The sequence below is a fragment of the Clarias gariepinus genome, chromosome 3 (genome assembly GCF_024256425.1).
Source record: "Clarias gariepinus isolate MV-2021 ecotype Netherlands chromosome 3, CGAR_prim_01v2, whole genome shotgun sequence".
Taxonomy (NCBI): domain Eukaryota; kingdom Metazoa; phylum Chordata; class Actinopteri; order Siluriformes; family Clariidae; genus Clarias; species Clarias gariepinus.
This window is the reverse complement of record NC_071102.1, coordinates 43,469,034-43,529,981: the sequence shown is the minus strand read 5'-3', so window position 1 is coordinate 43,529,981 and position 60,948 is coordinate 43,469,034. Positions and strand designations below refer to the sequence as shown.

The 60,948-nt window shown below is 40.0% G+C and overlaps 2 protein-coding genes across 2 annotated transcripts; both read right to left on the bottom strand.

Moving 5' to 3' along the window:
- Positions 1–1,008: 1,008 nt before the first annotated feature.
- smc3 (structural maintenance of chromosomes 3) lies at positions 1,009–24,268 on the bottom strand. The gene is made up of 29 exons (XM_053492501.1): positions 24,074–24,268; positions 22,153–22,228; positions 21,910–21,948; positions 21,694–21,761; positions 21,516–21,587; positions 21,326–21,405; positions 21,156–21,234; positions 20,401–20,518; positions 19,536–19,711; positions 19,365–19,445; positions 19,076–19,240; positions 17,336–17,457; positions 14,039–14,252; positions 13,063–13,166; positions 12,041–12,140; positions 11,516–11,676; positions 10,599–10,740; positions 10,335–10,485; positions 10,071–10,221; positions 8,390–8,543; positions 7,090–7,248; positions 6,846–6,953; positions 6,082–6,190; positions 5,736–5,983; positions 3,681–3,893; positions 3,332–3,523; positions 3,061–3,238; positions 1,543–1,649; positions 1,009–1,435 (listed from the first exon to the last, which is right to left on the bottom strand). The coding sequence occupies exons 1-29, from the start codon at positions 24,086–24,088 to the stop codon at positions 1,364–1,366; spliced, it is 3,654 nt and encodes a 1,217-aa protein (XP_053348476.1). The 5' UTR covers positions 24,089–24,268; the 3' UTR covers positions 1,009–1,363.
- A 3,281-nt stretch (positions 24,269–27,549) lies between these two features.
- Positions 27,550–34,148, bottom strand: dusp5 (dual specificity phosphatase 5). The gene is made up of 4 exons (XM_053493014.1): positions 33,672–34,148; positions 32,406–32,521; positions 30,741–30,960; positions 27,550–28,666 (listed from the first exon to the last, which is right to left on the bottom strand). The coding sequence occupies exons 1-4, from the start codon at positions 34,033–34,035 to the stop codon at positions 28,314–28,316; spliced, it is 1,053 nt and encodes a 350-aa protein (XP_053348989.1). The 5' UTR covers positions 34,036–34,148; the 3' UTR covers positions 27,550–28,313.
- Positions 34,149–60,948: the final 26,800 nt, after the last annotated feature.

Below are 60,948 nucleotides of genomic sequence, written 5' to 3'. Positions count from 1 at the left end.
CCGTATTTTAACTACATTTTATCACTTGCGCTCGAGGCTCAGAGGAGGGAGTTGTTTTTTGGTGATGACTCCTGAGGAATGCGGTCCTGGCACGTCGTGGTGAAGCGACTGAAGAGAGCGCATCTGTTCCCTCAGAAGGGCGGCTCGTTAAACTGCCAGCGTTTATTGACACCCTGAGACTGAGCGGAGAGAGCAACGGGCAAGGGCGCTCGGTGGGACAGCCAGCAGTCACGGGGTCCACTTGGCACCTGTCGGACGACAAATTTACTCGTACAGGGGACGACTATAAAAAAGTGGGCAGATTTACGCCCGGGCTGGTGACTGGGTGTCGGCCCGGTTTGGATGCAAGATCTCGGGTACATGTGTTTCTGTACATTACTCACGCACCGTTACACAATTTTCAAACACAGACATGTAGATGGCTCACAAAGCCCTGATCAGGAACCACACGGAGCACAATAAAGACACAGGACTGGGACAAAAAGTGCCACACACACACACACACACACACACACACACACGTCTCAAACTAAACCATCTTCGCTGACATTTGATCTTAAAGTATGAGATGTGTGTGTGTGTGAGCTCATCCTCCATTTTCTGTTTCTCCGCCCACCAGCTTGCGGTTGTCGCTTCCTTCTCAAAACCTGCGATGAGAAGCTTTATAGCACGAGGCAGTTATCATGATATTACATTTTAAGATCGGTTATTACTATTTATTACGGAGCTTATAATGACACCCAGTACAGCTGTGGACCATCTCACTCACACACACACACACACACACACGACCCCGAGAGGTGAGGCAAAAAATTATAATATATATAAATAAAATGAATTAAAAAAAATCCAAATAAATAAAAAATAAGACAATTTCACATATATTTAGGCATTTTTATTTTTTGAGTAACAGCTGAGAACAAATTAATAAAAAGAACTGATTAGGTAAAAGAAGCTTGTTTGGTCTAAAAAAAAAAATATATATAATAATTATAAAGAATTAAAAAAAAAAAAAAAAAAAAAACAACCACAACAACCCTGGGGAACATGACTAACATTTAACAGCTGATTAGAAAATAAAAAAAAAAGGTTAATGTGAACACGTCTGTTGCTTTCTTCTCTAACGTTAGACCATCAAAAAAGAAAAACAAACAAAAAAAAATAATCCACCCAATGTGAACATAAAGCACAACACTTTTCTGAATATAATAATCAAAAAGACAAACATGCTTTAAACATCAGTGTTTAACACAATTGAATAAAGTGTAATTTTTTTTTTTTTAAAAAAGACAACAACAAAAAAAACAACAACACAGGATTGAAAGAAAACAGAAACGAGGAGGAGGAGGAGTCTTTGTAAGACTTAGCCGTGAGTGGTGTCGTCCTCCACGAAGTCCTTGGCCTGCTCGGCGGAGATCACGTCGATGTGACTCACCTTAATAACACACCAAGAAAACAGAGTTAGAAACAAATAAATAAAGTAAGAATTGCCTCCTACACACTGGAGTGTCGTGAGAGAGTTGGTGGAAAAGCGCTCGTCACCTTGTTTCTGAATTTGACTCCGTAGAACTTGTCTGCCGACTCCAGCAGCTCGGGTCTGAAGGTGGTGGTGATGAACTGTGCGTGTCCCGCCAACTCCACGATCATATCTAAAGCAGTGGGGGGGGTCAGTTATGAATCGTGATTCTTTTAGGTGGTGGATCACAAACCACAAACGTCACATTATTAAAAATCACACACGCGCACACACACCTCTGATCTGCCTTTTTCCTCCAGACTCTTGTGAGCAAATTAGTCTCAAACCCCCTCATTACACACCAGACTCAAAACACCGGCGGCGCTAATTAGTCGAAAATCACATGAAGCCCCGTTTTAGAAGGCGCACACACCCACGAGCTCCAGCCGCTCCACCCACGCGCTCTTGCTGTCGAGTTTGAGACTTTGGAGGCGCCGTTTCCTTTATAATCCTACAGACGGTACGCTCTACTACTGACACGTTCTCATCCCGTGTGAGAGGTAGGAATTATTCAACAAGTGTGTTTAGAAATAATAATTATGGCGGAGGCCAGAGATACGCGATACTCAGTTGAATCTTTAACTCTTGTACTGTGGAACCTTGGATTGTGAGTAACTCAGCTGCCGTTGGTTTTGCAAAATGAGTGAGGTCTTGATAGTGTCACTTGTACAGTCAACATCCGTGCGTGTGTGTGTGTGTACTGTGTACTATAACATTGTGACCACGTGTGTGTGTGTGCGTGTGTGTGAAGCATTATTATTTTCTATTTTTTTTGCGTGTCCAAGTGTAGGAACTGTTTTTTAGTAATTGTACAACAACGGCCTCCATGCGAGTAAAAGGTCTGCATCAGGGAGCTGAATCTGTTTAACAACAACGCAAAAATCCTACAATGTGATTTTCTGGATTTTTTTTCTCATTTCTCTTATAGTTGAGGTATCCCTATGAAGAACATTACAGGCCTCTTTCATCTTTTTAAGTAGGAGAACTTGCACAATTGGTGGCTGACTAAATACTTTTTTGCCCTAATAAATATTTCGCATTAATTATTTTTATATTAAAAATTTTTGGGTTGTGGAATGCAATCATCTGACTTTTCATTATTTCTTATGAAAGGGGAAAATTCCCTTTGATGTACAAAAGCAGACTTCCGGAACGAATTACGCTCACAATAGGAAAAAAAAAAGGTTCCACTGTATCTGAAGTTAGTTAAAATTGTAACAAAATCGGGGGAAAATGTAAAATATACAACTGTGATACTTATAGACACTATATAGCACTGAGGTATAATGATAATACGGTATAATCATGTGACTGAGGTAATTCCCGTCCTCAATATCTGAAATACAGTACAGAGGAGTGTAAAGATACCTCAGTACTGTAATATATTGTTTTTGTTTGTTTTTAAAATAATATAGACACAATACAATCTGGCCAAAATACATAAATCACAATAAAACGCTTCCTAAATTAAAAACCATCATGAAGAGATGACGAAGATTACACCCGCTTCCCCGCCTCCGCCCCTCTCCCCACACGGGTCTCACCCGACACGGCTTTCCTGTGCTGCGCGTCCAGAGCCTGGTCGATCTCATCAAACAGGTAGAAGGGGGCGGGGTCGCACTTCTGAATGGCGAAGATGAGGGCAAGCGCCACCAGAGACTTCTGTCCCCCGGAGAGCTGCTGCATCTCCCTCATCTCTCCCTGCTTCCCCGTGAAGGACACCTGAGACAGGAGACGGAGGGACAGGGTGATTACTTACACCATCATAGACATCACTACTGTACATCCGTCACGGACACGGGGAGACGCTCTTACTCTGATCCCGACTCCGGTGAACTGGTCCACGCTGGGAACGCTGCTCTGTGAGGCGGAGCCCCTCTCGCTGTCGGCTCCGCCCTCCCCCTCATCCTGAGACTGCCCCCCCTCGGCGTCCCCTTTCTTCATCACCAGAGTGGCTTTGCCCCCGGGAACTAACTTCTGGAAAACCTCGCTGAAGTTCTTCGACACCTAAAAAGAAAAAAAGATATAAATAAATAGATAAATAAACCCCGCTCACTAACACGTGAAATTAAACTGGACCGTTACCGCCTGTGTGTGTGTGTGTGTGTGTGTGTGTGTGTGTGTGTGTGTGTGTGTGTGTGTGTGTGTGTGTGTGTGTACTCACCTGCTTGAACGTGAGCTGGATGGCTTCGTATTTCCGCAGCTCCAGGACGTTCATGAGCTCCATGATGGACTTGTAGCCTCTGTCCAGCTCGTCCTGCCTCTTGATCAGCTTCTCCTTCTGCTCGGAGAAGTTGACGAACTGGTCCAGGGCCTTCTTGTTCACGTGGCTGTACTTCTTCAGCTCCGTGTTGCACTGCTCCAGCTTGCGGAAGAGCTACGAGGGGCGAGCAAGAGACAAAGTTTGGATCGTCGTACCGCTTCACGTTTTTTTTTTAAGCCATCGTTATGGCAACAGTAGGAACATTTGTTTATTTATTTATAATTAATTCTGACACCGAGTCCACAGATGACTACAAACTACAAAAGGAGAAAACCTGCTCAATAAGGGGTTCGCCTCAGGAATCTCCTGATTAATAAATACATTCAGGTAGACTGATGGTCCACCTATTAGTTTCACACGGGGGGGGGGGGGGGGGGGGGGGGGGGCAATTAATGACAAATAAAATGAAAATATAGTTGCAAGCAAATGATGAGCGGACACAAGCACCTTGTGCCAATTTTATCAATATAATGATTCTATCAAAATTATACAAATATTACAATTTCCCAGATTTTGTTACAATTTTAAATCTTTAAAAGAGTTTAATGAGTAATTAAATGTCAAATACGAGAGTTAAACATTTAACGGTTAGCACGTATCTCTGTCATCCGTCATTATTATTATTTCTAAACACCACATGGGATGGAAATTGGTAAATATTTCAGTACATAAAAAAAAAAAAATTAAAAACTCAAAAGCTCCAGCGCTCGGGACAGAATCGATAATTTCTGAAGCTGATCAGCGACCAATCAAACTGGAAATCAGACGATTCTGGTCACGAACCGATCGACCAGTTTATTTATTTTTATTTTTATTTTATATATATATATATAAATAAAAAAATGTGATCCTGAATCAATATTTTCCCCCCATCTTTAATATTTAACAAAGTCAGCAAGTTTTAAATGCTATTAACAGGTTTCACCAAGTTCAACTAAAACTAGCTAGAAGTTAGAATAGAGTAGAGATCGTTTCAAATTTTATTATCTTTTTTTTTTTTTTTTAGAAATGGAGAAGAGCACTGAGCCGCTTCTTGGAAAATACCAATCAAAATTTAATTTAATTTAGATAATAAACAAAAATTACTGCTTGAACTCCTGAAAACATGACCATCACCACTTAAAATCATTTACTTTTTAATACTCAAGTGCATTTTAAAGTAGCAATATTTACCTCAAAATAAATAAGCTTCCACTTTGAGCAGGAATGCAAGATCATTGTTCATTTTAACTTAAGTAAAATAATTGTTAATGTGTGTATATATTAAATTTTATTTAAGTGGAAGAAGCAAATTATCCAAATAACAGTCAGTGGTGACCCTAGAGCTGTCACAGCGTTGTATATTCCAAGTTAACATACTTCTGATAAGCGTTAGAGAAATAAATAACACGTAAATGAGGTGTGAGATCAGTCAGAAAGAAAGTAAAAAAGAAAAAAGAAAAAAGAAAACTCATCTACTCATGAGACCATACGCTCAACGTGGACTATATAACACTATAGACGTGACCTCAGAGGTTCTCTCTCTCTCAGAAAAAGTTTCATTTAAAACCGTTAAACTTCTTGTACGATGACGAGGAACTGGATCTTTAAACGGTACAAAAAGAAAAGGGGGCGGAGATACATTAATAGACTGTTCATAAATAGTGTTTTAACACGCATTCTGACTGATATTTAAAGCCGCAAGTATGAAAAAAAGTACAAAAAAAAATCTGTCAGTGTCCTCGTCACACTCTTCATACGGACGTTTATATAATGAGAGAGGAGGATAGAGGAGGGCTTAATAAGGGTCTGAGTCACCTCTGTGTAGGTGTGTGTGTGTGTGTGTGTGTGTGTGTGTGTGAGGGGGGTCATCTGAGAGATGGGGAAAAGAGACTCAACACTGCAACCGGATGTGATGACGGTCCACAGTGACGTGAGACATGACAGGGAGACGTGGAGACGTGCGAGAGGCGTCACCTGTTTGAGCGTGAGCGTCTGGTACTTCTCGAAGGCCTCCTGCGGCAGGGAGCCGAGCTCGCGGATCTTCTTCATGCACTCCTCCTTCTTCTTCAGGAGCATGCCCTGCCGGTTGGTCATCTTCTCCAGCTCCTTGGTGTCGTGGTTGATGGCCTCGTTCTGCTCCTTCTCGATGTTCTTCCAGCGCTCCATGCTTTTTATGTGGTCCTTGATCTCCACCTCGGTCTTATCGATCAGTGTGTCCAGGTCTGAGAGAGAGAGAGATTGAGAGGGATGATTTATACACAAGTTCCTCAAGTTTTGTATTGTTATAACAGCTGATGAATTTTTTTATCTACATACTCACCCTCAGACCGGGCCATAGTGTCTTTGACGCGTTTATTGATACCGTCCAACTCGGATGTAGTGGCGGTGAGGACGGTTCCTCCTTCGGTCTCCCTCAGCTCGTTCAGCTCCTACAAAAACAAATACACCACATCAGTACAGGTCGCCTCCTAATTCCGTTCAAGGAGCACATTGTTTGTAAGTCCGATTTGTTCTCAAGTCGGACAAAGTAAGTCTTATTCGCCTTTGAGACGAATATACAAAGTACCGCATAATGATCCACTTGACTAAATCTCTGTCCACTTTCCCCACACTGCCATCATGTGGCCAAAAACCGTAACCGCGTCTAAGGAAATTAATCTCATGCGTCAAATGTAACAGCGTTGTGTCTTCGCCTTAAAATCAATCGCGAGGGGAATCCCGGACACAATTTTGTCTCAGAGCTGTTTTCCACTGTATTGGACTGTGAACTCCTTTGTTGAGGGTATTCCTGAAATAAGGATTATTCAACATCAGGACAGACATTTTCTATCATGGTACTTCCGGACGTTGAGGCCGACTCATTTCTCCCATGCGCGTGCACACACAGACTTCAGACATTTTATACATTCACTTACACACTGATGTACAAATATTGTATTTAATTGTTAATATTGGTATCTGGTGCACTGCAGTGTCTATTTTTTTTGTACAATACACGTGAGTTACGTAACTCAAATGTTCGTAACTCGGGGAATACATTTCGGTACACATTCTTACGATTAATTTCTTGTTAGCATGACCCACCTGTTCCACCTGGTCCAGGCGTTTGCGCAGGTTCTCGTTAAGATACGTCTCCACCCTGGTCATAATGCCCTCCAGTTTAATTCTCTCGTTCAGCAGCTGCCTGTTGTCCTACATTTCAGGAAAGAAAAAAAAAAAAAAAAAAAAGATTACGTTTGTATATGTACCGTACGACGCAGAGCTTTGGGGAAAGTCTGAACAGCAGGCATTAGAACCGTTAATAAGAGCATCTACAGCCTCCTCGTACCTGCTGAAGTTGTCTGATCTCGTCGTTGAGGTCGTCGACGCGGCGCTGGTCCTCCAGGCTGAGCTGAGAGAGGAGGTCGGTGCCGAGCTCGGCCTTCAGTGACTCACGTGTGCTCTCCATGGCGTGCAGACTGGCCTCCAGACTCTGAAGACTGCGTTGCTGTAGAGGACAGGAAGAGAGAGAGGAAAGAAGGGTGAGGAAGAGGCAGAGAGAGTCTTGTGTAGGTGGGTGTTTCGATATTCCACTCTCTTATCACCAAGACAACTCAGAGCGTGACGGTAAAACGTAAAGCTCATTCTGTCTAACTGTTTCTGCTTTATTATAAGCTTTGACATTATAGAGGATATATTTGGAATATTACTTAGCAAAGTATTAGGATTCATCTAATGATCCATCCTTTGTCTAACATTTTGTCCTGTGAGCGTCTTTACAAGACGAGCAAAATGTTTTAATAAATTTTAACTTGTTAAACGAGCGAGGTCTTAATAAACGAGTACGATAGTACGTATACGCTTTGTCTGCTGAGCGTCACGAGATCACAACTTTGCTAATGGTTCTTTCTCCCTTGCCCTGTGGGATTGTGGGTAATTGACAAGTCCTTCTCCTCTCTCGACTCACTCACACCAGACAAAATTCTTTTCAAAGGTAAAGTGCAGGTTAATCTGTTTTATTTTTACTTTAACTTTTTTATTAATTATTTTTATATAAATATTTTTAAGTTGTGGAATTAATCAAGTTTCCATTATTTCTCATGAGGGTAAATTCGCTTTGATATACGAGTGTATAAAAATCACGCTCGCAGTCCAAGGTTCCACTGTACACAATAATGATTTTACACAAATGTCTAAGTTTGTGCATGATTTTCATATTAGAGTTGTATTTTCCCAAATTTTCATGAGCCATTTTCCAGGATCAGCTTTAAACATGTGGGACACAATCTAAACAAATCTTCTTTAGAAAATCTTTAAAATCTTCTTTAAAATCGTCTTTAGAAACATCGAGCACACATTCTCACGGGCAGTTAAAGACTGGTTACAGAAAAAAAAGGAAAAAAAAAAAAAAAACACACGAGGAAATAAATAAACACGACCAGATGCAGGATTGTTTTTGTAGCTATTAACGGCCCTCTGTGTAGCCGAGAGACATGTGGGTGTGACGAGGGGGAGCCGAGACACAATCTGATGCAGTGATGGACTTATTTATTTAGGAATCATCTCGTTGTTTACTCTCCACCGATCACGCTGACAGATCAGACACAGACGAAGCAGCATCTTTGTGTTTATTTTTTCTGTGGTTTTACCTTTGGCATGAAGGTTTTCTCCGACTGCTGCCTCTTCTCCTTCAGCATCTTCATCTCGGACAGGATGCTGTCTCGCGAGGCCTTGAACTTCCTCTGCTGCGTCTCTATCTGCTGCATCTGGTTCATCAGCTGATCGATCTCGTTGTTGATGCGTGCGCCGGAGTTAAGGCTTCATCCGTCATACATACACACAAACACCCAGACTACTCCTTTACTCAGGAGAAGCTAAATAAATAAATAAAGCTTCACCTATTATAGCAAGTCACATCTATAAATACACACAGACAATTCATTTCACGGTTATAAGATTTCTGCAGGTTTTTTTTTTAAGGTACAATTCATCGTCGCGTCACACCACCATGAGGATGCAGAACGGGTTCCTAAGAATAGTGCAAACAAAGCAGAGCAATCAACACAGACTGAGAATGGGATATTTATTATTGAGAAAAATGAATAAATAAAAAGCCGTGCTCCCTCCTGTGTGTGACTCACTGCTCGAGTCGAGGACCGTCTCTGTGTTGTGTTAGTTTCTCTCTCTCTCTCTCTCTCTATATATATATATATATATATATATATATATATATATATATATATATATATATATATATATATATATATATATATATATATATATTTTTGCCTTTTCAAAACACCATGAGCCTGTTTTATGCAAACAATTCTCAATTGCACAAAACCGTTTTGCTCATTTTATTTATTTATTTTAAATTTACATAAAAGCTATACATAGGAGACAGAGAGGAACGTCACGTCACGCACGACTCGCATAGAAGATCGGCATTAATCTAGCTTTGGATTTCAGTCATTGTTTTGTCAGAATAAAGAGATTTACAGCAAAAAAATGTTTTTAAATAAAATAGCATGAAGGCGGAAAAGTCTAAAACATACAGCGACAGGAAAAAAAAAACAAAAAAAACAATGAACTCCTTCAATCAATATATATATATATATATGATGGCCGCAGAGTCTCTGTTCAAGGCTCCCATCTCCCGCTGTGAACGTGTTACATCAGTTCACTTGTAACTGCAGTGCGAGAGGAAAAAAATTTATATAAAACAACTTTTTTTTTTTTTTTTCCACAAAAGACAAAAGAAGAAAGAGCACCATGTGATGATTATTGTTTTGGGTTTTTTGCCGTGATCTGAATCACAGTGTTCGTACAAAATGTGAAGGGATACTCTAATTAAGGTAAAGTTTTTTTGTTTTCTGTTAAATTACAATAAATTATATATATATTTTTTTTTATTTCCTTTTTAATAAACAATTTCACATTCCTTCCACTAAAAGGCACTTCGCGTTTTTAAATCTATTATCAAGAAAAGCGTTAAGAATTTTTCCCCTTTGTTGCAATATCTTTCTACACCCCCCCTCCCCTTAAAAAAAAAATACACACACTTATTTTTTCACTTCCTCCAAGTTAAATGCAAAATGTGGGTGATGCAAATGAGCATACATGATGTAAGGCTGCTGAAATCTAATGAACTGAATTAGGCATGTCTCTATGTGTGTGTGTCGTACAGTAGTGGCGTCTTTAAAATAAAAAATCGCCACTTATCATCTCTCATCTGTCTTTATTTCACTAGTGTCTAAAAACGTTTCCCCGCTGTTGCACCATCACGCACGCTCGCGAGCCCTGCAGCAATGCATCATGGGAAGGATATGTTCGATGTTCCTGCGGAGGTTCTCGTTGAGTTTGGCCTCCAGCTCGGAGAGCTCCTCCTCCGCCTTGCGCATGTCCTTCTGGAGCTCCAGGCGAGACTTTCTGGTGTCGTAGTAGCCGCCGGTGAGAGCGCCGCGGTGACTCACCTGGTCTCCTACACACACATAGTTAATCTTTTACACCTTCAACAAAAGCTGTGAATTATTCTTCAATCTGACAGTAAAAACGTGAGGAGGAAATTAAACGTAGACGTTAAAGGCGTCGCACCCTCCAAAGTGATGCAGTCCATGGTGAAGGCTCGGGCCAGCTGTGTGGAGACCTCCATGCTGCGACAGATGAGCGTCTTCCCAAACACGTGCTTGAAGGCTTTATCAAAGTTCGGGCTGTAGCGCAGTTTGCTGATCATCGGGATGGCGTCCTGGAAAAAGTAACAATATCAAGTGTTTATAAAGCTTTTACAGTTCACTACAAATCGTCCCAGCGTAACAAAAAACAAAAAAAAACAAAGAACATTTTAAAAATTGTGCTCACGTTGGTCTCGGGGTAGGCAGTGTCCCGGACGTCCAGCTTGCTGAGGGGCAGGAAGGTGACCTCTCCGGGCAAGTTCATCTTGTTAAACTCCATCAGGATTTTCGTGCTCACCTCGTCAGTCTCCACGATGTGGTAGAACAATCTGAGACACACACACACACCACACATCTATAATATCAAGTTGATTGTGTAAAGCTGCTTTGGGACAATGCCAAAACAAATAAAATTTAATTGAAATTGAGTTGAATTGATGCACCTGAGAACTTACTGACTGCCTGTGAAAGCCGAACAACTAAACTAAAGTTAAAGACTTGAAATTGCATCTTCTTTCCCTTTAAAATGATCAGGTACAGGTCATCCTTGACTTACAAACGAGTTCTGTTTACAAGTCTGATTTGTTCATAAGTCAGACAGACTGAGTTTTATACACCTTTGAGATAAATATACAATATAAACCATACTGATCCACTTGACTAAATCTCTGTCCACTTTCCCCACACTGCCATCATGTGGCCAAAAACCGTAACCGCGCCCAAGGAAATGAATCTCTCGCGTCAAATTTAGCGGTGTTGTCTCTGCGCCTTTAAATCACGAGGGGAATTCCGGACACAATTTTGTCCCAGAGCCATTTTCCACTGTATTGGACTGGGAAGGAAATTAGGATTAGGATTATTCTCCATCAGAACAGCTTTACAGGACAGACATTTTCCATTATCGTGCTCCCGGACTTTCACTTACACACTGAAAATATTGTAAATAAATATTGATATCTGGTGCACTTTAGTGTCTATTTTTAATACAATACACGAAAGCTACTTGCATGAAGTAGGACTGCGGTCTTTCTGTATCTGCGGGAAATTCGTAACCATCATCCCTCATGCAGCTCTAATAATCACGGTCAGTGCTTTGTATCTCACCTGGTTCCCGCAGTCACCTCCACGCAGGTGTAAAAGGCGGGCTCACACTCGAAATTGTTCATGACGATGCCGTGGTACCCGTTAATGACGTGCTGGTTGATTCCTTTCCGGCGGAAATGTTCCAGAACCTTGTTGATGCTGTCGATGCCGTTGAGGATGGCCTGAGGGACAAAACGAGTTTTTTTTAGCACTGGGTAAGTGACGGACATTCAACAACGATGGCGATCTGATAAAACGAGAGGGATTCCAGATTCTGATTTGTTTCTGTATTTAATTGTCACACTCGCGGTCATGGTGGCTGTGATACCGTAGTCAACTCAAGCTGTGTTATATCCAGCAGTACAGCACTATTAAATCATACACTGTCTCACAGGGCGTATAAAAAAGATCTTGTCTTTCGCATCGTGTGGAAATTAAAAAGCTGTTTAAAAAAAAACTACAGATCTCAAATACTTATTACGGGTCAGCCAAATCAATTTAGGTTTTGTGTGTGTGTGTGTGTGTGTGTATGTGTGTGTGTGAGACCTTTCCCGTTGCTGCACGCAGCAGCTGCTGTTTCTTCTCCAGGTCTTCTCTCTTAGCTGCCAGGGCCTGCTGCTCTGCATTCTCCTCTCTCCACAGGTAGCTACAGGGGCAAAACAACACAAACACACACACACACACACACACACACACACACACACACACACACACACACAACAGGAGAGAGAAAGTCAGCTCATGATCACTTGTACTTGACGTTCGGTCAGGGAGGCCTAAGGTTCCCCAGGTCTCATGCTACAGTAAAGCATTACACACAAAAACACACACATCACTGTGATTACATGTGTGTGTGATTTATTAATAAAATGGGGAGGAACATTTTTTTTTATAAATTCAGTGATGAATCACGTCTCGCTACACTGACTCCAAAAAATAAATAAATAAATAGATATGAACCGGTCCAACGCCCAGTGATTATTATTGGCTGTTTTTCAAAAACAGAAACACATTTTTATGGTGTTACGTTTTCTTTTTTAAAATTACTTTTAAAATCTTAAAATCCTCTGATCTGCCTTTTTCTCCAAACTCTGTGAGCGAATTAAACCCACTCATGACACACACAGTCACAAAACACCGCCAGCGCTAATTCTAATTAGTCAAAAATAGGATGTGTTATAACAAACATCTGGGGGGGAAAAATTTAACATTGAATCTGTAATAATAGTGTACGGTGAGGTGATTCCCGTCTCTGGTAGGTAAAGCTTGTGGTACTGCAGTATTACTTATTGTATAATAAGATGTACAAGAACACGAGTGAGAGAGGATGGACAGGAGGAGGAGGAGGCAGAACAGCGAGCTCTGCGACTCCGAGGTATCGGCGCTCGAGTGAGTCACAGGCAGACTGGAGCCGTCAGAGAACAACACGGACTTGAGCGATATGAAGGCTGGACCCGAGGTCAGCTGCCACTGGGTGTTTTAGTCACACAGCTCTGGCAGTCACTGTGTGTTTGTGTTATTCATGAGGTGGGGGTGGTGGAGACGATCGCTTGCTCGCTCACACTTACTTTCTCTCGCTCTGCAGCTCGTCCTTCCTGTTCTTCACCTCGTAATATTTCTTATCCAGCTCCTCCACGCGGGTCTTCACTTCGTTCAAGTCTTGGTCCAGTTTCTAGAGAGCAGAGCCAAGAAAAACACACACACGTCAGTGCCGATTCAATTAACATCGCGATTCTATAAATATCACGACTCGATGTTTACATCATTCCCCCAACCTATCTGTTAAAATTTTAATCCTTTAAAAAAAAAGTTTAATGCCCAATTAAAATGTCACCTGTTCCTTATAACATTTGCTTCCTCGCTTAAAATCCAAACGCAGCATTTAAACTCTACAAACTACCTTCAGATACGTGAGTTTATCATTTAACTGAGTAGCTCAAATCTCCGTCCATCAAACTTTTAAGCGAATAATTCACCCCTACTGTATCACACGGGATGAGGATGTGTGAATAGTTTAGAGTGCGCCACCTGTAGGATCATAAAGAAACAGCGACTTATTTTTTTTATTGCCTCAAACGCTACCCCTGGGCCAGGGGTAGCTCAGTGGTTAAGGCATTGGACTACGGTTCGGAAGATCCCAGGTTCAAACCCCACAACCACCGAGTTGCCACTGTTGGGCCCTTGAGCAAGGCCCTTAACCCTCAACTGCTCAGATGTGTAATGAGATAAAAATGTAAGTCGCTCTGGATAAGAGCGTCTGCCAAAATGCCTAAATGTAAATGTAAATGTCTTAAAAACTCAAAACTTAGATCGCGTGGCTGTGAGGGACTCTAACGCGAGCATGCGGGGCTTCAACTGATTCGCGCTGGCGGTGTTTAGTGAGACTGATGTAAGTGTGTGTAACGAGTGGGTATGAGACTAAATCGCTCACAGAGTTAATCACAGCACAAGACAATCTCAAATCATAACTGAATGGATTTCTTCCCCCCCGTTCCTATTAAACACACACACACACACACATTACAGTCTAAACATGACCCGTACATTGTACTGCTCCAGGTTCTTCTCCTTGTTGGCCTCTGTGTCCTCCAGGTCCTTGTTGATGGCAGCGATCTGTCGTTTCTTGTCATTAATGGCCTGGTCGAGGGACTTTAGCTCCTTTTTGATCCACTTGTCCCTGTCCTCTTTGGAGGTGAACTGGCTGCCTCTGCCCTGCTTGGCGTACAGGTCCGTGCGCTCCTGAGTGGCCTGGGCGAGTCTAAGACCGGGAACAGACAGGGAAACACGTGGGTTAGTACCGTTTCACTGAGTAATTCTTACCTTCATGTCTGTTCAGAGGTGCATGCATGATTTTTTTTTTTTTACTTTAATCACTTAAAATCAGCCAACACATGGGCAGTCGGAAGTCTCTCAAGCGTCTGAGGTGGTAGAGACGCTGTCGGGGCCTTTTTCACCACGGTGTTGATGTGACAGGACCATGTCACGTGGTCCAAAAGTCACGTGGTGAAAAAGGTGACAGCGTCTTTACCACCTCAGATGCTTAAGAGACTTCTGACTGCCCTCCAAGGTGCTCAGGAACTTTTACTCCTGCACCATAGAGAGCATTCTGACGGGAAACTTCTCAACCTGGTTCGGAAACAGCGCCATGCAGGACAGACGAGCTCTACAGAGGGTGGTGCGATCAGCAGAGCGCACCATCCGCACCGAGCTCCCTGACCTGCACTCAATCTACAGCAGGTGGTGCTGGACCAAGGCCAGGAAGATCGTAAAGGACCTCAGCCACCCCAACAATGGACTGTTTGTTCGGTTGAGGTCAGGAAAACGATTCCGCTCCCTGAAAGCCAACACAGAAGAGACGGAGGAGGAGCTTCTTCCCGCAGGTGATACGGTCTCTCAATCACACCACCACACAGTACTGACCCACACATATGGTTTTTACACACACACACTGGACATTTGTTTGCACTAGTGGCCACTGCACAACTACACTACGTGGTCATCAAATGACTCCATTACAAGTCACTTTAAAAAAATCACTTTAAGCATATTTGCACTGCATAAGTCACTTTTAATATGTGGATTGCACTACCATGGACATTGCCATTTTTTTATTACCATTTATTCGGCTGCTCTTATTGTTTTACATTTTTTTCATATATTCTCCATATATTTTCTATATTGTGTATTTTTGTGTACAGTTATTTTATTTTTAACTTTTATTTGTATATTTTTATTTTATTCTTCCCTAGTTAAACTTACCCTTTATTTTATTTTTCATATTTATTTCCTATTTATATTCTTTTATTCTCAAGTCACGAGCAGTTGTCTAAGCATTTCACTGCATATCGTACTGTATATGACTGTGTATGTGACAAATAAAAAAAAATAACAATAAAAATAAAAATAAAATATTCCTTATAAAGTCACAAAATCACACCCATCCTCATTGAACCTTTGAAGACTCACTACTCAATCTGTAATGAAGATTTGAAATTCCAACAGGTGTAAGGACCTGAGGGGTTTGTAAGGGATTTACAAATATAGAGTGTACACAAACACACACATGTTTAATGTTTCTGTTAAATAAATAAATAAATATGGTTGAATAGATTTTCATGTTGAAATGAAACCTGAGAGAGACCGCTTTGTTCCCGTTCTCACCTTCACCCCCCTGTCTCGTCACTTTACAGAGAGACCGCTAAGCGTAAACTTGCCCGTCCTGAAGAGCACCCTGACTGGTACAACAAGACTCTTACAGCCAAGACTCCATCAGCGTCAAACAGACGTTACTCACCTACTAACCAGCATCGTGTCAACAATTTCACATTTCACCTTTTTTTTTCCCTGGAAAATATTTTGTTTATATTCTTTGTACTTCCTGTTAATTAAGTGACTTGATGTTGCACTATGCCGAAGAAAAGTAAACTGTAAATGAATGAATGAATAAATTAATGAATCGAACCCAGGACCCTCGTGGTGCGAGACGACGGTGCTAACCACTACGCCACCGTGGCAATAAAAAACAAATGAGTAAATGTTAAAATAAAAATACATACATGAATAAATACTGACTGAGGAGGAGCTTATAATGCAACACAACAGAATTTGTACAAGCAAAAAATTTAACTTTAATCTAAAATAGAAGTAGGTCACATGATACATTTACTCTTCATACTTTGTTAATACCATGCCAGTCAGTTTTTTTATTTGATATTAAACCTGAATACGATGTTTAAGATTAACTTTAAAACTAAAATTGGATTTACTTTTTTTTTTTTTTTTTACTTTTTCAAAAGTGTCAACAAAATAAAAGTTCCTCACACGAGTAGAAGTATTACAGTCTAATAAATGTGTTTTACATGAACAAACACTCTCGTGAATTTTCTCTTGATATTAAAAGTGTGTAACTTTCGATTGTCCCATTTTACATCTTCTATAAATGACTTATTAAAAGGAATTGCAAGTTTTGTTCCGACATCAGGATTTATTTCTATATACAGTGAAACCTCGGATTGCGACTAATGCGGTTTGTAAGTGTTCCGCAAGACGAGCAAAGATTTGTAAGAAAATTTTTGTAAGAGAGGTCTTGGTTTATGAGCACTCTTTCTCTCAGCTCTACACAGAAACACTGAGCTGTCTCTATTCTTTTTAAAAGGAAAGTGCAGGTTAATTTGATTTATTTTTACTTCATCTTTTGTGTTAATTATTTTTATGTATTTATTTTTTTGGGCTGTGGATCAAATAAGTTGAGTTTCCAAAAAATTCCATTTGGTTTACAAGTGTTTTGGAATACGAGCCACTTCCAGAACAAATTATGCTCGTAGTCCAAGGCCCCACTGTAATTTGTTATTTAATTCAATTTTACTTGTATAGCACGTTTAACCACCTTCATTGCCACGAACCGGCTTTTATACAATCAAAAGTAAATTATGGATATTTGTCCAAAATGTGAATTAATCAAAACGATCAGCTAGATTAGATTTAGACATCGATCCCCTTCTGATTGAAGTTTATTTTTGACATACACATAAAAAAATATGTTACAATTATTTGACTCTAAAAATGACTTAAAGGACTTAATTTTAAAAACTTGGGATTTCCACGATTGTTAAATGATGTGTTTTTATATTTTCTCACGCGTCAACACAAGATTCTGAGCCTTGTCGTTATTATTATTATTATTAGGGAATTCTTTCGAGATGAGGATTCAATGAACTTCAAAGCCAAGAACAGAGTGGTTGTTTGTGCAGTAAAAAGCGACCTTTGCTCTGGGATACATAAAAACACTGACCCACTCCATCTCCCCTCCCAGTTAGTTAATGAAGTGAACACCGACGTCACCTTGCAATGCCTCTCTCCTCTTTTTCCTTCACCGTGTTGAATTTGGGCTCGGTCTCCTGCAGCTCCTTCTGCTTCTCCTCAATCTTCTCCAACAGCTTTTGCCTCTCTTTCAGCAACCGTTTCTATAAAAAAAAATAATAATTATTGCATGTTACTTCAGCAGACCTAAAGTTTTCAAGGGTTCTTTGTTTTAATCCAAGTTCTACATAGATTAGTTAAAGAACAAAAACAAAACAATAACATTGTATATATAATTTTTGTGCTAACGATACTTTAAAAAAAGAAATTGCTGCAGATGAAAATTCCTTATATTTAACTCTATAAAGGATTTAGGATTCTTTATATATATATATATATAGGGTAAGATATAGGGTTTAAAAAAAAAAGGCTGACTGCTTTCTGCACAGGTGGGTGTGTGTGAACAGCGCCAAGAAGGAATCGCTGACTGAGCCAAGCTGGAATCACGATCGGCAAACTTTATTTAAAAAAAATAAATAAATAAAATAAATAAATAAAAAAAAATCCTCTCCATCTCCACATCATCAATCCAGCACTCAGCCAGGACGGGATACTGGGCATCATGTGTACTTCAGTGTGTATCTCTACATCTCTGTGTGTGTGTGCCTGGACCACTGCCGCGTGTGTGTGTAGTTTGTGACGCAGACGGGGACTCTGTCGACCCTCTGTTATGTATTTCCTGCCAGCACTTCCCACAGCTCCCGCACTTTCTGCAACAGCTTCATCCACACTGATGCAAATCAAAGACACGCATGAACATGATCGATACGTCGATAAATATCATAAACAATAATAACAATAAACCGTGTACAGACGCATACATGTTCTGTGTTTTTTTTATATAAATATATGTACACACATAGAAAATGGATTACAAGTACCACCTACAACATCACGACTATGTTTCTGAGGCTTGTATATTTATATATATATATATATATAAAAAAACACAACACACACATATATATGTATGTATACGAATTATGTAAATAACACTTTGAATAAATAACACAATAAACAACTTCTTTCAAGATCAAAGCAGCAGCGATGTGATTCATCCCGTTTTTTTCTTTTTTTTTCTTTTTTTTTTGCTCCCCATCGCTCTTTTTCCCACTGAATAGTACGAGTGAAGGTGCACTGGTGTGTACATGAAGTCCTCCACTTTCTCACTTTGGTTATTAGATGTTTTATTTTAAAGAAATGGATATCTGGGCCTTAATAAGATCATATCAAAGGTCACACGAGCCTGGGCAATCTCTCTCTCTCTCACGTTAAGACTCTGAAGGTGTTTGAAGAGGCAAAATGTAACACAGCTTCCTTATAATCCTGCATACGGTACACGTTTTTATCCAGAGTGAATAACTTCTAATAACAAAACTGTAATGCAAGAGACATTTTCTAAGAACGTAATCTAAGAATAATACCGACTGAATTTTTTTTTTTTTAAGTTTAGCACTACAGTGACATGTGATACTTATGTGATATTTATGACATGTGACAGTCATGACCACACCCAGTTTTTTTTTCCTCTCAGAGCAAAATAATGTTACAGTCGTTCTGCAACAGCGTTTAACATTAAACTATATGAACTCGTTATGTTTATCATTTACGCAATTAACAGAACTCGTAGTCACTGAAAGAGGAAATAATTATGACCAATTAAGAAAACCATTGGTCTCTTAATCCATATGTGTGTGTGTGTGTGCGCGCATGATTGCTGACCCTCTGCTCGCTGTTTCCTGCCAGCTCGTCCTGCAGGTCTTTGGCTTTAAGCTCCAGTTTGGTTCTCTGCTTGATCTGCTCCTGCCGCTCGGAGCTCAGCTGCTCCTTCTCCTCCTTCATCGCAGAGATACGAGCCTTCAGCTCGCGCACGACTCGCTCAGTCTCCTACACACACACACAGATTGAGAAAATCAGAGATTACATAACAGCACTCTAGAGCAGTGTATAAACTATGCCACACTGTTCGACACCCCTACGACGTGAAGCTCTGACTGCTTCAACACGTTACCTCCACTTTGTCTCGGGCGTCCTGTTGGGCGTCACGTAGCTGCCTGGATTTGTCCCCGCACGTCTCTCTCTTACTGGACAACTAAAACAGACAATGCTGCGAATTAACTACGATAATATATAAAATAAGTGATTTTCAAACGGACCCGACACGATGATAAACTCCGCCCACCTCGTCCAGCTTGGCCCGAGTCTCGTTGAGCTCCTGGTTGTAGATGGTGTACTCCAGCGCTCTCCTCATCTTGTCCCACTTCTGATACTGTGCCAGCTCTTCCTTCTCGTCCTCCAGCGTGTGCAGGCGCTCCTCTATGTACTTCAACAGCTCGTTGATCTTCTCCCTTTTCCCCTCTGCAAGCGAGTAAACAAAAACAAATCCCAATTATGAAACACGTTCATGGTTATATCATGCGAGACGAAATTCATTCAAAAGTTTTAAAAGGTTTTGAAAACTTGGTTCGGTTTTGGAATGAAATAACAAATAATGATTAAAAAATAAAAATAAATAAATAAAAAGTGCGCATGCCCAAATTCAAACTAAATATGTAAATAAAACCAGAATGAGGGTGTAATTTGTTTTGAACATGATGGAGGTACGTTGTGTTCTGCACCAGGGGGAAGTGACTACGCCGTCTCCTAATCACCTGCATAATCGTCCCAGAGTCTATTTACACCTGGTCATTTCACGCTCGTCTCGGATCTTAATTGCATCCTGAGAACATTGTAATGACGAGCGCTCGCAGCCAAACTCGTCTCCGACCGGCTGTAATTGATGTTTTATTTAAAAAAAGAAAAAAAGGAAAAAAAAAGGAAAAAAAAAGGTAATAGGTGTCTACGAGTATACGTGCGACTGTGTACGTGAGCCTCTCATTTTTTCTTTTAGGTCACCAACAGCCACATAAGCGTTTTACTGCACATCACACTGTGTACAGTTGTGTGTGTGACGAATGAAAATGTGAATTTGAATCGTCACTTTGATGTTGACCGGACAGTTGTGACCGCTTCCGTATTATCCGTTGTGGATGGCGCAGGTTTATTACCCGTCTCCTTCATCAGCGAGATACTCTCCTCCTTTCGCTCGTCGTACACCCGGGTCCCCGCCACCTCCCTCAGGAGCTTCAGACGCTGAGAGTCAGGAGCCGTCGCCATCTGGTTGATCTGAGCACAAAGCAACGACACCAATGTTATGACATCACTACAATTTGATACACCTACTAGAGCTAATCTCAGTCTGTAGAACTTCACGAGTGTCTGAAACATCTTCGAAAAAACATCAGACTAAGGAAAAACTTTACACTTTAAACTTAAAGACTTGAAATGAGTGAAGCATATGGCGTGTACTCAACCTGTAAATGTAGAACAATTTTAATGGCTACTGACGTAGTTAAAACATTTAATATTTTGTGAAAAGTGCTGGATAATAACATTGACAGGTTTTTCCCCCCCCCCACCATCGTGTACATCTTTTCCAAAAGTCATACTTAGTCACGTGACACGAAGACGCAAGCAAACACTAAACAAAAAATAAATAAATACTGCAAAGGTTTGGCGTGAAAAGTGACGATGTTAATCAAAGTAAAGACTTCAGAGTTTAGAGATTTACTCTGAAATATGTAATAAAGTAATTCTATCAATTATATTCTAAAAATATTGTACAATTTTAATCGAATGACTTTTAATGGGTGCTTCTTTTTTAAGATATACACGATATACATTGCCGGGGGGGCAACTCATAGAAATCAGCAGGTACTTTGTGTTAATGTTACAGTATGAACTTGCTTGTCGTTTGTTTTACCTTCCCCTGCTTTACGATGTAGTAAGGGTTACTGCGGGAGAATCCTGCGCTCTCTAACAAGTTCATCACATCGTTCTTCCTGGAAAAAATTTTAATAAAAACACACGGTCACCTGACAGGACACACCAACATTACCCAAATTTATTTTTTTTAAATCCCACAGTACTCACGTCACCATCTTCTTATCGAGGAAGTACTGGTCCTTTTTGGCTCCGATGACGCGACGCAGGGAAACCTCCTCTTTATCAATCTGAGGAGAGGAAGCACAAGTACATCACACACGCAAAAACACCACTAACAGCTCACTCTCCATCACACACACATTACCGAACCAGTGTTAAATGCTGAGAGATTTTTTACCGGAAGTCTGTTGTCAGAGTTGTCGAAAATAATTTCCACAAAAGCGGAGATGACTCGGGGACCCGTACCCTCCTGCACACGCACACACACACAGTTATGTTTACAGAGTTTACACAGTTATGTTTACATGGTTCGGTAATTATTATTACTATTACTAAAGTTTTAAGGCAGTACTGACGTGCAGGAGGGCCAGACGCTGTTCGGGACGCAGGTGACTGAACTCATCGCTCAGCACAAACTGGATAGCTGCAAAGGAAACAACAAAGTGTGTCAGGAGAAAAATTATACTCCACATATACACACACCATCATGTTATGCAAGCATTCCCTAATATTACAGCAACATACTTACACTACCTACATGAATAAAGACTCGAGTTAACACAAAGACTCACCGTAAAAGAAGTTACTCTTCCCAGATCCGTTTCTGCCCACTGTCATAAAATAAAATAAATAACAAATGCAAAGTAAAGATTATTCATTTCAGCTAATCCAAGCACCTGATGTCATGAATATACCACATGCATTCATCGCGTCCTTAAAAAAAAAAAAAAAAAAAAATATATATATATATATATATATATATATATAACTTTAAAAAAAAAAAAAAAAAAATTATTAGATGAGATCTGACTCACCGATTACGTTGTGCTTAGAGCTGAAAGGGTCGACCACAGTCTGGTCTCTGTAACTGCGGAAGCCCTGGATGATCACCTGATCAATAAACACACAAATTAGTTTAGTTTTAGTGAATAATAAAAAAATAATAAAAAAAAACTGCTGCATGAGTCAGATGAGATACACTGGCTGTAAAATCTGTTGTAACACAACTTGTATAACAGTAAGGCATTTTCAAAAATAGCAGCAACAAATACTGTAATTCTGTCTCTTTTACGGTGGACATGAACATTTCCGGTGACTTCGTTTTGACAAAAGTGGTGCGACACGGACGGGTGTGAGGAAGGAGTGTTAATGCTAGAGACGGTGTTGTCTGCTGTAGAGCTTAAAACACGTTTACTACACGGCACGTCTGAGCCAAATCATTCAAAAAATCATCCCAAAATCATCCCTGTCCACGAATGTTTGGGGACTTCACACAAGTCAGAACTAACAGCTAAAACTCTAGAAACCACATACAGAGCTTTCGTTATGGTTTAAGAAGAATTTTTTAATTCAAATCAAAAAGCGATTAATAATGGTTTTTAAAATAATTCTGTCGGTCATTCAAGTCAAACCAGGACTTGTGGTGAAATTTCTCATGAATGAATGAATGAAGGCGTGTAAGATAAAGACACTTACAGAAGACAGTACAATCACTAGTCTTATAGGAAACCGTACGTCCGCGCGACCATCCTGGATCAAGGTGGCTCTGAATTAACGTCCAGCGAGTGGAGTCTGACCCGTGAAAATCGTCGGATAACTTACTACCGAATTATTACAGTAACTTGACTGGAAGTTATTGCCACATCAACCGTACAGTCCTACTCTCACTTTTCTTAGTCTCTTTATAATAAATACAGGTGGCACACGCCGAAATATATTTACACACTCTCATCTCGTGTGGTAGGAGTGAATTATTTGCCAAGTTTGTTTAGAAATAATAATTGTGGCAGATGACAGAGTTTCGCGCTGCTAAGTTAAATGTTAAACTCTTGTTTTTGAGGTTAGTTTATAGTGTTTAAATGCTGCACTTGGTTTTTAATTGAGAAAAGTAATGGTATAAGGAACGGGTATAATGGTATAAGGAATATAAAACTATAAACTGTATGTTATGTACACATATACATGTTGTTTTTTAGGTTTATATGTTACCGTATTATATTTTGGTCTTTCAACTCCTAACACACTAGTTTAAAATTTAATTGTCATTTTTACCTGAAATATTAGTAAGTTAAATAGACATAAATGTAACCAAAAATAATAATACTGCAATAATAAAAATATACATACACAATGCTTACTATAAAGGTTTATTCCCAATAGTGTTATTATATAAAAATATAACAAACTGACTTTATGTGCGTTTGAAATTTACCACGAGACAAGAAAACACACTGCTATCAGCTAATAAACAATATTAAAGTTAAGCTAAGTGAGATCTGAAAAACAAATTATTAATAAATAAATAAATAAATAAATAAATAAAAAAAGAACTGTCTCAAGTAAATACTAATATTCGGGAATATGTTGAATAACTTTAAATTAAACGAAAATCTGTAGTTTGTTGAACTAAACCCAGTTATACTCATTAATACTCACGTGAACTTGTCACCTCAGAGACGTTACTAGCCAAAACACGCGCGCGCTTCTTCACTTCTGCTGTTAGCATTAGCATTCCCCTCAACTGAACGCGTTAGCATAGCGTCAAAGCTAACATTCACACACTTTACAGACAAATTAACTAAATCTACGCGTATATATATATATATACATACACACATCATTTTTTTTCGTGAAAATGGATGCCTAGATAAATATTTTATTTAAAACATGACAGACATAGGAATTAGCATTAGCATGAAGCTAAGCTACAGCGGCTAGCATCTCCATTCACTTCACCTGTTTAATGTACATGGTTTCGCCTTCAGAGATTTAGCTTCCAGACCCCAAAAACACGGAGCTCCTCACCCTCCTCCTCCACACAGGGAAGAAGGGTTATGAAGAAAAAGAAATAAAATATGGTGCACTTTAATTAATCCAGATTCTGTGCATGAAATACAATTTTTTTTTTCTTCACGTAAACAGAAATAACAAAGAAAATGGCGGAGGGGGCGGGAAACCCCGGATCAGCCCACTGTCAGTGCGGCGCGGGGGGAGGCGGCGGTGGACCAACTTCATCCCTGAATAAATTCTAAACATACTAATACACTTTCATAAAAAAAACACGACTTAAGATCTTATTTAACAGTTTATAAAAATATTTAAATAATTAGCGATAAAATTTTAAATCAATGTCGTTATCTTTATATAAGGTGACACCCCTATTTTTGACATGTTGGTTTAGCCTGTATGGAGACGGCTTTGGGCGCCAAGATCTGCACACTGGATTCCCTCTCACTCAGGGGAATGAGTTTTTTTTCTTTCTTTTCTTCTTAGATCCCGCCTCCCATGTGTCGATCTCTCATGTGCAGCTTTAGGATTGGCTAATAGTTAACAAACTTGTCCTGATTGGACACTATTCCATCAAACACCTTAGGGATTTGACAAAAATAAATAAATAAACAAAAATATGACCCCCCCCCCCCCCATTAAAGTTTATTAAGTTCCTGAACATCACATGTTCCCACCATAATGGTTTTTCAAGACAAAATAACTCACTCACTCATCATCGATGTACCCTGGAGCCAATCCCAGGAGACTTAGGGCACGAGACGGAGTACTTTCTGGACTAGGTGCCAATCTATGGCAAGGCACACACACACACACACATAAAATTTGTTAACACCAATCAGAACACCAATCTGTATGTCTTGGACTGTGGGAGGAAACCCGGAGTACCCAGGGGAAACCCAGGGAGAACATGCAAACTCCGTCCACACTGACCCAAGGCGGGAATCGACCCCAAAACCGGTGCTAACCACTACGCCACCGTGATGCGTCCACTTTAATTATGGACCTTCACTTCATCTAGGCGACTTAATTTAGCAATATAGGAGTAATATATGCGCAGATTATTTTGGAAAACATTATAGTAGGGAAATGTATAACAGACAGTGGTAAACACAAACACACTAACAAAAATATTTACCTTTTATTCAAGTGGGGAAAAATGCCTTTTTATTTATTTAACAGTGTAAACAGTTAAAGAGTTTGTAGAAACAGTTTAAAAGGTTCATATCGATTTTATTTTTATTTCAGGTTGAAGCCCACGTACATGTCTGTTTTCCTGTATGGCAGAACTCCCTGTCTAACTTATTAATACAATGAATTAAGAGTACTTCTTTTATCCGGATGGGCTCCAGACCCTGTGAGACCCTGTATGAAGATAAAGTGATGTACAGACGATGAGTAAGTAAGTGTGTGAGATACAGCATAATCTCGGCATACGAATTTAATTCCTCTGGCTAGAATGCGTATCGTGGTACTAATTTTCCCACAATAATAATGTATAGATACTCTGCAGATAATCTGTTCTAGCCACCCAAAAATATTACCAATATTACCAATTTCCAACATTATAATCATATTATGAATATAAAAACAATCAAAACATTAAGAAAAGACATGTAAATGAAGTAAAATATGAAATAAAAAGACATTATATTTTAGACAAAATAGTTATCATGGGTTGACTTTTTCGAAACAGCTTTCAGTGACTGATTTTTTTTTTAAATTCGTAAACCCACTTTGCTTTCCACTGACACAAACAAGTTTTGAACGGCTCCCGGACGTCATTGTATGTGCACCTTAATTAAATTCTTAAAGTCAAAATTCGGATTTCACATAGGCTCGAGGTGAACATTGCTATATTAAGTACCCTATATGAAGTGAACATAGAAGTCACCTATAAAAGTATTGAATTTACAATTCTCAGAGTCACAACAGGGGTCACTGTTGCATCTTATTTTGTTACGAAGCTGCTTGTGCGACAGATACGTGATAAATTCCTTAACCAGGTCAACATTAGTTTTTTTGTCCTATATACGGTGAACTCCTGTACAAAAAACACTATAGACTTTACTGAACCAAAACATGTTTCTTGATCAAATGGAAAGATTTGTGTCATTTTTATGTATTTTATCGCATCCATATCTGACTGAGGTATACAGTAAGTCGCTCGAACTAGGCCAAAAACGTCGAGAAATAATTGCTTGTTCATTTACAACAACAAAAAAGTCGCCATTAATTGTTGTTTTCCCACAATTTAAAGAAGTTCCTTACTTTTTTTGATGATGATGATGATGTGATGGTCATTTTGATACCTAAGATCTAATTACCAAATGAGTTTATTAGGATTACGTCCTTTCACTATGAACATACTGGTTTTAGAACAACCTACTAACTAATTCTTCACTTGGTGTTTATATAAATTCTGTTCTGTATTCTCTTACTATACTGTAAATCTCTTAAGATCCCATGAACACACTACAGTCTACAGTCTCTTAGGTTTTCCACCTGATTGCACTGATATGCTCATGTACTTATCCATACCTGGTGCACATTACATACAGTTATTTAAGTATCCTGTAAATACAATCATCATGTACATAGGAACACTATATTATTCTTATTATAAAACATTTTACCTCATTTCTTAGACAATCACATGACTGTGGGTTGTAAACAATGTATATATTTTTCCTGTTAATAACGTTTACCCTCTTTCTTATAGTGTTTATTTGAACCTAGCCTTTAATATTCTTCTACACCCTGTTTGTGTGATGTCTTGTTGTATAATCAGTATTTATATACAGTATGTTCGTATTTGAAGTGGTAAAATGTTGAAGTTCTTCGATATAATCCTGCAGGTGGTACACTCAAAACTATTCACACACATCCTGTGTGGCAGGAACGAATTATTTGCAAAGTTTGTGTAGACTTATAAAAAAGTTTAATATCTTATCAGAATGTTTATAAAATCATGATGCGAACAGAATCGCAATACAAATCGAATCAGCACCCGTATTGTGATAATATCATATCGGGAAGTCCCTGGTGATTCCCGTCCCTAACAATCAGTTAACTGGTTGCTGTAACGTTTAAAATTTCCTTTTTGGGATTAATGAAGAACTCTTTCCATCTATCTATCATCAACATGAATTATAAACAGGATGTTAAGTCAAAGTCTGACAGAGTCACCAGGAAGGTGAACGTGTGCTAACCAGACACACGTAAATTAAAACACAGTGTTAGAACAGACTCCCTAGCATTTGGAACATTTCTTAACATTTTTGTAAGACTTTTAATACAGACTGATGGTTAAGAAACAGTTCTACTTGACTCACTACCTCAGATTGCTTAACATCAGGAAATGATTTAGTGTCATGAGGTGGAAGGGCATGGTACAACAAGGTAGGCAAAAAGAATCACAAATCTTCACTTGTATAAAACATTTATTAACAGATTCACACTTGGTAAAAATGAAAAAAAGAAAACAAGTGTTTGTTTTTTAAAAAAAGTCAATAAATTAATCTTAAAAGCCTTAGCGTGGTTCACAAGTAGGCATGAATGATTATTAAACTAAGGCTTGTATTGCAGTGTGTTCTAAGGCAGACACAAAAAACAACACTCACTTCCATGCAGTCGTTTAAACACAATCAGACGCCGAGTACTTCTCGACTCGTTTGCCGCCGAATCCCTGACGGCATTCTAACAGCCTTTCCAGTGCTTTATCAGATTAAATACTGTTCATTAGCTTGGCCCTTGGAGGCCAGGGAGTTCGAGTGAACATCAGTGCAGACTTCAGGAAGAAGTCTTACCCAGAAGCCTTCACAGGCCAAAATGACCCCTCACCCCCCCTTAAAAAAAAGGTAGACTTACGCCATCGTTTAAATGTATTTGCTGTTTTTTACATTGTTTATGTAGCAAACTACTATAGGTGATGACTTTAACCCTTTACTTTTGCTTGTTTATTAGGTAGCTAATTACCATTACCAACAGCCAATCATTTCGCACGATAACGAGTCAGAACGTTGGCTAGTTACTGTCCTAGCTACTGAGCAAGCGAAAAGTACTGTGCGCAAAATTAGAAAAAAAAAATTCCGCTACATTTTTCCTGGTGAAACTATCCTGCAGACAAGATTGTGCAGAAATTTCATCTTCGCTGCGCCAAGTATTGCCTTTATTATTCCTTTAGATTTCAAGTAGTCAGGGGACTGAGTTTAATGGGCGACAGGAAGGAGGTAGGGAAGGAGAAAACGGATGACTCGAAGCTCTTATTGTTCGTGAACTCGTCGCTCGCGCGTCCGTCGTCTTTGTTCTCGATATTGCTGTCCGTTGCGGACGCCATGACCTCATTCTCGAACTGGAGCAGCTGGCCCATGAAGCTGAAGTTGGGCGAGACGACGGCGCGTCGCTGCCTCACGGCGTCGAACGCCTCCTCCAGACGCAGCCTCTGCGTCTTCATCAGGTACGCCATGCAGATGGTGGGTGAGCGGGAAATGCCTGCCTCACAATGCACCAGCACCTTTCCGCCTTCTCGCCTCACCTCGTCTGGAAAACGAAAAGAAAACACGAGAGCGTTTTAGATATGACCTTCAAACGACCTTCGCCCAAGAGCTTCAAACATCTGAGATGAATGCCAGATTGTAAAAGTGTAAATGGCAATTTTAACTGAAAGTGGGATGATTTTAAAAAAAAAAATTTAAGTAGAAGGTTTCCCATAAATAGCTCACAGCTTCATTCGTCTTTTGGTCAGATTTCTGCGTTCTCTCTTTGTCTATTTAAATGTCAGATATTTTCATTCTCTCTTTTTCCCCCACTAAGAAAAGTGGCTTATGTTTAGTCTGACTCATAAGATTATGTCTAGCTTTACTCAGATAAATCACACACACACACACACACACACACACAGGGGACTTTTACAGGTCATTCACTAATCAGGACTTAAGAGTCTAATCCACCATCTCATACACACACACACACACACACACACACACACACACACACACACACACACACACACATACAGCGTGGAGTGGGTGTAAAGGGAAAGTGTGTGTGTGAATCTCCGACTGTCTATCTAATCCAAACAAAACCTGCTCGAGTGAATCATCAAAGCCCAGTAGGCCATCTGCATCTGCGCACACACACACACACACACACACACACACACACACGGCTTCATAACCACCTTTAAACGGACCTGTGTATTCACCCAGTATAATTCTTTGTTGTATACAAGACCAGTTTTTTTCTGCCATAATGTCTGCATTTGTCAATAAGGCCAAGCCCACAGAGCGTAGGTTAGCCATCAATGCTAAATGTAATTACAGCGTCATTTTAGTCACACTGAGTCATTTATGAGTGATTCGTCGACACATCTGAGGTAAATGTTCATATTTCTGACAATTATAGCTGATTTTCGCTGTATTTATACCTTTGTGTTGCGTCTAAAAAGACCTTTTCCTACAGCATGTATAGTAAAATTTGTAGCTACGAGCATTAGCGGGTTTACGCTGAGTGTCGATTGTCACTTAGCAACAGCGGTCTTACATCCTTACATCGCTTGAATGACATTTGCACATTTCTAATCTAATCTAAAGTACGAGCGCACGCAGGGACTTGACACGTACCGTGATCTAAGAACATCAACCCCAATAAAAACCTGTGTGAGTGTTAATACGATGACGACGTTCATAAGTACGTGCATATATAAAGTTTATAGAAGGAATCTCTGACGACGTCACGCTTTTGAAGTTTTGAACAACAGGACGGAGGAGTTAATTAGTGCTTTAAATAGTCCAGTAAACACTTTGATTAGGACGCTATCAGTGTTTACGTGTTTGGGAAATGATTCACGGGTCATTCCTGTGAGGTGTGAAATGACAACCTGCAGGCATTTCGTGAAGGAGCTGCTCACCACACCCAACCTACACACACACACACACACACACATACACACATGCACAGGCACACAGGCTCACACCCACACCCTAAAACTCCTGTTATTAAAGCGCTACTCATGCTCTGACACACCGGTCACACCCGTCGTCATCAAGCTCATGCAACCATGACTCAAATCGGCAGGTTCCTTATTTCCTCTTTTTCCTTTTCTGTCTCTGGCAGGAAGCGCCGAAGGTTATTCTCCTCGTAGAGAAGGAGAGCAAGAGCGTCAGCTTTTACGCAAGACGAGCTCGTTTTTAGCTGCAGCATGAGCCAGTCAGGGCGAGGGCAGGCTTCATTTATAACTTGCCCAAATCTCTATCAATGCTCTATCTTTAGATTGTTTATTTTTTTTGGTCTCAATTCCATAGAAAAGGAATTCATACATTTTCTGTAGCCTATAGATAAACACATAATGATATTCGGTGTCACAAAAACTTAAACATTTTTCTTAGTTTAGTTAGCATTAGGCTCAAAACTGTAGAAAATACAGAAATTTACCAGTTTTTTTCCGAACGTAAATTAAATTAAATTACAAGCTAAGTGAAATGAAATGAATATCAGTGATAATTGTGGAATTTCTTTTAAATTAATTAATAAATGCTGTAACTTTGATCGGTTGAACGAGCTGGCCCAGGTCAATGGGGCATCAGTGTCTAAGAAGACTTGTGTGTGCGCTCACCGATGAAGTCGAAGGCCTCCTGGAAGTGCGAGCTGATATCGGCCGTGTGACTGTCCTCTACTGCGATGCATTTGTAGCGCTGTGGCCCTCCGTCACACTGCCAGTCCCGCCGCGACACGTTCAACAGCGCCGTGATCCGCAGCTCGCTTAGACAATCGTTCCGGCGTGCGTGGTGAGCGCTGCCCAGATACAGGAAGGGCAGCAGTTCCACCGGACCGTCCTAAAAGACGAAAAAAGATCAGTCATAAGTAAGGTGAGTCAGCTTGACCCGATTCTACTCAGCTTCTGAATGATTTGAATGGCTTCATTCAATAGACCGAAGAACCAGTCAAACCAAGTGAGTGAACGAAGAGGATCGGGTTCAGCTTAAAACGTCGAGATAAAACGTGAGGACGTCTGTCCTAATTTTATTATTGACTCATCCGAGTCGAGACCAAAGGTCAGAGATAAAAACGGGCGTCTGATGTCAGTCGGGAGTCTTTGAAATAAAGTCAGGCCTTTGCCCAGAGCACCACGGTGAACATCACTGCCATATTGAATAAAATGGCACAACACTAAAAATACCAGCGTTAACGTGACTTTCATAGCAAGAAAAATAAAGTCAAATACAAATGAGAAGCCAACGGAGTAGCATTTATTTTGTATGCAGTAGTGTGACCTTATTTGCCTATACCTATATTATACTTAATAGTATGATCTTATTTTTATGACATGGGGATTAGTAACCAATACCTTGACCTTTTTCCCCCATTTTCTTCCTAATTTCGTTATAGCCAATTCCCACCCGTCATTACAGCACTCCCCCATCAAGGCTACAACTTCCAATCAGGGGAGGGGCGAAAGATATCATGTGTTTTCGCCGATCGCATCTTTTCAAACTGCTCGCTCACATGTTGGTTGAGGTGTAACACACTTGAAGGACAGCGCTATCCGCTCCTTCCACTTCTAGAGCTCGGCCAATCAGCTCTCTCTCCAGGCCCCCGGCTGTGGGAGGCTACAGCATCACCCGGGATTTAAACTCGCATGATGGAGCGAGCATGTCATTTTAATCTAGAAAATTGGTGGCTGTTGTCATAATTTCATTTGCATAATGTAAGAAGGTTTGTATCTTAAATTGCATCACTTTTGCAAATGATATGCAAATTGTGTAGCTTATTGTGTGTTCTTTTTGGCAATAATTGTGAGAATTAGAAGCGAATAACTTGATCTTGTTTGCAAAACATGGTTAGTCTATAGGCAATAGTCGGATCTCATCTGCATAATGTAGGGAGTTTGTAGGTAACAGCTTGATCGCATTTGCATGATATGGGGATTAGTCGCCTGATCACATTTTCATAATCTATGAAATTGGTAGTTAGTTGTTGTGCTCTCATTCGTATAATAAAACAAGTGCAAAGCCAATAGTGTGTTCTCATTTGCATGATGATAACAAATCCTGCATAAATTCCAGATCATTATATACCTATATACCTATATATAAATATACCTATTTACATAACTTATAATTATTATTATTATTATTACTATGCATTTTATTATCTCTGGTCATTTGTCACGCATGTGTAATCTGTGAAGTTCTCTAAAACTGTAGTTTGATTTTATATTAATATTTAATAACAAAAGTGCATTTCTTTCTCTTAGAGAGGGGTAACAGTAGGGCTTTACCTGAGTGTAATCTGTCCCGGGCTGCACTTCTGCCACGTCCGGAGTGCTTCGCTGCTGAGCCGGCTTGGCCTCAGTGCACAGCTCGGGGTAGTGCGCGTGGAAGCTTTCATAGCCTCCTGTGAAGAAAAAAAAAAGGTTTAAAGCATCTGTTTTCAAGGACTGTTGAGTCGCAGAGCACTTTACTATCAAGCACAGAGTGGATAAGGCTTTTCTGAGACCCTGGCGAGGCGCACCTCGCACCGGCTCACACGCCAGTCAGATCTGAAGAGGCAAAATAACTCTTCTGTGCTTAATTAAAGGTTATTACTTGCTGGAGTGTTTCCACTGTGTGCATCGATCATTCGTAAAAATATTTTTCTTTTTTGTCTGTTTCTCTACACACAGATTCGGTTTGAGTAAAACTGCTATCTCTCTGCCTACTGTGTGACAGTTTTTTTTTTTTTTTAAACACTGACTCATCTTTGCTTTGACGCACAGCTAACGTCTGTGAAACCGTGTGCTGAAACAGTGCTCATGCGCACGAGCACTCGACAAAACTGGTGCTATATTTACTTGTTACTGAATACAATAGTGTATATGGAGGAGGGTATATTTTCTATCTAAGTCAGTTTTATCAAAGTTATTTTTTCCCCTGGATTGGCCCGTGTTGATTTGCACTCTAAATATAGTCTGACTACGTCAAGCTCAGTTCCAGTAAATGCTCGGGACAGTGTGAGATGAGTGAAAAATGGACAGGAAATACTCAGTAAAAAAAACCAAAAAAAATACCAACCCTCAATAAAGGAAACATTCAGAAGAAGATATACAGAGTGCAAATAAATGTTTAGTATCTAAGATAATACTTATTGAGGAAAATACTTACAGAGAATAATAAATACCCATCAAAATATGTAAATAAACTGTCATGAAAATAATTAAATACACTAAATACAAATCAAAACAAACACTCAGGATAATAAATAACCAGGAAAACTGAAAAAAAAATTAACTCAATAATAAATTTAAAAAAAAATCCAAATATTCTTAAAAATAAATACCTAGAGCACAGAGAAATAAATACTTAGAATAAACACTGTGTAAAATAAATACTCAGGAGGAAACAATAGACAGGACAGTGTGTATAGTACATAGAGGTTATGGAGGCAGAATAATATCTATAAACCTAAAAAAAAACGTTTATTTATATATATATATATCCGTGTGTGTGTGTGTGTGTGTGTGTGTGTGTGTGTGTGTGTGTGCGAGAGAGATTACTGAGACGCTCACCTTTGAGGAAGCAGATGTTGGCGCAGCTGGAGAGGTGCGCGAGGCTGTGGATGGCGAGGCGCGCGACGCTGTCCTTCTTGAGCTTGTGCAGGTGGCGCGTGCCCTGGTCCAGCGCCACCACCACCGACACGCTGCCCTCGCGCAGCCGGAACAGCGCGCGCTCATCCGGCACGACGAAGCGCAGCGGCACCGGGTCACCGCGCGCGCGCCGCACCACCACCGAGTTGAGGTTGACGTTGACCGAGCCGCGCACGCACGAGCTGGAGAACGACAGGTACGGCCTGCAGTCCAGCACGAGGCACTTCCCGCTCTCCGCGCGCAGGAGCTTCTTCAGGTGCCGGCTGTCTATACTCGACACCTTCATGTTTTTACTATTACTGGTTATTACTGGTTAGTATTATTACTACGAGGTTCCGAGCGTGTGATGTTGTGCGCGAGGCGAAGCGCTACATTTCCGTTCAGGGGATTCCGCGCTGCCGCGTTTTTATGTCAACGGAACCTCCGGCGCGCCACGTCACGGACCATATATGAACACCGACAAACAGAGCAGCTGATTCGACTCCGCCCACTCAGCGCGTAGACACACCCCTTTGTTTTTCACAACGTTGCCTGGCTCGCAGGATTCCCCCTGTCTCTGTCTCTCTGTCTCTGTGTCTCTCTGCCTCTGTCTCTCAATTCAAAGATTTTAAATGTGCTTGAAAAATAGAGCTTAAAAATGACTTACAAGAAAATAACAGGAGTAAAAAAAAAAAACCCAATAGTATAATAAATTATATATATTATTTATAATTATTTATACATATATAAATAAATACTAATAAATAACTGTATATTAAATTAAAGAGTATAGACATTTGTCACTCTCTGTTTATCTCTGTATGTCTCTCTGTCTCTTTTTGTGTCTCTCTATCCGTGTCTCTGTCTGTCTTACCGTCTCTGTTTGTCTCAGTCTCCCTCTTTCTCGCTCTGGCTCTTAATTCAAGGAGTCAAAAGTGCTTTATTGGCGTTTCCAATATTTACATTCGTCTTCCATTCGAGACTTTTGACTCTCACTGTCTGTCTCTGTCTCCCTTTGTGTCTCTCTCTTTTTCTCGTTCTATCTGTGTATCTGTGTCTTTCTCTCTGTCTTTGTCTCTCTCTCTCTCTCTCTTCAGTTCAGTATGGCTTTATTGGCATAAATATTAATGAAAAAATAATTAGATGCTTTGTTACTAAAGCAATTATAAAAGTTTGATTACATTATAAATAGCATCTATCTGAATTGAATTTATGAACATATATAAATAGTATAAACATATTAAATATCAAAGAATAACATAGTAGGTAATAACAATAAAAAGCAAACACAACAAAAAACACCCATCAATATTAATAACAACAACTATCATGAACAATGGTGATGTTAAATTGGACTCTCTCTCCCTCTGTGTCTCTTTCTGTTTGTCTCTCCCTCTATATGCTTTAATTTCCACTTTAACAGCTGATATTCTGTATATTTTTCTATATCTCACCAGTATAACAGTACAGTATCAGATTCCTCTTATATAGGCCTATTGCCCTAGGCTGTAATATATGCACAGTTTCAATTTTATCAACCTGGCAACCTTGGACAGATACTATGAGTTATGAATATGAGTCAGTCCTTTAAGTGCCAGCTGCGTTTATGAATATTTAGCATTTTTTTTTTCTTCCCCCTCCCTTTACTGTTTCAGTTAACATCCTTAAGGACGAAGAATTGTTTCAGGGAATTCAACACACTTTCACTTTAAATTCATCACAAATTTCCAGTTAAGTAGGTGAATGATTCACCATGTGGTAGAGTATATCACAGGGGCTTTCACTGCTCAGGAGGAACGCTGGAAGTTTTTCTTCCTCTTGACGTCCACCTGCCCCACATTGACTCGTCGTTTAATCCCTTAAGAGCTAATCCGATTATATACACGTCACTTCAGCTCGCTCGAGTTCACTGTTGCCAAAGGCATGAAAGAAAGCTGAAAATAAATTAATAAATATATAAAAATAGCTCAAGGGTCTCAGCACAGTCCTAACTTGTGTTTCTTTCCATGTCTTACAGTGATACGCCTGGATAGAGAGGACCTTTCACCTGTTTCTTTCCATAGGTACACAAGGTGTGAACTCCAGGGTTGGCAAGGAAAGATTTATGTTGTTGTATGTGTGTACAGGTGACTGTTAATGAAAATGAGTGTGTGTATGTGTATGAGTGTCAGCATGAATTCATATGAATGCCTCGAGAATGCCTGCAAGCGCTCTGTGTGTGTGTGTGTGTGTGTAACAGGAAGAGCAGGATGTGATTGGATTAGAGCAGCATGCAGTCAGCCATATGGCCTCTGTGTAAGCTCTCGGCCGATGACATCACAGAGCTCTAGGGAAACACACATACACACATACACCCGATCGAAACCAAACCAGCATCTCATCGAAGCCTTAGAATGGATAGTTTATGTCTCTTCTTATAAATATACACAATGCACACGATGCAATCATCACTACTGCTAATTTTTGAGCACATCAAAGGTGTGGCATTTACAGTACATCTCAACAAATGTGTTAATGTTTTTACGAACTGTCACACAATTTGGTGCAAAAATTTTTATGTAAAAAAAAAAAAATGCTCTGAATGTGAAATTTAAATGCTGTATTTAAAATGCTTTAAAATTAACTACTGTATATAAGGTCTGGGCAGGGCGTGATTCTCTAATTAGCACGCTTGATTGACAGGATTGAACATCATAAACAGTAAAGTCAAAGATTGCACAACATTGTGAATCAGAAGGAAAAAATTAAACTCATTAGAAAATTTGAATTTCTCGATTCTTAAATCCATCTAGTAACCAGAAGGGTTGTGTGTTCACACTCTAGGTTTGCAAATAACCAGGTGACGGCTGACACAATTAACCTAACAATGTGTCAGCAAGAGCATATGATTTCTAGCTAACAGTAGATGTTCCACATTAGTCAAAATGTTCCATAAGTACACATTGAGCCTTCCTGCTGTAAAGTGAGGCCGGGAGTTCCCCCACTGTATCCAGGGCTATTATCACCCATCATGTGATCTGACCTGATCTGCTCTGGCCTGTCCCATGCTGTGTGTGTGCGGTGGCTTCCTGAAATGAATGCAAAACCTTTAAATAAAGATGATCGCACAATAGCGCAGGTGCTTCCTGGATTCCAGAGAGCAATTCTGCGGTCATCTCAAAAAACGGCGCATATAGCATAGACACATCTCCACAAACACACACATTTACACTTGATTAGTGCTCTCCTCAAAATGTGTTCATGCACATCAACATATTAAGAAGAAACTCTTGTACGGGAGAATTTCATGGGAAGAGTAAATTGTTGTGATTAAACAGGAAACCTATGTAAATTGGTAGATAAAATCTACTCCACTGCTTCCTCAATCAAAGTCACAGTGACTACCATAGACCGCACTTCCTGCTATCACTTACAGTGCTAATTAAACACACAACAATCAACAAACATGATGTGGTTATCATAGAGATGCGCAAGCTAGGAAAAGAAAACCTTATAACACAGAATTACAGTTTCTGTACATTCATTCATTTGTTAAATGCAGCAGGAGACCATTTCTGGCATTTTAATAGAAATATTAGCGTTATTCTAAAAAGTACAACTACAAAATTTCTTATTGTAAACTAAAATAAATAATGCACTAAACTGTAAAACTTTACTTGTTAATGTGCAAAACTTAGCACTAGCAAAAACATAAAAAAAACAGATGCATTAATCAATATTTATTGTGCTTTAAAATAGTTTTAAGTCCAGTTTTAATATTTAACCATATAATTTGTTTAATTTTTATTTATGAACTTTTATTGATATGTTGAACATTTTGCTAGTCCCAAGGATGTTGGATTAGTCATAAAACAGCTCCACAGCTAAAACTGAATTTAAATTAGAATTAGAAATAAAAGTGCAACTATATAAAAACAAACAAACGGACTGAGCACCCCAAACTTTACCTGCACATAAACATATACTAGAACTAGATTTAAAGTAGCTTTTACCAACAAAAATCAATTTTGTAATAACACGGTAATCAACTTAAACCTAGCTGCTGCTGAAGAAAAGCCTATAATCTTAAAACTGGATCAGGCAGTTTTACAAAGATGATATAAACGATATCTTAGCTAGTAAAATATTTGAAACATATGGATACATTTACCTAGGATTGCCTACTATGGTTTTAGTATTTCTAGTATTTATTTAGTATTTGAAATTAAAACTAATTAATCCGAGAATTATTATAACTAATGCTTACCATTTGTACTTATTTCCGATTCTAGGATTGTGTCTTTTGTGTCTTTCTAAAATCTTAAAATTCTTAAAAAAAACTTTTTTTTTTAAAGATTTGAATAAAATTTGTTGAGTCTGAAAACATTCCAATGATGCTGATGGAATGACGGTAATAATGGATGTAGTCACCAACTCCAGCTGAGCGCTTGGAATGAAAAAGATGATAACACACGTTTTAATAGAAAACACGTGAACACACCCAAACACAGCACATCTAATGCATATGGAATGTAGCCTTGTAAGGATTCGAGACAGTCATTTAACATTACAGCGTGTGTGTGTGTGTGAGTGTTTTTCCTGTAATTCAAACAAACTGGATGAAATATTGGGCTGCTCTAAAGCTTGATAGTAGTTACATGTGCCAAAAAGCTGAAAGTGCCAAAACTCATTCAAAAAAAACAACTGAATTTCTTGCTTTTCTACAGTGTAGGAAGTCTGTTTGTGACACTTGTTTAAGGAACACACAACCACACAGACACACAAAATGTTCCACAGTTAGCCTTGACTCACAACACCAACACTCTGACTCTGTTTACTGATCATCTCTGTGTCACCCGTCTTAGAAACACACTCACACACAGCTTACCATTTCCATCCGCGGCTCAACGTGATGGCCATGCGTTTGTGTGTGTGTACCGGGTAGTATACTGACAGGGTAGAACTAGATATTAAAAAGAATGTGCTGGGATTCACATATGAATCCCCCCCCCCCACAACATACATATAGGCTACATACACTCAAACACAAACACACATGTACGTGTATATGAAAGAGAGTCTGGAAGGAGTCTCCAGTTCAACATTTACTGTAGGAATAAGACAAAGTTAAAAAGTTGTTTTCCGTGGTAACAAGTAACTCCATCACGCCATCACTGACTATTTTCCTATTATAGCGCACCAATCAGAAATTATACCTCTCGCAAAGGTTACAGTGTGGAGAAAGTGGAAGTGTGTGAGAAAGCCTCTTTGAGATGCCTACGGCATATTTTGCATACAGTATGTTAGAGGCCTGTGGTTCGATCACTTCCCCTGGAGACAGACCGCAGAAAATCCCAATAATGACCCTTTTGGCTTTTCATTCTGTTACATGTGAATGGCATTTAAACAGACTCGTAACTGTCCTTTAATTCCTTTCTTAGTTCCTTATTGTCATTGAAAGTTACTGATTTCTGATTGTGTGTGTGTGTGTGTGTGTGTGTGTGTGTGGCCAGGCAGGTTTTAAACCACCTTCTAAAGGACAGAAATATCTGACAGGTTTGACCTTTGACATTTTGGATGGTCCCCATGAGGACAGAGTCTATTATAACATTAATGCAAGGTCCTCGCAAGGATAGTCGGACAAGTATATGTGTGAGTATGTGGAAAGGGGAAAATAGTTTTTTAAATATTAGAGACCTAATGTACCTACAAGGACAAAATTTCGGACAGGCTTGATGCATGACATTGCGATGGTCCCCATAAAAATTGATTCAGGTTTGGGTTTATTATACTATTAATGCACGGTCCTCGTAAGGACTGTAAGACAAGTGTGCGTGTGTGTGTGTGTGTGTGTGGGGGGGGGGGGGTCAGGGGGCATTTGTTTTTGTTTTTTTAAATATTATTATTGACCTAATGTCTCTACAAGGACAAAAGTATCTGACAAGTCTGACCTTTGACATTTGGCCGGTCCTCACAAGGTTGGAGTCAGGTTTAGATGTTTCATAACATTAAGGAAAGGTCCACACAAGGAGAAGAAGACAAGTGTATGTGGGTGGGGGAGGGGGTATTTTATTTTTTTAGTGAGGACCTTATGTCCCTACAAGGACAGAAATATGGGACAGGTTTGACCCTTGACATTTGACCGGTCCCCACAATGATACTTAGACAAATGTGTGTATATGTATATGTATGTGTGTGTGTGTGTGTGGAACTAGACAATAAGCACATATGTTAAAAACATCAGTCTGGAGCATTTAAATGTTCTCCAGTGACTGTGTGTGTATAAACACGAGAGCCATTGTTCGATTGCGGGTGATGATTCAGGTCGAACGGTGACCTCATCCTCCTCTTCCATCATTATCATTTCCATTACATTGATGGTAGCGCATTTCTTTATTTATGTCGTTTTTTCAGGGAAGATTGACATTACAGAATGATATCTCTCGCTGCATGAACCAGTCATTAAATCTGTGATGGCGCCTAAATTACTTTTCATACACACACTCTCTCTCTCTCTCTCTCTCTCTCTCTCTCGCTCTCCACCTCTCACCCCGTCGCGCTGCCTTTCTTTCATTTCATCTGGGTGGATTTTGTTTTTGTGACTCACGCTCAGAGAAAGTTGAGGAGAGACAGAAAGAGCCATACCTTGAGCTACATTCTCGGAAGGTGACGGCGGTCGGTAGATTCCCCCTCCCTCCTGTTCCTCTGACATCACGCGGGAGCTACTTTTTAACGCCAGGCTTCGGTAATTACACAGCCAACTCGAGATCGTATGAAAGCCCAGTCAAAACACACGCACACACACACATATACAGAGTTTTACAAATGATGCAATCGCTCTTGCATGCACGAACATGAAAAATGACACACCAGCGCTGCGGACTCCTCGGTTCTCAGAATGTGCTGATTTATTTTCTTTACCAGGCACTAACGGCGAGTTCTCCAACCCAGGAAAGTTTGTGGTTTCCCAACATTTATTTATTTATTATTTTATGTTTGTTTTTGTTTTTTACAGTTTTGGTGTAAACTGGTGTGAGCAACATCACAGCACTGGATAATGGCGTGTCGTGTATTAGAGTGCCAATTCCGAAAGTTTGCACACCCTGAAATTGTCTCTCAGAGCAAACAGATGTTCAGCTTGTGGTGGGACTTACAGATGTTTCCTCATTTACATATTCTAAAATAGTGCACTTAAGGATGTCAGTAGAGAAAAACAAATATAATAGCCAAAAACATGTACTGTATACACACTTCAGGTCAAAAAATATAGTCTGATATATATAATGTCAATTTAATATAAATGATATTATCTTATTATTATCATTATATTATCATTATATATCTATATGTAATGTACAGCAATACATTTAGTATTAAAATATTATAAAATATTTTTTCTTTTCCTGAAGTGTGTACACATTTTTTCGGCTGACCTTGTATATATACTGTATGAATATGTACATATATATGTATACACACACACACACACACACACACACACACACACATATATATATAATGTGTATAATGTTTTTGCTTGCAGAACGTCAAGGCATGGTTGCTTCTATCTAAAAATCATGGACGGACATAAAACCCGAATCTCAGACGTAAAAATCAGACGTCCACAATAATTCCGCACATTAACGCGGACCAAAACGACTTGTTCCTTCTGTAACAAAGCACCTCCAGCGTCGTGCTCGGCTCTGTGACAATGTGCATGCGTTGCACCAGCCCGTCCGTAAATGACAGACGGAAGGAAAGGTGACACGTCCTTCAGGTGGAAGCAGTCTCTCTACCTCAGAGCGCTGCTATTTTTAGCTTACCATCATTTTAGAGCACACACACACACGTAGACACAAACCTTACTGAAACATAACCCTCAGTGCTGAAGCTAGGCGAGATCTAAGCTAGGGATTGTCCTTGGTGTGACTCGTATGACGACGAGGGAGGACACAAATCATGGTGTGTGTGAGCACGTATGAAGAAGAAGAGTGTATTTGGGTGTGATGTAAACCAAAAAAAAACCCGAAACATAAACATGGTGTAAGAGAAACACCACTATATAGAAAAATTGAGAAGTCTCAATACACACGAAACACAGGGATGTGAAATTTGTACACATTTTACATTTAACCCTGTTGTTTTCGCTTTAAAGGTCAGCTGAAAGGTCACTTTTCGCACAACTTTCACACACACACACGCTCTTCCAAGCAATGACACCAAAACCATAAATGACCCCAAATACTACAGTGTGTGTCTAGTTAAAAGGGCTTACTATGAATTTCTACATTTTAAGAAAATCTTATTTTCAAACATTTTAATAAAACGTCAATAATAATAATAATAATCACATAGGTTTCATTTAAGGTTTATGACAAAAGTGCAAGTGTGTGTACAAGGGTGAATAAAAAATATCCGCATGCTGGCTGTAGAATTTATTTTCATTTACTTTTAGAAACAACAAATACATATATTTTTTTCGGGATAATCTTCTCGCATTTCAATAAACGTTGTCCATCCGTCAACAAGCTTTCTTATTCCCTCATAAAAAAATTTCGAGCTGTGAGCCACGAACGCACCGCTGTCGTCACTTCTTCATCAGAAGTGCATCTTCGTCCTCGTAGGCCACATTCAGGGAACCAAACAAGTGAAAGTTTGACAGCGCACCGTCAGGACTATAGGGAGGACGCTTTTTTTTATCTTTTTTTTTGTGGGTTTTTTCCAATTTTCTCCCCAATATTAGTCGTAGCCAATTCCTCCTCATCACTAGGGGGCTCCCACATTAAGGCTACTACTACCATTCAGCCGGAAGGGGGCGAAGACTATCCCGTGTTTCCTCCGAACCACGTGACGCGAGCCGACCGCATCTTTTCGAACTGCTTGCTCACGCACCGTTGGGAGCGGAGTAACACACTCGGAGGAAAGCGCTAGCCGCTCCTTCCGCGTGCGCGAGCTCACAGACGCCCCTGATTGGCTGTAGAGCCGTGATTAATGTGGGAGCGCGAGTACCTCTCATCCCTCCCCCCTGAGAGAGCTCGGCCAATCAGCTCTCTCGGTGCCTCCGGCTGTGAGAGAAAAAACAGCATCACCAGGGGTTTGAACCAGCGATCCCCGAATGATAGGGCGAGCACTTTACCACTGCGCCACTCGGAGGCGACAGAGAGGACGCTTTAACATCACACGAGATCACGAAACCCTCGGATATCAGTCCTCCGTGTTTGATCCGAAGTTTTAGGACTTCAGCTTTTTCTCACTGTAATGAGCACTGTCGGTTGTTGAACCTTTTACCTGATAATGTTCCAATACTTTTGGCCCTTGACAATCTCAAAAAGCTGTAAGCGTTGATACATTTTCCAGCTGATGGTTGACTTTTGAACTTTTTCTCGCCGGTGATTGAGGATGAAACTGTGTAGTGATGAATCTGTGTCTCATCACCAGTAATGATTCTTTTTAAGAAACCTTCACCTTCCTCAGTGTATCAGTTTGCAGAAATCCACTTCTATTTAGACCCTCAGACCACAACAAAAAAAACACAAATCACTGCATGCTGCTGTTCTTTCCAGAACATCTGTCCTTCATCTGTCCTTCATGTCTTACAATAACAACTTACTGTTTTTGTTTTTGTTATATAATTACATCATTCCATTTGTGTTATTTTATAGTTTTAAAATCCTGAGTATTGCTGTAGAATGTAAAAAATAAAACACTAAAAAAAAAAGAAAGTAATTTGCAAATGATCCCAACTTTTTGAGCGGTAGTGTATACAGTACACATATTATTGCTAAAAAAAAATTGGCTTATTCCTGTTTTTATTGTTTGTCTTTGAGACATGAAGGACAGGAAGTGAGTATGGAACAGACCGGACAGGACGGAACAGGAAGAGTTTACAAGATCGAGCCATGATCTCTAAGGGTCGTTAAAATGAGAAAGAAAAAAAAAATAATCAAAAAGCAAATATTTGCAAGGTAATCAAAACAAAAACAATGTTAGCTAACTAATAGGAAGCAGAAATGGATAGACCTTCTTTTGCGGTAAAACATTACAGTGCTACAAAGTTGACTCATTTTCTATTCTTCTTCTACTTAAAGAAAGTACAAACTCTTTCCAAATGAAACGGCCTACATTATTGACTGCATCGTGAACAAAACACAAGGTTCTTAAAAGTGCTTAGAGGTGTTAATACTTCCGCCACGTGCAGAACGTTCTGGATTAAGAAGTACCTGCATGTTTTCAGAAGTAAAGCCTGTTTGGGGGAAAAAAAATATCCCAGAGAACAAAGAGCTGGATTTAAAATCCTCAGGCTTATTAAATGTATGAAAAACGGTGCGAGTGAGTGACTCAACCGTCAGAGATAAATACCACACATGACTCACATGAGCAGCTATATGACTAACAGCTCAAACAATTCATGACTCCAGCAGCAGTGTGTCCATGAAAGAGCCATTTAGAGGAAATAGAAACTGAATGTTCTTCATCTTAGTGATGTATAGAGGAAATGTATCCTCTTTTATCAGATGTTTGGTTTAATTGCTTGTCTACTCCCGAACTGTAGTGCTACAAATATCAAAATTTTCTCTTATTCTTTATTTTTTTTGGTCTTTGTTATTTCACAAACAATGCTTTAAGACTTAGCAACTTTAAAGAAGCTCCGCCCACTTCCCAATCACTGCGTATGATATATCCATGAAAAGTTTGTTTCCAGGTGTAAACATTAAACTATGTATCATGATAATAATAAATATCCCTCAGTATATTTAAAAGGCCTCATACGTCATACTTACGCATTTTTTAACCTAAAATTATATCTTACCCTAAAAATATAAAAACATCAAATTGTAGATTCTTGAAATTTTGCATGTTCATTCCCATTACTATTTTAAAGCTTACTGGAGAAAAATAATTCGAAGTCTTACTAACAGTTAAACTAAAGATTGTTGTTATCCTAAAAACTGCATAGAAATGTGAATTTCCTATATTAAAACATTGTATTTTTTGATTAAATTATTAATTTATACACAAAGTCTTGAAAAGATGAAAAGTTTTTCCCTTGAGGGCATCTTCGTAATGTAATAAAGTTTAAAAAAAATGTAATCTCACATTAATTTTCTTAGATCAGACTCACATAGTTATACGTATTTAAATATGCCGAAGTATTATTTGCATGGGTAAAGTGCAAATTTCTAATAAAAGTTCTAATATAATGAAAATATTTGTAATATAATAACAAGAGTGAACTGCTGTAAAGGTCATTGTGATACCTATTGTTTAAGCTAACTTTTAAATCACAAGACATATATTATATTTGAAACAAGACCGGACACACACACACACACACACTCCATGTCAGAAAGCCCAGCTGACTTTGGCTTCAAACCCCACCGTAGCATGTGTTTTGTTTTGTTTTTTTCTTCCCCGAAATCCAACACTGACTGACCAACACCCAGCTGACAGCAGCATTTAAAGTTTTCGAGTTCACACTAGGCAAGCCAAATGTGATGACAAAGATCCCTGGTCCTCTCTCTCTCATGCTCTCTCTCTCTCTCTCTCTCTCTCTCTCACTCTCACATGGCCAATCAATAGCACCCATGAAGGTGCAGAAAGTACTAATAAGAACTAAAACATGAGGAAGGCCTAAAGGTCAATGTGACCAAAGAATCCGATCACAGAAAACTTCCCAGATCTGCAAAGTCTACAAAAACCCCCATCACATTACAAACACAAACACACTCACCACATACTGTAATGTTTCTTGTCTTCCTTTATGCCTAGTGTTCTTAGTAGAACCGGAGCCATTTGAAAAACATCTGAGAAGCACTAAGGGTTTTTTTCCATGGGTTTCTCCACAATGCATTGTCAGCATACAACAACTTATAACTAAGGTCATTTAAACAGGTAACACTTAATGTTTTGTACTTAAATAATGTTCAGGACAGATAGCTCTAAAGGTTCCTGGTAGAACTCTACAATACAGGAATAGCATTAACCAGGCAAGAACCCATGAGGAGCCATTTCTCCGAAACCTATAATGTGTTGATTTATCTTGCACAGTGCTAACGAGTCTCCGGATTGCCCCTCTTTTTATAGCCAACAACAAAATGTTTTCCCTTCTGATGGGATTTAGTGCAGAACTTCTTCAAGAAATACAAAACCCTTAAATAACCAGAAAACCCCCCCACAAGATCTCTGCATGATCATGCAGTACACATAGAAGCCCAGGAGGTGACTGGTATGCAGTTCTGCGTCTGAAAGTTCTCTGTGTCTGAGGAGCCTGGCTGGGAGCCAACGCCCACGCTGGGACTTCCACGTAACACTGTCTTCTTCTGGAAATCATAGTTTTAAAGGGAACTAATGCAGCTGGCTTATCAACACCACAAACCTCCACCACCATCACCACCACCCACACATCCCCTATACACACAAGGGAAGTGTTCTAACGAGAAACTAATATTAGCCTAATATTCATTGAGACCAATTCCTGAAAACAGTCCACAGACGTCAATGTTCTAAAGAAGTGTTACAGTTCATGACAACACTTTATATCGTGGGAACGAGTTTCTAGAGGGTTAAAGATCATATATCTATCTAGATAGCTGTCCTACTCTACTCATCCAGAGTATGTCTTTCTCAGTATTTAATAGACTCAGTACATCTTCCATTATATTTTTATACGAGTGTTTTGGAATACAAACCTGCTTCCGGAACAAATTATACTCGTAATCCAAGGTTCCACTGTAGATAGATAACCAGAAATTTAGACAGACAGATCATTATACAGACAGACAGAAATTTAGACAGACAACCAGACAGACAGACAGACAGACAGAGAATTGAAAGAGGTTATTAATGGTTTCTGCGAATACTCCTAACTTTCTAAAGTTCTTTCTGAAATTAACATTTTGTTTAGAACCTTTATGGATATACCTCAAAGAACTGAGCCAAGCCTGTTTCAGAGCGCAATTATAGAACCCTCTTATTTCAACAAATGTAGGATGGAACTAAAGAGACAAAAACACAAGAGATAAAATAGTTTATTTTTTATTTTTAAACCACTAGCTTGCTGTAGCATCTCCAGAGAGGCTGAGTGTGTTGAGCAAATGCTCTACACACTCAGCTATGTGTGTGTGTGCATTCAGTGTGACAGACAGTGTATTCAAGCTAATTATTCTAAAGCAGCGAGTGCAGCTCGTAAGCCTGGGAGCCGTTTCCTCTGAACTCCTTCCTCTTCCTGCCTCTCTGACTGATAAAGAGCAGCAGGGCCTGCCACTTCCTGTCCAGCTTTCCCGAAACAATCCACATCCTCACACAACATAAAGAATCCCTGTCTAAACGCCGTACAGACGCCACAGAGTCCGCTCACGTGGTTCGCTTTTTAACCCCTTAAAGCTGATGGAAGCTTACATGCGGAACTGAAAGTATTAATAAAATGAGTCCATTCAGCCATTTCGTGCTGCCGAACAAAAAACACTGAGAATATCCCACAATGCAGGGTGAAGCCGTTCCTAGAGTCACTTGTTCAGTTTCTAATCATTTGTAAATATATATAGCATTCACATAATACAAAGTATTAGCTAGCTGTTTATGTTCAGCTAATTTAACACTACCTTTATCACATAAATGCTTTATTTTTTTGCTGCTATTATCTAGCTTTTTAAAATTTCAGTTACATTAACTCCCCAATGTTATACTAGCTTTATTAATAGCATTATCTAGCAATTTATGTTTGGCTAATCTAACCCCCCTCAGCAAACTTTTTGCAAAACCTCATTTTTTTTGCTGCTGTTATCTAGATTTTTATGTTTAAGTTAAATCCTAGGTTTATAGCTCGCTTTATTTAATGCCTTATTTGTTAATAATATTAGCTAGCTATTTATAACTAGCAAATGTGTAAGGCCTGGTTCACACGGGCGTTAAAATCGAGCGTTCGTAGCGTCCTGTGATCGCGGATCAAACGGCGAGTGTTTTCTACACATAGGAGTCAATGAGAGTGTTCACACGGGCTTTGTCCGGCTGCGCGTTTATACGGCATCAAAAAAACATTGCATGCAGCTTTTTCTTGCCGTTCAAAACCCAACGAACGCAAGGAAACCGCTTATAGTTCGTTTTCTTCACGTTCATTTTACGCTTCGGAGGACCGGATATATCCCATGATCCTACATGCTATACATAGGGAAATGCAGAAAAGGGCAAAATAAAATAAAATCAATTGTTGAAAAACACGCAGAAATTTCTTTATAAACCACAAAAAACATCCTTTAATCCGACGTTGTGCAGTCAGAGAGTGAACCCAGGCTTTCATATCCAGTTCCTGACACACTGCCCCCACAGGTTAACACACAAACTACAATTTGGGCTGCAGGCTGGCGTTAGACAGAGACAAACAAACGCCGGTGTAGAAGTCAATCGATCGCCACTACAAAACGCAACATAAACGTCAAGGACGTTCAGAGCACGTTCGTTTATCCAAAAACTTAACGCCCGTGTGAACAAGGCCTAAAAAAAACTCAGAGCTTAATTTTTTGCCACTTCAATGAAAACTCCTCAGTTTAACGTTAGTTTTAATTAGCATCTCATTTATATACATTTATATAAGTACTCAGCGGCGGACTGGCCATTTGGAGCACCGGGAGTTTTTCCCAGTGGGCGGCCCAGTCAGTACTCAAATACATATACAGTATATTAAAATATATAAAATGACAGAAATAACAAAAACGGAAAAATATTGCATGTCTTTTCCCTTTTGGTGATCTGCTGTGGGTCAGGAAGTCCAGGGTCACTTTTTGGTCTCAGTCCGCCCCTGTAAGTACTTCATTTCCGGTATCTTAATAGTATTAGCCAGCTATTTCTGTTCAGTTAATTTAACTCTATCTTTATGTAATGCCTCATTTGAGGCTTGTTATCTCCTCATCGTAACGTTAGTTTAATTTAAACCCTCATTTGCTAAAAGTATTACAATATGTTTAGCTAATTAAACACCACATTGATACGCTAGCTTTATTAAATAGCACATTTTACACTGCAGAACAAGTTGTTTTCCAGTGGCCACTCCCTGGCTGTATATAACTCTCACTTCACTTATTTAATAGCGAGTTATTTCCAATATGTTTAGCTAAACACATTCCTTGCAAAACTAGCTATATTGACTAATTAAGAAAAATGTTTCTCAGTTAGAAATTACTTAAAAACTATAAATAGCAACAGGAAATGAGAAACTAAGCTAGTATTACACTGAGGGGTTTAACATAAAGTACTAAACAACCAGCTAGCTTGCTAGCTAGCTCCTCTCTCGCTCTTTTTTTCGAATAACTCTCATTATGTTATGAAGAAAAGCTGGCGTTACAATGCAAAACAGCACTGTGGTAGCTGAACATTATCTACATAGCTTGCTAGCTCGACCTGTTAGCTTCATTGGACATCAGGAGTAAATATGAAATGTTTTTCCTGTCGTGCTAAAGCGCTAGGTGTGCTAGGCTGTGCTTCCTGCTCTAACTGAGAGTGAAACTAGAGCAGTCATAACTGTAGTGAAACCCCTACAGCTTCAGGTGGTGGGAAGGCAGTGGTGTCGGGGTGTGAGTGTGTGTGTGTGTGTGAGTGTGTGTGGGTGGTATTTATTCTGAAACTTCATCAAGAAACACATCAGTTTATCTAAGTAAATAGTTCCTCATATTTAAAAGGTGTGAAGTAATTAAGGAAGTACTAAGTGAGAAAAAGGAATTATGAACAGGTAGTGTGTGTGTGTGTGTGTGTGTGTAAAATATTATTAAGCAGTTATTAAGCAGTCCTGATGAAGTGTGTGTGGGATTGTTTATGTTAGTAGCAATATCATCAAAACACAAATATACAGTGTGTGTGTGTGTGTGTGTGTGTCTGAAACTGCAAGGCGTGTGAATGTGGATAGTGTTACATTAGCTGGTAAAGCACACACACAGACATGCACAAACACAAACACACACACACACACACACACACACAACAGTGAGTCACACTGTGAAGCTTGGGTATTGTCTGTTGTAACACAGTGTAATATATGATGTGTGTGTGTGTGTGTGTGTGTGTGGAGTCCAGCAGAGAGCTGTCGACAGATAACCATTGAGTGTGCGTCAATGATGGGGGGGGGCAATGCACAAAGACACACACACACACACACACACACACACACACACACACAAAGTAAAGAAAATCAATGAAGTGCCAGTAAAGACCCCCCCTCCACATCCTTGCACACACACACACCAACACAACCACAATGTTTAGTGACGGGTGTGTATTAAACGTGTGAAAGCCCACGTCATGTCAGTCTGTATCAACACATGCGTGGCTTATGACTGCAAAACTGAATGACGCGCGCACACATGTATGTGTGTGTGTGTGTGTGTGTGAAGGAGCCGTGTGGGATTGATTAGGCCTGAATCTGAGGTAAAGACGCACAAGTCTGAACTACAAGACAAGTGAAACGCACACACACACACACACACACACACACACACACACACACACACACACAGGCGACGTACTGATATAGTCTGCAAAGGATTGCAATAAAGGTGTTTATCTGCACTGTGGCGGTGCTTTTTTAGCTTTTAGACAGTTTCACCTCGTTAAATGGCAAAATTCTATTCATTTTCTACTGTATAAAAAAAAATCATTCAATATTGTGTTTATTGTTACATGTTTCTTATATAATATTTAAATATTTTATTAAATATCTAAAACATTTGACTCATTTCAGATTCAAATAGTGTGTTTTCTGAGTTCTTACCTGCCTAAAGTCAAGTTTATGCGCGGAAACATATCATTTAACCTTCTTCTTCTTCTACTTTGTCTTTCGGCTGTTCCCTTTCACGTGTCGCCCCAGCGAATCATCTGCCTCCATCTAACCCTATCCTCTGCATCCTCTTCTCTCACACCAACTAACTTCATGTCCTCTCTCACTGCATCCATAAATCTCCTCTTTGGTCTTCCTCTAGACCTCCTGCCTGGCAGTTCCAACCTCAGCATCCTTCTACCGATATATTCACCATCTCTCCTCTGAACATGTCCAAACCACCTCAATCTGGCCTCTCTGACTTTATCTCCAAAACATCTAACGTGGGTTGTCCCTCTGATAAACTCATTCTTAATCCTATCCATCCTTGTCACTCCCAAGGAGAACCTCAACATCTTCAGCTCTGCTACCTCCAACTCTGCCTCCTGTCTTTTCTTCAGCGCCAGTGTCTCTAAGTCGTAGAGCATCGCTGGTCTCACCACTGTCCTGTACACCTTTCCTTTCATTCTCGCTGATACTCTTTTATCGCACAACACACCTGACACTTTTCTCCACCCATTCCAACCTGCCTGTACCCGCCTCTTCACCTCCTTTGAACACTCTCCGTTGCTCTGGACTGTTGACCCTAAGTACTTAAAGTCCTGCACCTTCTTTACCGCTGCTCCCTGTCTCCTCACGGTTCCTCTTGGGTTCCTCTCATTCACACACATGTATTCCGTCTTACTGCGGCTAACCTTCATTCCTATGCTTTCCAGAGCATACCTCCACCTCTCCAAATTTTCCTCGACCTGTTCCCTGCTCTCGCTATACAAAGCACAATGTCATCCGCAAACATCATAGTCCATGGAGACTCCTGTCTAACCTCATCTGTCATCCTGTCCATCATTAAACCTAAGTATTGAAAAAGTTCTCAAAACTGTACCTTAGTATCTTGAATTGATCAAAACGTTTTTTAAAAAGAATAAAAATGTTTAACTAAAAGTAATACATTTTTATAATAGTGATCTGTAAGACATTTAGTAGCAGAAGTCTAACTTTAAAATGAACATTCATGCCTTTATTTTAAGTCTTCGGAAAACCATAATCTGCGTTATATTTGACACATGCTGTAATTTCATAGGAAAGTTGAACCTGCAGTACAGCTGTCAATCAACTAGTCAGTGTAGTGAGAATGCTGTTGCTAAGCAACCAGGATTAAAGGTCTTTTCTGACACCACAGCAGAAGTCAAGATGGCAAAGGGCCTCGCAATTTCAGGGGTCGCAGGTTCGATTTCTGCCTCGGGTCTGATTTTGGAATGTGTTCTCCCTGGTAGTAACATTTACGTTGCACTTATAGGACGGGATTAAGTTGTATTTCATTGCTCGGAGAAACGTTCCTTAAATCATGCTTCCGAAAAATACTTTTCACGTCTACCGTCACGTCTGATTTTTACTCACTTACTAATCGTTCCTACTGCTTTAGCCTGTATTTAGGGTCATGGGGGGTCCTGGAGCCTATCCCAGGAGACATACAGTAGGGCACGAGGTAGGGTACATCCTGGATGGGGTGCCAATCCATCACAGGGCACACATTCACACACTACAGGCTATTTGGGAACGCCAATTAGCCTAATCTACATGTTTTTGGACTGTGGGAGGAAACTGGAGTACCTGGAGGAAACCCACAAAGCATGGGGAGAACATGCAAACTCCACACATACAGACCTGAGGCAGCTATCGAACCCAGATCCTGGAGGTGTGAGACGATAGTGCTAACCACAAAGCCACCATGCGGCCATCTGATTTTAAAATCAAGCTGATTCCATAACTTCCGCATCTTGATTGCGATACCACCATTTTACATGAATGTTGAGCAGCAACTTTGCTGGTCCATAAGTAGAATTACGTTGACCTATGGGAATAAACCTTAGCGTTAAGTCATAACGGAGTTAACTGAACTGAGAAAGAGTCGTAACAGCGTATTGGGTGACACGGTGGTGAACCTGCTGCGCATTAATTATGCATGGAAATGTCATCGGCGTTCGAATGTGTTACTGACGCTGAAGAGCATCACACAGTGATGTCAAGAAAATACTCTCTTACTTTTTCGCTCGCTCGCTCGCTCTCTTACTCACTGCATTTCCTGTTGCTCAAAAAAGGGGAGAGGAAGAGAGAGAGAGAGAGAACGAAGAAGTGAGAGATACACAGCAGGAAGGATGAAGAGATATGTAGCAAAAATATAAGAGGAAGATGGGCGGAGAGACAGCAACAATGATACGCAGATATCTCAAGAATAAGAGAGTGTGAAGTTGAAAGAGAAAAACCAAAAGATACACATTTTGAATAAGACGGAGAGTGCTTATGTGTGAGAGAAAGAGGAAGAGAGACAGAGAGACAGACTTACAGCAAGAAGGAGAGAGAGAGATAGTATGAATGAGGGTGTGTATGAGATGAGCTCTGATTCACTGCCAGAGCTGAAATATTCATAATGACACACAGTTCATGAGCAATACAGGTATGCGTTAGGGTGTGTGTGTGTGTGTGTGTGTGTGTGTAAGCGCTACATCCAACTGAGTTGGCGGTAAGGTGGGGTGAGGTGTGTGCTGTCAGTCATACAGGAAAATCAATATTAATCAGCGCTTACACACACACAGACACACACAAACACACACACTGCGTTATAACACTAACAGTCTCAAACAGCAGTGGAGGTAGAGGTGTGCCATTATCTCGAAGTTGGTGTTTCTCATCTCTCGCTATGTCTCACAAAGTACCGTCTCCGGTTAACCTTTTTCTCAATGTTACCTTCCATCCTCCTAATCCCCCAGAGACAGCACTCTGCGCATCCTCCCCTCCGACAAGCACCAGTTGTCTTCTCTCCGCCTTCTCATTCATTCCTTCACACTGACTTTCAACACTTTATGGATGGAAATGCCCTCGACCTTGGCGTAAGCCACCCCTCTCCATCAACAGAAATCAATGCTACCTCTTTCCACAGCACTTATCATCATTTGGTATCCTTGAGTCGAGGAAAAGGACTCGTTTTCCCCTTACTCCCTCCATGATTGCCTACACCCAATTAGGGCTGTGTATTGGCAAGGGCCTCACGATACGATACGTATCACGATACATGGGTCACGATACGATAAATCACGATATATTGTAATACTATACATATTGTGATATATTGCAATAGTTTGTATTAGTACGTGTGTCACATTATATTGACAACTTGATAAAGTAGGCAGACAAATTAAAATTCCAATTCCAATTTATTTTCCATCCATTCCAATTCATTAGAACGGCACAGTGTGATTGAAGTCCATATTGTTATAAAACACTTAACACTTAAACATTCAACTAAAATGTATATGCCACTAAAGTTACATATAAATTAAATAAACAGTTTATAAAACTAAAATAAATTTAAGCAAAAAAATTTAAGTTCATCAAGTAAACATAAAACTGGAACATAATGCTCTAATATGAGGTATTCATTGTCACCAAACTGTTAGACCAAAAACTCTCTTGCCTCCAAACTATTAGAAACTTAAGTGTAGTATCGATACTTGAGGTTTGACTATCGATACACTATCGTAAAATAAATTATCGCGATAGTTGGATGTATCAATATTTTTGCACAGCCCTACACCCAATGTCCTTTTCCCACTTTCCTCAATCATGGACTTCCCAAAAGCTCTACACCCATTAACCCAGGCTTGCTCATGCTGACGGGGTCCAAAAGCTAGCCTGTCCGGTCCGATCCTAAAGAAAAGTCAACGCAGTACAAATCACTGAAAAAAGTCAATGCTGGCCATGATAGAAAGGCCACTTCACAGGCAAAGAACCCAAGGCCACCAACTCGGCCTCCAAATTCCCCAGGTCCCAGTACAATTAAGCGCCCATGGTATGCATCAGACACACAAGAGACCACACCCTGCAACCCACAGCAACCAAAGAATCCTGCGCTTACATCCTAGGGCCAGACACCACAGCACATCCCCAGAGGCCCTGAATAGCCATGCCCTGAGGGGGAGAGCTGCCATAGTAGTACAAAGGGAATACAAAACCTAGGTGGCTTTAATGTTAATGGTTTGATGTTGTGCCTGATTAGCGTATCTTCTAAATAAACACAGGAATATGTTTTGCCATGCTCATTGGCTATCAGAGAATTAAGAACAGCAGAGACAAAATGATCACAACCTGACACAGGTCTCGTTGCTTTCCGTGACTTCTTCTAAGATTGCTTTCTAGAAGGAAAAGCTGGATGCATCTGTACAAGATCTTAACAAGCTCCACAACAACTTTCTTAATTATTTACCCGATCAGCTCCTCATGCTCCATCCTCCTTGACAACCTTAATGGCAAAATTGAAAAAAAAAAAAAAAAACACCAAACTTTCAATTTTACCCCAACCTTTACACTACAATATCAGGGAGTCCCTTTATCTTTAACTGGCACAGTATTCCAACCTAGCAACACAAGAGATCCTGCAAGGCATCTTGTTCTTCAGTCTCACAACCTGCCAGTTGGATCCAATCCTACCAAGCTCACAGGACCTGCATCCCTTCCTCAGTACTATCATCTATGGCTTCATTACATCAGGTCCAACTATGTTTAAGAGCGTAAGGGTTACTCCCATCCTAAAAAAAAGTACTGACCGGTATCACTTCTGTCTCTCTCTAAGTCTCAGATCACAACCTTCAAGATCCTAACCAATCCGACTTTAAAAGTCTGCTCTTTTGGCCAACACTGATAAGTAACATGCTGCTAGATCAACCAAAATGTAATAAGTTCTCATCCCCTTTGACCTTTCAGCAGTGTTTGACCCTGTCAATCACAGGACCCTATTGTCCATCCTTACTAGGCTTGGAATTTGTTTGCCTTCTGCCTGGAAAGTCAGTCATATCAGGTAACATGGGGGTGACCCACAAGGTTCAGTACTTGGTCCTCTACTTTCCCTGATCTATACTCGATCTCTTGGTGCAGTCATATTCCACTACCACTGCTATGCAGATGACATTTACCTCATCTTCTCCTTGACTTCCTCAGACACAGTTGCTTCTGCTCAGATCTAGCAGACATTTCATCATGCATGGCAGCTAAAACGTAAGCCTAGCACAACTGAACTGCTGTTCATTCCCGGTGATTCATTCCCCTGTCAATATCTCCCTGTGATCTCACCTTCAGTCACTGCACGCAACCTTGGAGTAACCATCGTTTACTTGTTTCCCATTTTCAAGTTCTCCCACATCACCAAATTATTTCCCTTCGGAAAAGGGCTTTTGCTAAATAACATGAATGTTAAATGAGAACGTCCACCCTGTTCCCGGGAAGAGACTTAATATTTGTCATGGTGTTACTTTTCAAACCAAGACAAGATGGTGGTTTTGCCTAAGTGTAAATGGAGAAATCCAATGCTTTTATATATGAATTCTATACAGTAACTGATTTTTTAATTTAGAGAAGACAAAACAAATGAATAAAAAGATATAAGCACCTTCAGCACCTGGCTCTCTAAAATAATACAAAAAAACAAACACACTAAAATATTGAGAAAAAAAAAGCGCTTCGTTTTTTTGACACCTAAGTGTGGATATCATGACTGTGTTTTGTGAAATGACGTGGACGCCTTTTTCAACATTGATCTCACTCGCACATACTCAGACTGGGTATACACACACACACACACACACACACACACACACTTAACAAGAAAGCTGACGTCAAACTCAGAAGTCAGCACCAGTGTAATGCTGTTCCTGACTTCACTGTTTTTCTACTGCTGCTTTCTCAGTGTGTGTGTGTGTGTGTGTGTGGAAGTGTGTGTAGCAGTGGTTTGAGTGAAGGCTTCGTTCTCTCAGATTAAGTATTGATGGTGCTGACGTCTTCATCTCGCATGCTTTAAGGGACTCAAGGAATTATGGTGAGCTGTGGATGTTTGTGTGTGTGTGTGTGTGTGTGTGTGTGTGTGTGTGTGTGTGAGAGAGAGAAAGAGAGAGAGAGAGAGAGATTGTGTGATTTGTCACAGTCATCCATCTGTCCCCTTATACAGCACACAGGAAGTGGACACTTTGATTCATCATTACAGACATGCACAAACACACTGTCATCTCTTCATTCTGGAACAGCAATGTTGAGTGTGTGTGTGTGTGTGTGTTGAGGATCATGGTCACAGCTGATGCAGCAGTGCTGCCTGTTCCGGTTGTGTCTCCAACACACTCTGTATCTCATTCAGATAAGTAACACATTCTGTCCGCTAAGAATATTAATACATTATACACCGTGTAGCGCATGCTTGGGTTTGACATAGGTGCGTTGTCGATACACAACTATACAAAATGCTTCTTATATACTTTCTATACTCATTATGCATTCCACACAGCTTTTACTTACTGTGTAGTGCTCTATATATCCAATATAGCATTTATACTTCCTATATATCCGTGTAGGTATGTAGAGGATAACATAACAGCATCTACTATCTGTTACACTATACATATGTCCTCTACAGCTTATATACTCCCTATACACCCATCATAACATGGCCACCTGCCTAATATTGAGTAGGTCCCCCTTTTCCCACTGTAACAGTGATGTACTATGTATTCTGACACCTTTCTATCACAACCACTGTTAACCTTTTAAGCAATTTGCGCTTTATCTACATGAATAGCACCACTATTGGATCGGATTAAATGGGCCAGCCTTCAGTCACCATGTGCATCAGTAAGCCTTGGCCGACCCATGACCCTGTTGCCAGTTGACCCTTCATTGGATCACTTTTGGTTGGTCCTGACCACTGCAGACCAGGAATCACCCACAAGAGCTGCAGTGTTCTGATCCAGTCGTCTAGCCATAAAAATCTGGCCCTCCTCAAAAGTAACCAAATCCTTACGCTTGCCTATTTTTTTTTTTTTTACCTTTTAGCACATCAACTTTAGGATTCACTTTTAGCCTAAGATAGGTTCACTTTTAGCCTAATATAGCCCACCCAGTTCCAGGGGCCGTTGTAACGAGATTGAAAATGTTGATACTATGAGACAGGTCATAAATGAGTTTATCAGAGGGACAACCCGCGTTAGATGTTTTGGAGATAAAGTCAGAGAGGCCAGATTGAGGTGGTTTGGACATGTTCAGAGGAGAGATTGTGAATATATCGGTAGAAGGATGCTGAGGTTGGAACTGCCAGGCAGGAGGTCTAGAGGAAGACCAAAGAGGAGATTTATGGATGCAGTGAGAGAGGACATGAAGTTAGTTGGTGCGAGAGAAGAGGATGCAGAGGATAGGGATAGATGGAGGCAAATGATTCGCTGTGGCGACCCCTGAAAGGGAACAGCCGAAAGACAAAGAAGAAGAAGATGAGACAGGTCATATTGTAACGGCAAGAGGACTGGGTCAGAGCAACTCCAAAACTTGTGGGCTACAGTGGTCAGGACTGACAAAAGTAATTCAAGTAAGAAAAACAGACGACAGGGTCATGGGTGGCCAAGGTTCACTGGTGCACATGGAAAGTAATGGCTGGCCGGCGTAGTCTGATCCAATAGCTCAAATTGAGGAAAGGTTAATGCTGGTTCCAATAAAAAGGAGTCAGAACGCAGATGATGGATCTATCAGGATGAATTCTGAAGGGTATGAAGGGCTATACTCCCTTCTCAGACTGCGAAACTGATGGAATGCCGCTCCACATTGCAGATGGATAATGACCCAAAACATACGGTGAAAGCTACTCAAGCATATCCAAAGAGATACTCGTCACTGGCCAAGTTGGTCACCTGCTCTCAACCCAGTGGAGCATGCTTTCCACTTACTGAAAGCACTTACTTGGTCATGTCCGTGGGTTCCAGACCTCACAGACTGCAAAGGATTTTAATCCAAGTACCAACGGCAATCCTTATGCTTGTAATTAGGTTGGTTTGTTCACTTATTTATGAGCGCCCCCAAAATGGAGATGCTGATGTACTGAAAATGTATATACAGTATAACATAACAGCTACTACACCTCAAATAGTGCACGATTTCCCCATCTATACCATAGAAACGTATACCGGATAGGATATCAATCATCCCTCTAAAAAGTGCATTATATATCACTTAAGGATTTCCTTGTCCTTATATACATATGCTAATAGTACATAACAGTCATACACCCTATAGAGTGCACTAAATGTCAGCTTATAAAACTTCTACCTCAGATATAAATGTAGGGAATTTGACATAACAGCTTTTACACCTATGTGTTCCCCATAGACCTATAGATCCAAGAAGTGTATGTGATAAATCCCCTATTGATTTCTTTACCCTACATGGTGCACTATAAGGAATATATAATAGAAAACATCTACGATAATAATAAAAGACAGTAATAATTAGATGATGATGATGATGATGATGATGTGTGTGTGCGTGGATGGGACGAGGGCAGCTTCCGGCTCACTCTGAGTTTGTCACCCCATGCCTGAGTCACAGTGGATTTCTATTTTATTCATTAATCCACTTAAAATATGCTTTTATCAGAAGTAAGTTGCAGTTGTAACCTAAAGCAGAGAGCTGAAACGAAAAGAGCAGAAAGAGAAATGAATCAGGAGCAGAGTGTCAGAGGGGAATACAGTACAGAGCGTTATTGCTGCGCCGTGTTTATGGGAGATAAAAGATTAAAGGGAAGCGTAGGAGCTGATTCAGAATGACAATGAAGGTCGAACAGGTGTGTGTGTGTGTGTGTATAGGTGTGGGTGAAGTTGGGTTTGGACTCAGACATCAGAGTCGAATGAATCACTAATAGCAGCTGTACAGAAATGTAATCAGACAATAACGCAACAGACCTTTTATAAACGTTCTCTCCCCCTCTTTTTTTATTTATTTATTGTATTTGGCCTTTGATATAAGTTTTTGATCTCAATAATATATATTGTAGTTTTAAAACAATATCTTACTTTTTATTATACAGGTTTTCTTTTTTAATTTTAATTAAATTTTAATCATAATTTTATAACATTTCCTTGTCGTACTTACGTATTAGTTAATAATAAGTTATTAAATAATTGTGATTTCTTTTCAAACATTCAGCAACAAACAAAAAAAAATCTACAAACTGACATGAAGACGTTAGCTCAATGCTAATGTAGCTAATATATAGAATAGAACTTTGTCTCACCCAAAATCTTTAGAGTAAATTTCTTCCCCAAGTTCTTTAGTGACGTCTGTTAGGACGCAGTGGGACGTGAGACGTGAGACGTCGTGTCATCTGTAAACACCTACCAAACCTAGACATGTTACTGAACTCATGTACATGTATTGATTTGCTGTTTTTTCTTTCCTCACCAACCCACATGTAATAATTAGGAATAATGACCCTCCACTTCCGATATAGAGGTGCCCTAACGCTCCATCGGGCAGCGCGGCGTTCTCGGTGAAAATGAGTCACACACTTACAGCGGCTTCAAAGGGAGCGAGATGTCACAACGGGGAGACATCAATCAAAGACAAATCATCTGCCGTGACTCATATACTGTAAGTAACGTCCTTCAGAAACGCCGTTAACCCTGCACCCTATGTGACTTTCCTTTTTTCACTCATGCGTTAGCGCTATATAACACTGACGTGATTAAAGGGACAGTAGGCAAGATTAGGCCTCTAGTGGTTAAGAAGGTGAAGTGCAACAACAACAACAACAACAACTTCATGAACTCGCCTCTTGTGCCAGTGCTCATTTATATTATGAGCTTCCGTGAGTTTTATAGATGCCTTTGTAGCTTGTTAGCATTGTTAAAGGGTGTTTGTAACGAATAAATATACATTAACTCGATTCGCCATCATACAGTTCAGAGTTTTATACAAATAATAAACATACAGTAATAAATTTCCCCATCTTGAAAAAAAACAAAAAAAAAACTTCCCTGAACAGAATGAATTGTGGGCGGAGTAAAAGATGAGGGTGTGGTTTGAAACAAAAAAAATAACAATTTAAATGGAGGGCCGGAGTACGAGTTTCCAAACAGGATTTCTCCTCCATATAATACACTTGTGCATGAACTTTTAAAATTATTCATTTTGTGATGCATACGTGTAAAAACACGATCCGATCAGCGCGTCTTCACTGGGGGGACACGTTAACATTGGGGCGCAGGTGGCTCGGTGTGTTAAAGCTCTTACAAGTTACTGATCGGAAAGTCGAGGGTTTGAGACCCGGCTTTGCCAGGTTGCCTCTGTTGGGCCCTTGAGCGGGGCCCTTAACTACCTGGTGTATAATGACTGACCCTGCACCCTAACCCCAGCCGGCCAACAACAAATACAGAATTTCCCTGCACAGAAATGTATATATGAGGAATAAGGGGCCAGAGGTAGCTCAGTGGTTAAGGCATTGGACTACGTTTCGGAAGATCCCAGGTTCAAACCCCACAACCACCAAGTTGCCACCCTCAACTGCTCAGATGTGTAATGAGATAAAAATGTAAGTATCTCTGGATAAGAGCATCTGCCAAATGCCTAAATGAAATAAAG

What these genes read in the sequence shown, in the direction of transcription:
- smc3 (XM_053492501.1), bottom strand. An exon ending in CTCTAAGCACAACGTAATCG is followed by an intron (nt 21,949 to 22,152) that starts GTGAGTCAGATC and finishes ATTTTATGACAG; the next exon opens with TGGGCAGAAACGGATCTGGG. An exon ending in CAGGAAACAGCGAGCAGAGG is followed by an intron (nt 17,458 to 19,075) that starts GTCAGCAATCAT and finishes TTTTTTTTATAG; the next exon opens with AAACGGTTGCTGAAAGAGAG.
- dusp5 (XM_053493014.1), bottom strand. Translation starts at nt 34,035, where the DNA reads ATGAAGGTGTCGAGTATAGACAGCCGGCACCTGAAGAAGCTCCTGCGC. An exon ending in CAACATCTGCTTCCTCAAAG is followed by an intron (nt 32,522 to 33,671) that starts GTGAGCGTCTCA and finishes TTTTCTTCACAG; the next exon opens with GAGGCTATGAAAGCTTCCAC. An exon ending in GGAGGCCTTCGACTTCATCG is followed by an intron (nt 28,667 to 30,740) that starts GTGAGCGCACAC and finishes TTCGTTTTCCAG; the next exon opens with ACGAGGTGAGGCGAGAAGGC.